Below are 68,239 nucleotides of genomic sequence, written 5' to 3'. Positions count from 1 at the left end.
ATCATCTTTGATTCTTTTCAACCTTCCTTTTTGTCGGCTGGATTTTACATTTTCAGCCCTTTTATAGGGGTTAAATGGTCGGTTAAGGTGTAATTTGTTTTTTCAGATGTAAAACGTTTGTATCTGCAGGCATCTGTAGAAGAATATGTGGACCAAATCTATGTAGTATGTAAGAAGAAGACTGCTTTTTAACGCTTTTAGACTGCTAAAATAATTGGTGATGGTGTACGAACTGTGAAAGTGGATGATGATAGTGGTAGTGGGAGGTGGTGGTGGAAGATGGTGGACGGTGGTGGTGGACGATTGGTGGTAGAAGGTGAACGGTGGTGGTAGTGGAGGATGGTGGGTGGTGGTGGTCAACGGTGGTGGTGTATGGTGGGTGGTGGACGGTGGTGGTGGTGATGGACAGTGGTGACGCACGGTGGGTGGTGATGATGTTGGATAGTGGGTGTTGGTAGAATGTGAAGAAGTTGAATATTAACTTATTTTTTAAGACCATAAAAACATCTTTCTTGTCTTTAAAAAAAACAAACTGTCTTCGAGGCTTATGTCTATGCGCATGCAGGGATAAACCTATTGCAAATCTTTTAAGCAAAAAACAAATAGAACCTTAGTTTACATATAAATTTTAAAGTGTCGGTTTTGTACCGGTATCGAAAATACTAATACCAGCTTTGAAGAAAGAAGTACCGAATATTGTACAAATTTTATTGTCAGTTGTTACGGTACCTGTTTTGCTTATTTTTTGCCATCTTCGTTGATCTTGTTACTAGTACTGGTACGAATACATTTTCAACCATTCATAACTTTAATACCCGTTTTGGTCTGACATTTTTTCAGCTAGAGATGATATCGGTATCGAAAATATTGATATCAGTTTTCTAGAAAAGTGGGTACTGGTTTGATATAATATAGATACTTATAAAATATATGGATACCGAAAATACATATATCAAATTTCTAAAAAACGAGTACCGGACCAATACGTATGTTATCAGTACGGTACTAGTACTTGGTTCCAAATGCGCATTTCTAGGCCAAATAATTAAATTCAAGTTTTTCAAAACATAAATTATGGATAGAAATGTATAGATTTCTAATCAGTTGATTGGGTTAATTTACTTAATTTGGCGTTTCAGCTTCAAATGGTTTATAAACACACCTCAATACATTTCAATGATTTATGTACACCTGCAGTTGAGTCCATCAAACTATACCTATTTTGATATCGGGATGATACATCAAGTCTAAAGTTTTGTTTCTTTTTAGACATAGAGATCAGCTACCGATACAACTGATTAACCTCTTACTATATATGTTACGCTTTTAACATGGTATGATTAGGTGGCCTTTTTCGACGACTAATCGTCATACATTAATCTCTTCCTTTCAAGTCTTAAGGTGTAACTCCGAGGCGCTTATGGAGTAGGAACCATCGTGTGTAGAATTAAGTGTAGTGGTTATGGAGAGTTGGTTATAGTTTGATGATGGTTAGTTAGGTCACTCACTTTCATCCATTTTTGGCCTATTACATGAAAATATACATTTAATGAACACATTAGCAACAGTAATTGATAACACAACCAAAAACACTTAAAAGGATAATTAAACTATAAACCTATTTGAGATACTCATTATGAAGTGTCAAAATAAATTCATTTTAATTGTTATGTAATATGTGATGTAATAACTAATATGGGACTAAAAGTTGAAAAATGTTAAGGGTTGGAAATGTAATTCTTGTGACCAAGTTCGAAGTAAAGGAACTAAGGGACCAATTTTGTATACTTTTAACTTAAGTTAAAACCTAGAAGAAGGGTAGAAAATCACGATTTTGCTTTGAAAATAAATTCATGTGAGGGGGCTTGTGAATTATGGCGGGGGTTATTTGGGAAGAAAAATGACAAGACTGCTCCTCACGTGAAGGACACGCTGATAGGTTTAACGATCAGACTTAACAGGATTAGTGAATTCGGGTTTAATTGCAAGTGAAATGAAACCACAAAGACATAAATCACAAATTTGAAACTATTGGACTAAAACCGTAGATTTGGACAAACTACATAGACGAAAACCGCAGCTTACTCTAACCAAGATGTCCATTTAACCGATCAATGTCAACAAAATGTTCATATGACCAACCAATTCCTGTAATATTAGTCAAACTGCCCTGAAACTCGTTTTATAAATATAAAATTAAACATAAAAGAAGTTTCTAAAATGGGCGTTACAATGTGACAGGCTTTATTTATGGGCATCTTGTTCGGTAGCTTAATTATATTAATAGTTACTCATACTAAACATACATATATAAAAACTAGTTTTTTCTACCCAGCGCGTTGCGTCAGGCAGCAGGAAAAGCCCCAACGTTGAAACACGGACGTTGGTAAAACCCGAGCGTTACGACGATGAGTCGACACGAATTCGGTTAGTATCGTCTGCGTTCGTTATGATATAGACACCATTGGTAAACTTTGAGCGTTAGAACCCAAAAAAAAGAATAAATAACTTCGTCAAATTAACATATAAAAACCTTAATGTGACATTCGTCATTTTTTTGATTTGTATTTGTATCCGTTAACCCGACCCGTTGAGTTGTTTCGATGTATTATTTATTTATCATTAATAAAGTATTCACGTCGTTTGATGTTCAATATTCGTTCATTTATTTTTACCTTCAATTTATTTATAAAATCCCAAGTTTTATCGACAAACGAACTTCACGGGTTAAAGATGAAAATTTAAATATTAAATCTATATTCTTAAATTTTCAATTCCAAACTAAAAGGTTATGATACTTAAAGGACTAAAGTGTAAATGCGGAAACCCATAATACTCGCATAAATCTCGTCGTTGACCAATTAAGTTATACTAATATACTAAACCGTCGATATTATATTATAACTAATGATTTAATTTGATTAAAACAACCGAAAACCGTCGCGTAATCCCGTAACTTTAGCCGGGCATAATTCACGAGCATTAACCTCAAGATTTGGACCATCCGTCGCAATTAACTAGTATAAATAGGATCATTTGAACACACTAATAAACATTCTTTAAACTCCGATTGATCTTCCAAGTTTCGGCTCCGGCGAAGTAAAACCAAGTAAGTAATATATGCAAATTGATCAATAATCAAAACCCCTAATGTAATCTAAACAAACCTAGACCAGTTTAATCAATCTGATATCTTAGGGTATTTATTGATGAAGAAGATGAATTGAAATGTTTGTTTATAAATAATAGATTTCATACTATACTGAATTGAATTGAATTGGTAGATCAAATTGTTAGTCTATGGCCTTGTTACACGCAAGACCCGGGTCAGACATTTTTTGCTTATTAATAATTTATATAACTTAACGTATTTAATAATTTAAACCTATGCTCTTAACGAATAGCTTAACTGGGTCAACTGGATAACAAATAGGTCTTGAAACGTAGGGACCCGGGTCAGTCACCATATGTATTTTTTAGATATCAGTTTACTAATTAATATTAATGATCTCTATTTAATCTTTTTAATCAATTAAAAATTATAATAAATCTATAAAATTATTTTTAAATATATAATATAATTTACCATTTTATACTTAAAAACCAAACTTTAGTTTTCGTAAATTGTAAACTAAAAATCGTTGTTAATATTAGACATAAGCATTATTTTGTTAAAAATCAATTCATTAAACTATTATATATAAAATTCGAATTGTAAACATTAATTCAAGACCGTTGAATATGTAAACCCCATAGCATCCTCGTTAAATTATTTACATTATAATTTTGGCCAAACCTCCATAAAATCGTGCAATAATATTATACTCAAAACTTTAAAATTAATAAAGTATCATTTAATTCCAAATAAGTAACGCAATATTTGATCCTAATAATATCGTTCGTTTAGTCATTAAAGCTCGTATTTATTCTATTATAGTTCGGTTAGATCGTTTGCTTCGGGTTCTTGACGCATTCGTTTATTCATAGTCTTTTCGCTTCAATTGCAAAGGTGAGTTCCTCACACCCTCTTTTTTTAACGCTTTTACTTTTGGGGGTAGCATATATATCCTATTAAACGCAAATCGATTTTATACTTAGCTATTAAACTGCAATTCATATCGTGAACTTGTGTGTTATATGTGCTTACTTGATTATGTACTTAGCAAGTGATTGCCTCAATAAGTATGATCATACGCCCCCTGCACTCAGGACCATTTTGTTATAAGTGGAAAAGGGACCCCTGATCCAAGCACGTTGGCTGTTGCCAACTGGAAAGGACATTGCATGCGAAGTAGTTTAATAATAACAAGTTTCATGGAATTGCAAGGTTTTTATGTATTTATTCAATCTTGTGGGAAACTCACCAACTATTAAGTTAGTTGACCGTATTTTATATATATGTTACAGGTACTATTGTTAGAGGCTGAAGATGAGAAGACACTTAGAATACTTAAGTTATTTAATAAACAAAATTATCATTTTGATTGTAATTTGGATTTGTATGGTTACTTTCAAACATTGTGTTACATGATGCTTTAAATGAATTAATGTTATTATTGTCACCAAATAGTGTCACGTGTGTTTGAACAATCTGTATGTCACACTCGGGCGTTTCCGCTTTAAGCCAGGGTGTTACAATTAACATATAAGAAAACAAAATATTTAAGACGATATTTTTTGGTTGGCAAACCCGGGCGGTGTTAAAACCTAATCGTTGTGGTCCCAAGCGTTGAGGTAACTTGACTCGAATATGGTCGGTTTTGATTACGTACGTTACGGCACTGGAACTAAAAAAAGAAAAAAATATAAAAATTGAGGTGGACCAACGACCAAATTTTTTTTTGGGGGAGGGGTCGGTCGGTAAACTTGTGCATTAGTAAAACCCGAATGTTCGAGTCATGGGCTTTAAACAAGGCCACGAGTCTATATAAACCTGGTTGATTTGTTTCAAGTTTGTTGTGGTACCAAAACTTAAATAAAAAAAAATAACATTTAGTTGGTTTCTATTACAAATTTCATCGACCAATACAGGCCACTTGGCTATTTATATTATAGTAATAAATAATAATAATAGATTAATAACGTTTTCAAGGCCTAATTTGTGTAGGTGGGTCCATCAAACCACATGTTTTGTGCGGTTTAGACGATTCCGGTTCGGTTCAATACGTCAGCCGGCCGACAATGATACGTGTTGGGTTCGCATGTAACTTGGGCTCCAAGTTTCAAAGCAGTTAACTAACACGACACATTACATCATCAGCCAGCAATGTTTCTTATAATATAATAATCATACATACATAACCACCCACATGGCCACGTGTCATTTAATTTCCATTTATATTAAATAAAAAAATGAGTTTATGTGTTAATAATAGTTTATATATCTAAGGGTTTAAGCTCATTTGTATTAAGTTTGATACAAAACTTGATGAATTGGAACTGTTTATAATGTTTATAATAGTTTAAACTGATCGGACCGTGTAGAGTCTAAACAGAGGCGGATGCTTTAAACTTTTGTATGTGAGGCATAATAAGATCGAAGATAGGCGGTGACAGTGGGGTGATGTGACGTTATGGGAGAAAATATGAGAAGTCAAAGCGATATATAAGAGGCGGAAGTTGAGTCCCAATGATATGATGCGTTCAAAAATTAAAATTAACCAACTGGGATTAGATTTTAATTGGTTTGAGACTTGTGCTTGAAGTTTTGAGGGTGGACATTCAGACTAAAACAAGAAAATTTGGCTATTTATTACACTGGGGACGGTGGACCTTGGTCTGCTTCTATAACAAGAAAATTGGGCTATTTATTACACCGGTTGAGTTGGAATCAGTACGGTTTGGTTTAATAGCTTAGGAGTGAAAAACCTGTTCATGGTTTTGGAATCGACAAGTTAAACTGAACCGGCCGATTATGTGCCAGGTTCGATTCTGCCCACAACATTTAATAACCAAAAAAAAATAAAATAAAGGTAACATACATGAGCTTAACAACTATAGCGCGTATGGTGCCAGGTTCGATTCCTGCCAAGTCATTTAGTTTCAGTGGCATCAGAGTGATGACGGGAGACTAGACGATTAGGTGGCTTTCACTAGCTAGATCCTTGAACTGAACGGGTTTTATCTCACCAAACTGTCGTACATTCGGCAAGTGTTCACGGGTGTTGACCTTAGGTGAGGGTCTTTCCCGGATCGAAAGATAAGTGTATCCCAATGCAGTAAATTTATGCAGTGGCCCATTTAAAAGATTCGTTAACCGTTAAAAAATACAAATAAATAAGGCCGTATGGTGCAGGTGCACTATTTCAACCTATTTATTGCTCTTTATTAAGTTTTTCACTTCTTTTTTTCAAAACCATTTAATACGTAAACATTTGATCCTTGAAAGGAATGCTCAATCTTTTTCAAGCATAACATTTTTACACTTTCAAAAATCTGACCGTACGTTTTCATGTAAATGAACAACCTATACGGCGACAGTCAAAATACAATTGTTTAGGCCGACTAAGTCTGCCAACCTGACTAGTTTGGTTTAGTTTCTTCAGTAATCACAGATACTATTCTGGCTCAGAAATTCTGTCAAAACCGACCAAATCATACTGAAGAAACACTAATCGACCCCGGGCAGATTACGGATAATCTGGGGGTTAAATAAATGTTTCCCACGAGGATGAGGTCCAGCAAAGAAAGTTGTTCTTCAGGTGACCTGCAAAACAGACACTGTAAGCTCGTCACTGAGAAGGGGGGGTTCCTCCTTGTGACCACCCTCCGGCGTGAGAATCAGACTAGATTGCTCTGAATATAAGTGTATATTAAGAGATTGCTAGAGAAGATAAGATAATGAGATATCAGATGATGTCCTTACCATTCTAAGGTGTTGGAGTATTTATAGCCGAAGGTAGGTTTCCAAGAAGGTACAGCCGGCTGAATAGTATTCCTGTTCTACCAACAGTGGGCTACGCACAAGCCATGCTGGTTGGTGGATAGGCTGCGGCCGATAGTGACAAGGCCGGCTGTATACTGTTCCTTTACTGCCGGCTATGCACTGTTCCACCAACTGTAGGCTACGCACGTCCCATAGTAAGGGTTGGTGAGTAGGCAGCGGCTAATAGTGACAAACAGTACTAGAGGGTGCTCCTCCTCGTACTGTTGTCGGTGAGCTGTCACCCTGTGATTGGTTCATGAGCTGTTTTGGTCAGATCGTCTGTTTTGCCCATACCTTGGCAGGTATAGTACAAAAGATCTTCCAGAAGCATATGGACTGGCTCATTTGGGCGGGAGTATTCCCGCCTTGCTCATTCCTTCAGGTGACATTACTGAAGTATCAAGAGTTAGTGCCTTGTGCGTGTAGCCTTGCTATCAGTGCGGGTAGCCTTCCCTGATGGCTTGTATCCGCAGCTGCGGGAACAAGCGGGGTACTTTACCATTGGGAGGCTTTCCCTGCGGGAACAGCTGGCGTACTGCGCGTAAGGTTTTCATCTCTGAGCATGGTGGGTCCTGCGGAAGCAGTTGGTCGTTGCGCAGACGTCCCTTTTCAAGGTGAGTCTTGCGGGTCCAACTGGGCTCTGCTGGGACCTACCTCTTCACATACCTTGAGCAAGACAAGACATTCACGTAAATAAAAATGGATCAAGATATGCAATTTTTATTCAATTGGATAATAGGACCAAGTATTGCCATGCTATATGTTTTTTACTTATTTTTTAAGAATTAACAATTTTACTTGTGATAATTGATTTGCATTTATTTATGATCAATTTAATTTGGTTTAGTGGTTCACCTATTCCGAATAATGTGTCAACTGTCAACCCAAACAAGCCACTTTCTTATGGTTAGATAGTCATTATGTGTAAGCTCATCTTGTTTCCACTTTTCAATCGTCTTATAATTTTGTGTTTACGTTAAGATAGATCCATGACGAACGACAATGATAGTGATGAACAACATACAGCTGGTGAAGGAGATGTTGAGCAGAAAGACAGGTTTGGAAAGACGAGTATAAGGTTGAGCAACGATCCATCAATTGTGTGTAGGTGGTCCAACAACGATGCGTGTCGTGTGATGGTTTGTGGTGGTGGCCCGGGTTGTTTGTGACTTAGAGAGAATAACAAGGGATTGCTATATTTAAGGTTTCATGTATTTAAAATATTTCACTTTAAAAATAATCACTTAGACATTTAATAATAATAAGTGTCGGATAAAATTTTTTCTTTTAAAATAGCGAGTCTCAAATCCTTTGGTTGTTAAAAAAGTGTAATATAGAAGTAGAGTTAGAGAGCGCGTGGGTTATCGTTATAAATAAAAAGATATTTAGTAACAAGGAAATACAATATGAAATGTCATGACTTTTGTCACTTTTAACACGACTTTTTTTAATAATCGCGTGTTGAAATTGCAAGTAACTCGTAAACAGACTCTTAAACGTCAACTACAGTGAATACATTCTATTTGGTGTATGGTACTAGAGGTATTACTCTGGGTACGGGTTCGAACATTAAAAACCCAGGCATAAAAGAATCTGGTTACGGGTTTTTTTTGGAGTTCCGTTGCAGATTCGGGTTTTTTTTTACACCTCTGCCAATATCAAGTCGGTCCATTGGATCAATTTCCAACTTGCATAAATGGGCTACATGTGACATTAGCTACATTCGGCCCATAAGTTGGCCCATTTAGATTTAATAATTATAAATTTTTGTCAGGTTTGTATTGTGTTTTGTGTGGTTAAAGCTCTGTAGTTTCATTTGTCGAGCTCAAGTTTGTTCGCGAGCCTCAACGAGCCTATAATTTTATAACCTTTTTTTTAATGTATTAAACTTTTTTGAACAACGTTTGAAATTACTCCCAATACGCGAGTGAGTCTTCACGAGACAAGATTCTAACCGTCCATACCAGGCCAACTCACCCAATAACACTATCAAGGAGGAAACTCACCATTATGGGAAAAAAAAAATAGAGGATTAAGACAGGTTTTAAACCTAATACCTTAAAATCCTAAGCCTTACCCATTACACATATGCCATTATTAAATATATTTATATAATAATAGTTATTATGTATAAACTATGATAAAATAATATATATTAAGTTATACATAAAAACTATAACTAAAAAGTTAAAGAAAATAAGCATATTTGTATATAAATTAATTAATAAATGGTAAATAAGTCGAATACAATCCTCATTTGTGGCCCAATGATAGGAAGATTGGGTTCTCTAATGGAGACTTAAGTTCGATCCCCATTTGTGTCACTTTTGGTGGATTATGACAATAAATGATTTGAGCTAGGCCTTACGAGGTTGTCGGTTCGAATCTCGAGCTCACACGGGTATTCGTCCTACCGTGTGTTATGCCAGAAAGTTCTGCTCTTGTGGTGACACAACGATTGCCAAATGGTAGCCAGTGGTATAGTTTCCTCGAGGAATGCCCAAGCCAAATTTTGAAGCCAGCGTGAACTCTGTTAAGACAACATAGTCTGGCCAGAGTGGGGCAACGAGACTCTCCAAATTTGGGGAGTGTGGTGGCTTAAGAGCATTCACATTGCGTCCATCAAATTTCATGAGTGAGGTTTTCATAATAAACAAAGTGGTTTAGAGTGTTGTGAGTAAGGAGAAATAAAATGTATTGTTTTTTTGTATCTTTTAAAAATTATTATTCACCCTATATAATTTTTTAATATTTTTGAAAGTGATTGTGGGTAGAAGAAAGTGAAAAGTAATGATATAGATATAAAACTATATTGTTCAACTAGGATAGAGTCCGTGTGATACACGGGTGGTTAAAAACAACAAAAAAGTTAAATTTATTAATATACATGATAAAATACGTTATAGACTCATAAGATATTAATAATGATAAACAAAATTTTACAATTCATAAATCTCTAAAAGCCACTTTGAATACAACATTGGATGTTAACTTAATTGTTTAATACTTTTCTAGTATTAACTATAAGTGAATTAACAATATATCATTTATAAGTCAAGAAATCCAACACAATAACTACTTAAGTGGAGTTGGTAAGCATATTTAGTTTGAAACATGAGGTCTTGTGTTCAAGACTTGTATCACACAATAGTTTATTTTTCAAAATTTTACAAAGCGTTATCTTCATATGAAGATTGTTGTATTTGAAGAGAAACCGGGTCATGGGTTATAACATAACTAAACGGGTTCATGCTTGTGTTTAGAAGAAGAGATAATAAAATAGGAAACTATAACATGAGGTCTTGTGTTTAGATTGAAAATGAAAGAGAAACTGTAGTGTGCTTTAATGTAATTTTGAATTTAAAGGTAAGTGAATATATGAGAATGCTATAACATTGAAGAAAGTTGTCGTTCCAAAAAAAAAAAAAAAAAAAAAGAATCCAACTTGACTCAAGTTTGAAAAGACAACTCTTGAGTAGAGCTCAAGCTTTACAAAAGAGCTTGAAACAAGTTGAGCTCAAGCTCTAGTAAGTTAAATGACCTGATCCCGGTTCAAAGTGCAAAATCCCTTTAGTTATTAGGCAAATTGGATTTTAATAATCCCAACTAATTGTTATTGGCCGATAATAATCATAACTTCGTTTATTACCATTGGTGGTCCCAAATTAAAAAAATTGGCTCTCAATGATCCCCCGTTAAAAAAAACACTTAATGGCGTTAAGTTTTCCCGAATTTCAAACTGATTTTTTAGGGATTTTGATTGGAAGGAGGATACAATTTAGTTGATATATAACGTAGCTCGAAACGACGCTCCAAACAGCTTAATTCTTGTTAATTTTTCAAAGCACCTGATTTGAAGCACTAATTAAGCCGTTTGGAGCATCGTTTCGAGCTAAGCTTTACATCAATCGAATCGTATCCTCTTTTCAATCAAAAGCCCTCAATTTGAAATTCGGAAAAAAAAACTTAACGCCGTTAAGTTTTTTTTTAATGGGGGACCATTGAGAGCCGGCCTTTTAAAATTCGGGACCACCAGGGGCAACAGTAAATAAAGTTAGAATTATTATCAACTAATAGCATTTAGCTGGGATTATTAAAATCCAATTTGCCTAGTTATTAAAAAACTAAAGAAAAAAAGGATTTTAATTATAAAAGGCTTATCTTAAAACAAATAAAATTGGCGGGCCAAGATAAGACTTATTATCTGCTTCATTCACTTGATGATATATGCTGCAATGGCTACTGCTTCAACTTCACTAGTTTTCTATATCCACACATTCAAACCCTCTTTGAATCCATCACTTCACAAACCCACCTTAATAAAATGCACTTCAAATTCAAATTCACCACCAGACTTCCCCTCACCAGACTCCTCAGCCACCACCAGCCCGGACGCCTTCCCGATCGAAAAACGTCGAAGATCGGAAATTATTCGGGACCGAAAATCCAAGTCGGGGCTTGTGAAACCCGAGCCCCCGAATTTTGAAATCGGGTGGAAGAGGACGTTACCGATTCCTCTGGAGAAACCGACTGGTAGGGGTGTCCATGGTTCGGTTTGGGGTGGTTTTGGGATGAAATGGAACCAAAAACCGAGACTTTGGTTTTGAATTTTTGAAAACTGTTCGGTTTTCTTGGTTTTGCCATTTGAGCTTGAAAATGTTGGGGAAAAAAAGTATTTGGCCCAAAAATTATGAAGTTGCGCCTAAATCATTTTGTTATATAATAAAGAAAAACTGAAAATTTATATATTCGGTTAGGTTTTTTTTCGGTTTTTATTACATGCAAAACCGAAAATGAACAAGAAGTTCGGATTTTACAAAAAGATTAAACCAAACTGTCGGTTTTGTTTAGCTTCGGTTTTTTTGGTTTTGCAATTTGAGCTTGAAAATTTTGGGCCGAAATAAAATTAGCAAAAAGTTAGCGAATTTGAGCCTAAATCGTATTGTTAATTAGTTAATTGATAATTATACATTTGGGATAAAATATTTGATTACATAACTATTAAATTCTTATAAATTCCTTAAAATAAAATAAAAAATGAAAATCTATAAAAAAAAGTCTGTTTGGTTCGGTTTCTATTACATGCATAACCAAAACTGAACCAAACCGTCGGCTTTGTTTCGCTTTGGTTTTCTTCGGTATTTTGATTATGATCAGTTTTTTTGGTTTCATGCCCTACAGGTTACGTGATAATGGATTTCCTTGAGAAACTGGATGAGCTGATGGACCGGGATTATGGATCAACGGAGTTGTTGGCGAAAGTAGGGGAGATTGTGGCAGAGAGAGCGAGAGAGGAGGCGGAGGTGTTGTTAGACGACGGGAAGGTGGAGGAGCGGATGGTGACAGAACTGTTTCGGGTTTTGAAGCTGATGGAGATGGATTTGGCCATGGTGAAAGCCTCTGTGAAAGAAGAGACTTTGAATGAGAGGATTCAGCAGGCTAAAGCTAGGTGCAGACAGGCCATTCTTGTTGCTAACTCCTTTTGATCTTTACTTGCTAATTTGTTATTAGTATTAGTAATATTTGTTAATAGAGATATCTTTGAAATAATATATTTGACTAAGAAGATTTGATTAGGAAATATAGTAATAGCCCATATAGACAGAGATACACTTTAAAACAAAGATGCATAACCGAAGGGTTCCATCGGTAATGACCGTCAGAAAATAATTACTTTGCGACAGAGACAGGCTAGAGGTGCACAAACTGGGTATTTTCAGGAACCGGAATCGGATAGGAACTGGTTCCGGGTATGGTCAAAAAAAGTCAAACCGATTGGGTAGGAACCAGTTCCGGGTATAGTCGGGCATTTGACCGGGTTTCGGGTAGGGTCGGGTATTGACCGAGTATTTCCGGTTCCGGTTCCAAGTACGGCTCCGAGGAGAAAGCCTACACCTGGTTGTACCTGTGGGTCATGTTGAACCAGTTCAGGGTCGGGTCCGGAACCGGGTATTTTGTGCACCTCTACGATAGACTGCCGACAATACCCACGACTATTATCGAAAGATCACCAACAACTCTTTTGTCGTCCATGATGAACTCATTTAAATACAATCATCGACATAACATAACATAACTAAAATGGGGTAGCGACGCAGCTTGTTGCCCGCTTGCCTTCTGTTTCGATGTAATCATAAACTAAAATCTTGATAAAAAAACGAAAGAATGATGGGGACCTTATTCTTCTTAGTAGCATTAACAGTTTTTACATAACATATCATAAAACTCGTTTTGTAACACGTCTCATGCATATCATAACAAATTATCAACGTATGAATAATAATCAATGCACATCGAAATAGCACCAACGCTCTCAGCATGCAATAACATTTAGCACATACCTACACTCAAACAACCACTTTTAATGCCGAGTATCTTTCTAAAACTAGCTTGCGAATGTCATAACATAAAGGTGCAAAATCCCCTTTAAAATCATCCATTCGGTCATATTATTGTGTCGTTGATTCGTTGCCAGTCCCCTTCCAACTACCGTCACCACCAAAAATCATCAACCCATAAATATACTAACAGATCAAAAAGGAATCGGATGCGCAAATGGGCATCCAGTTCGGTTAACAATAAATCTGCAAAATCTAAAACCTTAAACTTATCAAGAGAGGCAAAAGAATGAAAGATATATGTTACCTGCACGCATCGTTCAACTTGAAATTATAACACGTTTAACTATGATGACGTGTGAAAAAGTAACGCGACACTAGCCTCGCTTAGCACGGGCTCAACATTACACTACTAAGAACGGTAACTCTGTTTATAGACCAAAGTTGCACATCTGCACGAATTCCATTTCATTATCAACATAACGAGTCCATAGTTTCTTAAACTGGTTCATCGCGATATCGAGCCACGGTTTCATATTCCCGTTATAATGTATGACAGCAGCTTTCTTAATCTCGTCCATGCTTATACTTGGGTTGTAACCTAGTCCAAGAACATGCCATGTTTCGTCCAACGATTTTGTTGTCGAGTAGAATGTCATCAAACCAGGTGGCTGTCTCCCAGATTTCCACAAACTCTGATCCTCGTTCTGATCAAAACCGACATTCACAAAATATCAGTTTCTTCATAAACACTACTTTTTATCAATATATGATAATAATAATAATAATAATAATAATAATAATAATAATAATAATAATAATAAAACTATTCTTAATATTACGAGTTAATTACACAAATGGTCCCGGTGGTTTGGCCCGTGGCAAAGCCTGGACGAGTTCTGGGGGGGGGGGGGACTTAAAATGTATTAAAAAATTCTAACGCGGGGGGCCGTGCTCAAATTTTAAGTCAAAAACGGGTAACTTTACACTACGTAAAAAAATTTTCGGGCGAAAACATGTAAATTTACACAACTTCGAAAAAAACAGGGGGAGCTGGGCCGCCCCCGGGCCCTAACTAGCCTTCGCCCATGCTAGTAACACCTTTGGGTACCAAGGTTTAAAAGTAACAACTTTGGGATTTGTGGTTTCATTTTTGTAACGACTTTGAGGTTTAAGGCTAACTTCCGTTAACTTTTCTGTTAACTTCAGGTAAAATACTAAAATACCCTCCTTAACAGAGAATAATATACATAGATATTGTTTAATATTAAAAAGGAGCGGTCTAAATTATTTCTTTATCAACAATATGCATCTAGTTCTTTAATAAAAAGGGTATTTTGGTCATTTTACCTGAAGTTAACAGAAAAACTAATAAAAGTTAGCCTTAGATCCCAAACTCATTACAAAACAACCACAAACCCCAAACTTGTTAGCTTGTCCAAACCACAGGGACATTTGTGTAATTAACTCTAATATTACATTGTTAAGAAGCAAAAACTTACCAGATCCTGCCAGTAATGATACTGATCGGTTAATCGTTCACGTCTCCATGCATCAAGATCAAATATATTCATGCCAAAAGCATAAGCACAAGCCTTAGGATTAAACTTATCTCTAATCAGCGGGTGTGAGAAATTTAAATAATGAGAATAACGATGAAAGGATCCAAAACATGTCTCGACCGCCCCATTGACTTTTCCACCCAAGTCAACTTTCCACAACGCGGTCAGATCTTTCTGAACAACAACATCGTCATCCAAGAACAATATCTTGTGTAACTTTGGATACATTTCTGGCAAGTAAAACATAAGATGATCCAACATTGACAAATGCTTTGTGTTTTTCTCGTCTTTGGTCTCATTTTCATTTTCATTATCATTATCGGACTTGTCGTCCAAGTAAAGCTTTTGTAAATTTGCAGACTCGAGTTGTCTGAGTATTGGAACGTATGAAGAATTCAAGAAAGTAAACTCTTCAACTGCTTTCACCTCAACAAAGGCACCTCTTCCGACTGGCTTCAATTTAAACCAAACTTTCATTGCAGCAAGATTCATTTTATTCGTCACAACGTGAAAAACATGTTTCCATGGCTCTACAGTATTATTTACAGTTGAATTCACCACAACAGAAACTGCAATCACGTTATCCGAAAATAATGCATAGTGGTACAAAGACGGGACTTCAAATTCAGGTCTCGGTTTCTCATCTGTATAACTTTTAGGATTTGCAATCCGTTCTCCCATTAATCTCATGGCAAGACAATGCAAACTTTTAGGGGTTGATTTAGCAGCAATTAAGCTAGCAAACGCACCGTTCTTTTTAGCTTTAACTAATAACTCATTAACCGCAAATATTGTATCTTTTAGCTTCTGAATTTTCTGCTGATTGTCATAAGATTCCTTGTTTTCAGCAATCATTAATCTAGCAACCTTAATCTTGTCTTTAACCTCTTTTTCAAACTGTCTCAAGATTTCTTCATCTACAGGTACGTTTGAATCAAACAATGCAGCGCGATACATTGGTTTCATACTCAAATCTGAAAGGTTTTGTGCCATGTCATCAAATGTCTTAAGCTGCTTCGATATCTCAAGCTTTAGCTTTCTTGCGTAAGAAGCGTATGCATTCACAAGCATAATATGATCACTGGCTTGCTTATGTATCAATTCCAAACGAGTCTTCAATGGATCTGATTTCAGAGCAAGAAAAGTTCTGTGCATAGATGCTCTCCCAGTAGTTTGAATTTCCTGTTAATAAAATGACTGTCCTTAGTTCTCATAATACACATCTCAAACTGATCATTCTAAAATTGCTACAAAATTAGTTATACATTGCGCTTGCACCAGCTTCACACTGAAAAGTCTCATGTTATTGTTCTTATATTAAAGTTACACTACATCTCAACCAACACAGAAGAAAATGTTCTTTCTAAAATTGCTCCAATACGATACAATTTCATCGCCAAAAACCTAGCTAAAATTGATTTGCAATGAAATTGCTCGCAAATCGAGCCTTAATCATACAAAACTGAAACTAATTTGCCACATCAAGCTACAAAACAAATTATATACAAGGTCAATTTCAAATTTAGAAGTTCAGCCTTAACTGAATCGCATGATCGCATTTATTCAACCAAATAGCACAGTTCAAATCAAATTGCTCCAATACTATACAATTACAATGATATACATTACAAATCAAGCCTTAATCATACACAACTAAACTAATTTGCCACAAAACCTACAAAATTAGTTATACATTGTATCAGTATCGAATTGAAAAGTCCAACCCTAATTGAGCGCATGATCGCATCTACTCAACCAAATAGCACAATATAACACAAATTGCAAGCAAAATTCACAATAATACATAAAAAGTAAGGTTACTCGTATTATACACTACATCTCACCTAGCACAAAAGAAACTGATCATTCCAAAATTTCTCCAATACTGTACAATTTCATAGCTAAAAACCTAGCTAAAACTGATTCAACAATGAAATAACTTACAAATCAATTCTTAATCATACAAACCTGAAACTAATTTGTCACAAAACGCTACAAAATTAATTATATAATATGTCAATTTCAAACCGAAATGGGCAACACATTGTTCTGATAGTACACAACATCTCACCAAGCACAGAAGAAATGATCATTCTAACATTGCTCCAATACTGCAAAATTTCATTACAAAAAAACCTAGCTAAAACTGATTCTACAACAAAATAACTTACAAATCGAGCCTTAATCATGCAAAACTAAAACTAACTTGTCACAGCAAGCTACAAAACTAACTATGTGCTAGCTCAATTTCAAATTGAAAAGTGAAGCCTAACGCAGAAGAAACTGATTGTTCTAAAAATTTGCTCCAATACTTCACAATTTCACTGCTAAAAACCTAGCTAAAACTGATTCTACAACAAAATAACTTACAAATCAAGCCTTAATCATGCAAAACTGAACCCAATTTTCTACTTAAGGTACAAAAATAAATATACACTGTTCTTATAACACTCAACATCTCACTTAACACAGAAGAAACTGATCATTCTAAAATATCTCCAATGCTGCACAATTTCATTGCAAAAAAGCCAAGCTAAAACTGATTCTACAATAAAATAACTTAAAAATCATGCCTTAATCATGCAAAACTGAACCTAATTACATACAATGTCAACTTCAATTTGCGTGGTCGCATCTACCTAACCTAATAACACAATATAAATCAAATTGATAACTCAATTCACAACAAAACATAAAAAGCAACATTACTCGTAACAACAGAGAGACTTACAGCGTAATGTCTTACAAATTGAGCCTTAATCATGCAAAACTGAAACTAATTTGCCACAAAAAGCAACAAAATCAGTTATATTGTATCAATTTCAAATTGCATGATCCCATCTACCTCAGTCAAATAGCACAATATAAATCAAATCGCTAGCAAAATTTACAACAACACATAGAAAGTAAGGTCACTCGAATACTACACAACATCTAAACTAACACAGAAGAAACTGATCATTCTAAAATTGCTCCAATACTACACAATTTCACTGCCAAAAACCTAACTAGAATTGCTTTTTACAATAAAATAACTAACAAATCAAGCCTTCATCATACAAAACTGAATCTAATTTGCCACAATAAGCTACAAAATTAATAATACACTAGGTCTATTTCAAACTCAAAAGTCCAGCGCTAATCGGTCGCATGATAGCATCTACTCAACCAAATAGCACAATATAAATCAAATTGCAAGCAAAATTCACAATAATACATAAAAGTTAGGTTACTTGTATAATACACAGCATCTAAACTAACATAGAAGAAACTGATCATTCTGAAATTGCTCCAATAATATACACATTCATTGCTAAAAACCTAGCTAAAACTGATTCAACAACAATATAACTTACAAATCGAGCCTTAATCATACAAAACTGAAACTAATTTTCTACTGAAGCTACAAAATTAACTATATACTTAATTTGAATTTCCTGTTAACAAGAAACCAAATGACTGTTCTTAACTTCTTATAATTAATTTCCTGTTACAAAATTAATTATATACTTAATTTGAATTCCTCCAATACTAAACAATTTCACTGCTAAAAACCTAACTAAAACTGATTCTCAAACGAAATAACTTACGAATCGAGCCTTAAGCATACAAATCCGAAACTAATTTGTCACAGAAACCTACAAAATTAGTTATGCACTATGTCACCTTAATTCTAATAATGCATAACATGAGTTTGGATCAAATACAAATTAAATTAGCATGCTAACTGTGAGAATCAAGTAGTGTAATTATATATACAACATAGTGTAATTACACTACGATGCAATTACATAATTACACTACTTGATTCTCACAGTTAGCGCGCTAATTTAATTTGTACATTTAGGTTATTCTAACATTGCTACACAATTCATAGCTAAAACTGATTCTACAATAAAATAACTAACAAATCAAAAGGATAATATTATATTATATTATATTATTACTCGTAACAACCACAACAGAGAGACTTACAGCGTGATCGTACAAAAGCACGGGATGAGACGAGAAGAGTACGGACGCCGTGGCGAAGAAGAGAAGAGTAAACATAGCTGACGCGAATATCCGGTATGAGAAGAAGCTGCGTAACGCCGATGATCCGCCACCGCCTCGGCCGGCACGTGCCACGACGGCCATAGCACGTGATGTAAGTAACTAACGGTTGTTAGAGTCGTATTTGTAGGTGTGAGTGTGAGTGAGTGTCTGAAAGCAGAAGAAGCATGATTATTATTATTATTATGATTAGATCGCTGGGGTGGTAAAAACAGTAAGTTGACACAATTCGTTAGGTTTCAGTTATTTATTGTTCTAATAAAGTAAAATAAATGTAAACGCTTATCATGTTTTGGTTAATTCTTATAATTTTTACTCTTCAAAACTAATATACCATAATATATATAACAAATCAATAATTATTCACTTTTCTTTTACACTATATTTATATAATACCAATATATTTTTATAAATATAAATACTAACATATTATTTTACTATATATTTCAAAATACTTGATGAATTCCAAAAATCAACAAATCATGTTTCTTAAACGAAAATTGTTTCGGGTTTTTTGTGGAAGTTAAATTTGATTTTACAGGTCAAAAATGAAAATTTTTGAGTATTTTTAAAAGTTTGAGAATGCAAAATAGATTTATCGTCAAATTTGTTATGGGTTCAAAGTGTTGACTTTAAAATGTCAAAAGTATGAAAGTTAGAATTTTAAACATGATTCCGGTTTCAAGTTTATTTTTAAGGGTATTTTTTGAAATAATCAAAAGGTTCGGGACTTGGCAAATTGACTATTTTTTCCTCAAATATTAAAATTTAAGAAAAGATTGCGAACACTTTCGACATGTCACCCCCATGCCTATCAATGATTCTAACTTTTATCAAATTTGAAATATTTATGTCAACATTAATTTTTCTTTCAATGGTGATCAGAACGTTGTATGAGAAGCATGTTATGCAAAACTATGCTCAAATGAAACAAAATATTAACAAAATTGAATGGGTTAACATGTTATTTTTAATGTTGTCATTATGACAAAGTCGAGAAGCCCTCTGAAACTTATCAAAATCATTTTTATGGTGTAGTTCAGAAAAACATAGTTTTTGAAGAACATCCATTGCTATAATTTAATATCCTACTTTCCTTTGATGGGTGGTAAATTAATAAATATATCAATAAAAGAACGCCTCTTTTGTATTCAGGCTGATTGGTTAGAACTATTATCGTATGAGAAGTCTTATTTTGAAATTGGTTCATAACCAAAATTCTTTCAATTATACATATATGACACCGAGAATGGATGGTTCAATAGAAAAAAGCATTCTCGGATACGATTTTGGACAGACATTTTTTTATTAAGTTTATTTAAAAAAATCATTTTGTGATATAAATAAAATCAATTTATGTACACATTGTATAGATACAAGCATAGATGTAATATATTTTTTTCATATATTCTATGTAATTATTTGTTTACTTATAATTTTATAATTTGAATTATCCCGTATGTGACACGGGCTCTAAAACTAGGGTTTTATAAAACAAAAAAAAAGTTATAAAAATTGAGATGGACCAATAGGGGTGGTGTTGGTTGGTAAAACCGACCATTGTCGACTTCGGGCGTTGAAGAAGCGAGTCTACGCAAATTCAATCGGCTTCCGTCGCGTTCGTTACGATACCATAACTAAAAAAGATTAGCAATCGGTTCATTTTCGTTACGGTATTGGAACTAAAACAAAGTGCGGCGGGTCAATGCGAATTCGGACGGTTTCGATTACATTTGTGACGGTACCTAAGGTTGGTTAAACCCGAACATTGTCGGTCCCGGACATTACGACGGGGTGTCGACGTGAATAACCGTTTAGTTATCAAATTTAAAAAACAAAAAAAAATTACTTGATCCAATCGTACGATGCCACTTGGACCAATCATGGTCTGCGGCATCAAACTTCTTGTTGTTATATATAATAATTCGGAGATTCGGTTTTCGCATTCTGGCCAGACTATGCGGTTACCACTTGACAGTCGTGCTATCATAAGAGCAGAACTTTCTGGTGTAACACACGGTGGGACGAAAGCCCAGGTGAGCTCGGAATCCGAACTGACAACCTCGCAACGCAAGGCCTATCTTAAATCCTCCATTGTCAATATCCACCCAAAGTAGAGGTGCACAAAACTAGTTTTAAACTCAAACCAAACCGGTCTGGTCAACGGCTGGTCAAACCCGGGGCTTGACTCAAATCGGTTCGGTTTATAAACCGGTTTAGAAGCAAGATAGGCCGGCCTGGTCAAGGTCGGTGTGATCCGGTTTAGAACCGTTTTCCTCAAACCGGTTCGGTTTTAAAACGGTTTGGTAGATCTTAAGGGGAACCGGTCCTAAAACTGACATTTTGGGTCGGTTTGGGAACCTGTTTAGGTGAACCGATTTCATTGTCAAACCGGTTTGGTTCGGTTTGCATAACATCAGTCCCAAACCGATTCTTTTGTACACCTCTAACCCAAAGTGAAACAAGTAGAGATCAAACTTGGGTCTTCATTAGATAACCAAGTCTTTCTACCACCAGGTCACAAGTAGGGGATACCAATGATTTGTTATGCATTAGGTAAACAAGATTAATAGTTTTATAATTTAGAAAATTCCAAATTTTTTTAATTCTAAAAACAGAAACGTCCCTTACAAATCCAAAAAGTTATTTTAAAAGTTGCATTTATCAACGGGGTTGCTTCAAATTTTGCCGAGGAAGATGGATTATGACCATGTGGCATTTATGATTGGAATTTGAAAACCCGTTGTCATGAATACCAAGGCGTCGTATGCAACAGGTTTGTAAGAGACATTTCTAGAATTTAAGCAAAGTGGGAGATATTTAAAGAACATCTCTCCTCAAAAGGGACATTTTTTGAATTTTCCATTATAATTATGTCTTTTAAATAAGAAAATATTACGTGTGGGCATGTTAACGAACCAAACGTTCATCGAACTGTTTGACAGGAGGTTCGTTTATTTTAATAAACAAGTGAACATAACACATGTTGCGTTTATTTTTTATGTTCATTCATTTGTGCTCGTGAATCATGTATTCGTGTACTTTTAAACAATTATTTTGATGTGTTTTGCATATGTTCGTTTGCGTTCATTCAAGTATGTTCATTTGTGTTCATTTCGCATGTTCATTTGGATTTTAAATGAACGAACATAAATGAACACGAACATGTTTATTTTTTAAACGAACGAACATGAACATAAATATGTGTCCGATTAAGTCCGTGTCGTTTAAAGTTAAATGAACGAACACGAACATGGCCTTGTTAGTGTTCCTTCAGTTCGTTTGCAAGCCTATTTACATGAAAGTATTGAAATACAAACTAACCTACAAATTTTCATACATGTATACTTCACTATAAAGCCATCTATACTGATTTTAACTACATGTCATTGTTAGAGTGTCACGTAAACAGTACAACTTCAGCCAAACTATACTTTCATTAGGGTATAGCGGTCTTAACTAAAAATCAAGTAAAGAAAAAGATAATAAAATAAAATTTTGTGATTGTTTGATTGAGGAAAGACCCATTTTTGCACTCCTCAGTCCTCACGCTTGTTAAAGCTTTGACAAAATGAGTTTTGGCGTTTGCGTCATGACGATGCTTATGTTAAAGGGTGTTATAGCATGAGTTAGTTGTCCACTACACATAATGTAATACATGTCTTTATAACGTAGCAACATGCTTACAAAATCAATTTTACCAAAAGAGCTACAAGAACCACATAAAAACTTACACTTACTGTTTTAAATGTGGTATATAAAACAGTTTTTAACGGCCTCAGTCCATTTCACTGCATTTGATTACTTTTGATGCAATGTGTACAATTGTACGTGATTCTCGTACTTCTTTATTTAAAATGGTTATACATAAGTAACATAGCGCGCCTCTTACATCCCACGACATAAAAAAAAGGCTAAATTTTAAGCGTTACAATTACAATAACTAATCTAGGTAGTTACAACTTTAATAAGATCAATTGCTCATCAATGATCACTTGAAGAATTAAGATGTCACCTCACAATCCCATAAATACCCCGAGGGGTTGATCGACAAAGAACCAAACCAACCACGCAACCCTAAAATGAATCTCTCTACTAACCAAAACTCAACTATCCGTTGGCATAACCTTGTATTGTATCCTAAATCTATTGTCTACTCATGTTAAGTTTCCCGGCCATTGATTCGTGCAGCTGTCAATTCATAAAAAGATCAAGAGTGACCGAAATGAGACGCGATATTGGAAAATGAAATAAATAAAGATTGCATACCTCTATTTTGGCTTCTTTTTCTTCTTCTTCTTCTTCTGGTTCTTTCCCTCGCTTTTCACAGAGGCGGGTTTGTCGGAAGAATCTAGAATTGCTTCAAGGACACGACTCATTTTCTTTTTCTTCTTTTTTTCCTCGCTTACTACAGATGCGGTTTTACCAAAAGTTTCATGACTTGCTTTCAAGACACCACACACATGCGGGTCATCATCGGGTATTTTTTCTAGTATAACCTTTGCAGCTTTATGGGCTCCCGAAGCTAAAAGTGCTTGATACATCCTAAAAATCAAATTCACAAGTGAAACACAGTGAGCATAAAATTATCAAATGTAAGGTAGGCTAATGCAAAACTAACCTAACATAACTTAAGACATTATAAGGAAGGCCAGCTGTTTGATACTCGTTCCAAACTATAAAAGAACGTTCTGGATCTTTAGCATTAACGCAAGCACTAAGGAGAAAATCAAGACTTTTTCTTGATGGTCGAATCCCAATATCGTTTTTAAGGGCTTGAAGTAGATCCAACCCGAATTGCACATCTGGTGGCTCTGCCTCCGCGACTTGGCAAAATACCTTATTTAAAATCACCATGGTATAGAATAAAAATAAATAAATAAATAAATAATAGAAATTAAAGAAAGAGAGCAAGCAAAAAACCTCATCAAAAAGAACATCGATAACCATCTCATTGGCGCTTGACTTCTCCATACGTTGCTTGAGTAAATCAACAGCCGAGCTATTCCATGTTAAAATAAGAACTTAATGCATTAAAATAATACGACAAAAACTATACTATTACAAAACAACATACTTTTTTTAAACATGATTTAGAGGTTGTATGCATTAAAATAAACACTTGGGGGCAACATTCAACATGCTCAACCTTTCAACCTGTTTGATCCGTTTCCATTTTGGCTTCTTTTTCTGGATTAATTTCATAGATACCCATCTAAGTTTCATAATGACCCTTTTAAAACCAAAATTACCATATTGCCCCTTATACTTTAATTAAATGTGTTGCGATAGACACCTTTACTAATATTATTGGATAAACAAAGCATACTCTGAAAGCTTGTGGCGAATGCAATACAAAATTATCTTTGCGCATCCTTCATCCCAGAGTTCTGAATTCCGTAATTGGTTCAGTAACTGAAGTAACCGACTTAGCTCACCTTCAGATTGAAGATGTTCCTGAAAAATGTTAAATGCTACACTTTTATTATCAGTATTGGCTCAATAAATTAATTTAATGGCCAAAACAAGTAAACATTTAACTTGAAAACTCGTAGAAACCATTTCTAAACACTAATTTTTTAAATTTATATTTTTTATTCTTTTTATATGTTTTTTCCAAAACCAAAAAATAAATTAAAAAAATATGTAGATTGCGAAAGTGCATGTATGTATCTTTTGAAGTTCCATATATGTATCTTATACGGGGTAAATATATGTATGCATATATATTTTTTTTCTTTTTATTCTTGGTAATGACTATTAGCATATAAAAAGAATGAAAAACTAAAAATTTAAATGTTAAAAAGTGGTTTTCACGAGTTTTTAAGTATCTTAGTGGTTTTCATTTGAACCCTCCCCATAGACTCAAAACATGAGCTCTTACAATAAGACTTATGATGGCTTTGGGCTCCAATTTTGCATCAAGTTGTTTGATTTTTTCATAAACTTCAAGTGCATCGGTTAACTGGCCATTCGTAGCAAGAGCAGAAACAAGCACACTTTTGATTTCATTCAAATTAATGGCAGGAATACGTTTGTCTGAAAGCACCTGCAACAGGTTTCAAATCTCAAATCGGTAAAACTTTTTCATAAGGTTTAAAAGAAGGATTTTAAAGCAAGTATACCTCTTTAGCCTTCTTAAACAATCCACAAGCTGTATATGCATTAATAAGTGCCATATAAATGTGTTTTGTAAGTTGAACTCCTGATTCACGCAATTCTCTTCGGTACTACATAACACATCACCGAATAATTTGAATTAGTATCTTATATTAATTATTTGAGAACTGCAACTTCAGATATTTTGCTTACCTTGTTAATATCGTCTTCACTATTGCAATTGCCTATAATATAACTGAAAGTTTGAGAATCTGGTTTGATATTTGAACTATCCATTTGTTTAAGAACCATCAGCCCTTTACTGAAGTTTTTCTGAAAATATAGAATAATAATTAAATTAAGAGAAAGTAAATTAATCATTCAATCAAGTGAAGAAGAACAGCATGGATGTTATTGTGCTGTCCACATTCTACAATGAAAAGCAGGATTCACATGCAGACATGTTGTATAATACGATTATGCCTGAATAAACGGAGTTCAGTGAACTATTTAAATGTATATACAAGTAAAAATGCATATTATCTTGAATTTTGACACATTATTTATGTCAACTCATTTCATTACACATATTTGTGGCAGTTTAAACCTATTTATATTAAAATGAGTCGATTTAGATTTGTATTCATATGATGATGGGTCAAATAATGTTAAAAAGCAGTTATAGCAGAACGGGTCAAATGGGTCGAGACGCTTGCACGGTTAAAAAAGGTGTCCAGCATGTATTCAATAGTGCTTACAAGTTATATCGTCCCAAATCATTTTATTTAAAAAAAAGTTGCAGTATTATTTTACAAATGTAGTTTGCTAGTCGTACTTAATGCACTGAATATTCAGTATAAAAAATAAATAAAATAAAAAGACAGACAAGATGAGGTGGTGGAATAATCAAACCCGGCCCGTTTTGACCCACATAAAAGTTTCTCATTTTGACATGTTAACCTGGCCATCTTAAATCATTATAATATAGTTTTTAAGATCATACTTAATACTTAAGACAACAATTAATTTGCAAAATTCAAAAAGAGAAAAAATCTCAGAGAAAGTGATGCCTGTTGTTCAACCGACCTGACTCGTGTTGACCTCCACATAAAAAACACTCATTTTGGCTCGAACTATTTTGACCTGCTACTGAACCATCCACTATCCCCACCTCTAATGACAAGTATAATATGAATGGGAAAAATATACCTGTCGAAAGTAACCACCCATTATAGCATTGTACATGTTAGCAGTAGGAAGTAAATCTAATTTCACCAATTCTTCAATCATGGCATACGCTCGATCAAACTGCAAATGAAAATCAAAGATAACAAAGCCAACTTGTATCAAAATGTTTAGATTTCAATAAGAGTAATAAAAATAATCAAGTGCAAGAAGCATCGCATCGCTTACATCCTTCATTTTCACACACATGCCTATCATAATTCTAAAGGTCTCGGCATTCGGCGTAATACTTTCATGATCATTTATCATAGAATGAATGTGATGGACCTGCCATCAAAAACTTAATTTAAGAAATACAAAATATGCAACTTTAGTAAACTTAAATAACGGCCATAACACCACATCACCAAGAGAACAGAGCCTGACAATGTACCAGTGTATATTCACAGCTTGCATAACATGCTGCTAGTATGGAATTGACCGCATTTGTCTTCACTTTTAAACCATCTTCAAGCATAGAACCAAGTAAATCAATTGCCAAATGTACCTATCTCAATCAAGAAGAAAATAAATGAACAATCAAAAAATAATAAAAAAAGAAAACGTGTTTGTTTTATCAAAACAAAAGCTAAAGTTTTATAATATGATATTTCTTTAGAGATTCAGATTTATCCAACCTCGTTTGAATTACAACAAGCTTTAATAAGCTTCTCATGAGATCCAGATGTCATGGGAACCTCCAATTCAGCATGCAAATTTTTGAAATTTTCAACAACGTCTTCAGCCTTCAAACAAGTAATCAAGATCAGCATATGTAAGTTACAATAAAACAGCATCATTACGAACTTTCTTGGAGCATTTTCAACGATTCATCATGATTTGCAGCTTTCTCCATTTAGCATAACAAAGACATAAATATACCATAAAGGACCATCAACGCGTGTGATGAATGCAAATTAAGACAAACAAAAGGAAAACTTTTGTTTAATTACTCACATGTATCTTTGGCATGCTAATTACATAACTGAAAATCAAGTTTGACAGATCGTGCTCTCCTTTATCTGTATAATACCAAAGAAATAGGTAGACGATTGTTCTTCACAATGATTTTAGTGCAGAATTCAACTTTTATAACATAAGAGTATTGTACCTTCTGTTTTAAGTTCGAGTATAAATTTCTTTGCATTAGACTCCAATAAAAACTTCCCCAACGATTTGAAAAGCAATTTCATATTCTCCTTTGAAGAAACTTTCTTTATATTTATTGTTTCTAAAAGTATTGAAACCTCCTCTTGTCGATCCGCTTCACACAAAGCTAGCAAATAGCTTTCTGCAACATCAACAATGGCATTAAGAATACTTCAGATAAAACAACTTTGAAAAACCTATTCATGTATAATAATTACGGGAAAGTTAACGTGCAAATCAAATTAACGTGCTAACTGTGAGAATCAAGTAGTGTAATTATATATACAAGTAGTGTAATTATGTAATTACATCGTAGTGTAATTACACTATAATGTAATTACACTATGTTGTAAGTATAATAACACTACTTGATTCTCACAGCAAAACCCTATTAATTACATACCATTGAAGTTGGAATTGTCATTATCATGTGCATTTTCAATTAACTTTTGTATTTTATCTTCATCACCTACTGTTATCCATAGAAGCATCTCATAATACGCTAGTCTTGGAAGACACTTTGGATTCTCCTTCTTAATGGTATCACAAAAAAAGTGAAATTCTTCAACAAAGCCCATATCAATAATAAACATCAGAAACTGGCCATAAGTTTCTTCCCCAATTTCAAAACCGCGTGTCCTCATAGTTTCAAAAACCATATATGCCCTATGAAACTCTTCTAAAGCAGCATCCTCATCAACTGCATTCCTAGCCTTCTCTATGCAAACTTCTATCATGCAATTAAACTCTTTAACACCCGTTTGACGGTCCAATCTATTAAAAACATCTATAGTAGCAACCGACCCTAGTTTTTGCGCGCACAATTTCATCAGTTTCCCAAAACGATTGGTTTGTGTAGTCTTGAAAACCCATCCTTGCTTCCTGTCTCGTGATACTTCTCTTCGCTGCAGTTGCGCAGAAGTGCTGGATATAATAGGAGGCCATGATGAATCCAAAATCTGTGTCAAAGGTTGCTCATAATGATCCTCTTCTGGTTCCGATTCGGGTTCTGGTTCTGGTAAAACAACCACATCTGCAGCAGTTCTACTATAATAAGTACAAAACTATACAAAGATATTTGAAGAGCAACAGTCAATTTTACTGACTCACCATTAAAACTTAACCTACCTGATTATCACATACCATACATATCACACATGTCATATATACATACAGATCAAACATATATATATATACATACATATCGCACATATCACATATACACATACCATACATAATTACAATATTACATATACATATACACGGTGTTGAAAATATCGGGACTAAGCGATTAATCGCTAGTCGGCCAGTAACTAACTAATTTTTAGTTAATCAGCCAAACCGCCCCTAGTCGGACCAAATCGCCGGCCAAATCCCTCCCCCCTCCCCCTCGTTTTTTGCTCAAAAGTTAAATTTATCCGTTTGCATCAGAAATTTTTTCCTGCACGACCCCCCACCCCCTCCTCTTTTGTGAGAACGTTTATACATATTTAGTCCGCAGCACCCCCCCCCCCACCCCACACACACCACCCGCTTTCATCTAAGCTTTGCCACTGCATGCATATAACAATACACACACACATTATCACTAAATCATTGACTTTCAATACACAGAATAATCATCCAAAAACACATTTAGCTCCCAACCCCAGCAAGTTCTACAACCTTATAAACACCTCCCATACACATAGATAACATATCACATATACACATTAACACATACATATCTCATACGCATACACATACATATCACATATACACATTAACACATATCACTAAATTATTGACATTCTCAGCATATTACCAAACAATAATAACCGATAACACACAAAATAATCATCCAAAACCACATTCAGCTCAATTTCACACAACAAGCATCACACAGGAACCAACACACTCACCGCTAACAACACTCTTCAGTCGCCTCAACAGATCTCTCTTTGTATATACACATATGCATACATACATATCTCATACGCATACACATACATATCACATATACATATCACTAAACTACTGGCATTCAATACAACAGATCTCTCTTCGTATATACACATATACATATCACTAAACTATTGGCATTCAATACAACAGATCTCTCTTCGTATATACACATATACATACATACATATCTCATATGCATACACATACATATCACATATACATATCACTAAACTATTGACATTCAATACAACAGATTTCTCTTTGTATATACACACATATCACATATCTCATATGCATACACATACACATACATATCACATATCACATATACACATATCATTAAACTATTGCCATTCTATACAGCATATTACCAAACAATAATAACCGATAACACACAAAATAATCATCCAAAACCACATTCAGCTCAATTTCACACAACAAACATCACACAGGTACCGAAACACTCACTGCTAACAACACTCCTCAGTCGCCTCAACAGATCTCTCTCGTATATACACATATACATACATATCTCATACACATAAATATCACATATACACATATACATATCACTAAACTATTGACATTCAATACAGCATATTACCAAACAATAATAATTAAATAATCATCCAAAACCAGCTCAATTTCACACTACAAACATCACACCGGTACCGAAACACTCACCGCTTACAATTCTCTTCAGTCGCCTCAACAGATCTCTCTTCGAATCTGCTCACAGCTCACAAACACACCAATCATTTCAAATTATTTCAAAATTAGGTCACAAACAGAGTCAACACAACATAATATATTAATAACATATATAAACAACTGTACCGCTAATTGAAGCAGTTCGAGCTCTAAGGCTCTCAACTGCCAGCTCACTCAACGGTTTAGAACCACCGGAATTATCAGAGTCTGATTTTGTGGTTAGTTTGATGTAGTTTTTAAGTGTTACGTCGGATGACGTGGCGGTGGTTACGGCGGTACGCGTGAGGCGTTTGGGCGGGTGATCGGACACCAGGAGTCTGGTTAGGTTTCTGGCCCGGGCGGACATTTGGCCATCGGCGGTTTTGGTGGGGAGTTGTTTGTTTTAAAACTCAAGGGTTTGTTTAGTTCTCGATTTGTGCATGAAATGGGTATGGGGTGTGTTTGGATGGTTTACACTTGCCAAAATTAGTTGGTAATAATAGTAAATAGTAATCCTTACATTTTTACTTTTTTTAAAACAAACACGACTACCCAAGGACGAGCCATGTCCGAGCTCGACTAGGGTTGAGCTCACCTTGTTTAACTTATGCAGAGCTGGAGCTTGGCTTATTTCAGTCTCTATTTCTAAAGCTCGGGTTCGGCTCGTTAGTAGTTTTCAATCTCGAGCTTAGCTCGTAATTTTTTTTTGAACGATAAACTTTTATAAACAAGCGGCGCGAAAAAAAGACCCCAAAAACCCCTCCACAACCCAGAGGGCATCCACCAACCAAAAACCCACTACATTAACTTAAAAGTTAAAATTACACCAACTCGACCAATCTACAGCATTACATTTAGATCAATTTTTAAACCAAAGGAACTTTAAGGATTTTATATCACCTATGATCTCTTAGATTTTTACCTCTTTTCCTGCGTACAACCTCTCATTTGTCATTTTCCAAATTCTCCAACACGCGATGATAGTTATACCATGAATGACATCTTTTTCACTCGCTTCTAAGCCCACAAAAATCAAAGATGTCAAGCAAGTCTCTAACCGAGAAAGCAAAAACAGGAGGGATCTTACACTACCGACTTATGTTCTCCCAAACAACCGCCGCAACCGTGCAACCCGTAAAAATATGGTCCACCGATTCCCAACTAGACTCGCACAAAGTACACAAGCGATTATTGATTGGGATATTCCTTTTTTCAAGTCATTATTAATTGATTTGTATATATTTATAATTAATTTTATATTTTTTTCAATTATAAATTCATATATAAAATGATATATATTATTATTATATTATAAAATTTTTATAAATGATAGGCTTGCGAGCTAGCTCAAGCTCAATAAGTGAAGCTAAGGATCGGGATCGTTTATTAAACAAGCTTGCTTTTAGGTTTGAGCTCAGGTTCGCTTGAGTTTTTTCACGAATCGATCTCGAGTAGCTCGCGGGCATTGCACCCCTAGTTTTATCGTGCGAGTCGAGCTTAAGCTTAAGTTGGATGTATAAGGAGTTGTGTGTGTTCTTATGATGGCAAAAAACGAGCTCTTGTCAGTTTTTGAAGATCATGTGATGTATAACTAAAATTTGTTCAAGTTCATTCTTGATTTGGATCGTTTATACTGCAATTTAACTATATCTAGGCTTGGATGTTGTTAAAAGTATGAAAGTGAGTAGAAAAATCGAATAACCAAAATAACCAACTAAAAGTAATTAAACAATTAATGGTTTTATGATTCGATTATGGTTATCAATAAAACGTTATATCACCTTATAATTATATGTATTCGTATATCATCCCTATGGGGTCTTATTAAACTTACATAATATCATAACTAAACACCCACATGAACCTTTCCCATAATCAAGTTCTCATTCATTCAAGACTTTACCTAATCATATACATAAGCATCACTAGTTCACTACATCATCAATAGATCATGATCATATATGTGGTAACATCTTCATAAGAATATCATGGTTATATATACATATTCACCAACACATCATCACACATATCTCATGATCAACTATCATATATCATCTAATTATTCTTATACTCACCACAATATCATGACTTTATGAATATAGAAGACTTGATCACTTATTCGTACGGGCGAAGCATGTATTGTGGCCCAAGACCCCAACCCCGTTTTCGTCCACAAATTTGAGCTCAGTTTCCTTATGTTTTCGTTCAAACTTCGCCATTGCGGCTATTCGTCATAACATTGATGTGCTATAAGTAGTGAAGAAACACTAACTGGACCCCGGGCAGATTACGGATAACCTGGGGGTTAGATAGATGTTTCCCACGAGGGGTTAGACCCGGCAAAGATGGTTCTTCTGATAACCTGCAAAACAGACACCGTGAGCTCGTCACTGAGAAGGGGGGGGTTCCTCCTTGTGACCACCCTCCGGCGTGAGAATCAGACTAGATTGCTCTTGAATATAAATGTATATTAAGAGATTGCTAGAGCAGATATCAGGTATAATATGTAATACGAGATAGTATATGATGATACCGTGATAAGATGAGATGATCATACCATTTGGGGTATTTATAGCCGAAGGTAGGTTTCCAAGAAGGTGTAGCCGGCTGAATAGTATTCCTGTTCTACCAACTGTGGCCTACGCACGTGCCATGCTGGTAGTTGGTGGGTAGGCAGCGGCTGACAGTGACCAGGCCTGCTGTGTACTATTCCTTTTCCACCAACTGCCGGCTATGCACGTGGTATGACAGGAGTTGGTGAGTAGGCAGCGGCTAATAGTGACATACAGTACAAGAGCATGCTGCTCGCCATACTGTTGTCAATGAGCTGTCGTATCTTTGGTCAGATCTTTTGCCCATACCTCGTCAGGTACAGTACAGAAGATCTTCCCGTATCGTACGGACTGGCTTATTTGGGCGGGAGTATTCCCCCTCCCGCCTTTGTGCGGGATTGTTCCCGGCTTTGCTCATCCCCTCAGGTGACTGCTGAGTTATTGAGAGCTAAGTGCCTTGTGCGTATAGCCTTGCTGCGCGGGTGGCCTTCCCTAATGGCTTGTATCCGCAGCTGCGGGAACAGGCAGAGTACTTCACCATTGGGAGGCATTTCCTGCGGGAACAGCTTGCGTACTGCGCGTAAGGACGTCACGTCTCTGAGCATGGTGGGTCCTGCGGATCCAGTTGGTTTCTGCGCAGACGTCTCTCTTCAAGGTGAGTCTTGCGGGTCCAACTGGGCTCTGCTGGGACCTACCTCTTCAAGTAGTTTAATAATTATTAACTAAATACACTAATTTAGACACTAATTAATATTCTAGACTTTCTAAAACTCGACTAAACTACTAACCGACAAGTGAACCGGTCGACTCTAGTACAGCTAAGTAAGTCCGGATATCGAACCCACGAGACTCTTTAAATTACGTTTACTAGCTAATTAGACTCAATTACAGACATGACTATTTATTTATTATTTGTTTAAGGAGGATTTTACTAATAAACTAATTTAAACTAATTAAGGAAACTAAAGACGACTAAACTTAGAACTTGGACTTAATTCAGATGATGATGAACAACCACCTAGGCTAGAATCCCCTAAGTTTCAGTTATCAATTAACCCGGGATAATACTTAGTTATGGAACTGTGATCGTAAAATAGACACCTAAGCGAAAACCCGAACAAGACCCCTGACCCTTCTCAAGAGACACCTATGGGTTTCTAATAAGTTTTAACGCACACCAGTATTAAAAATCAAGTTTCCTTACGGTCACCTAATTAATTACAAACTAGTTCCTTTATACGAAATCCTACCTTATAGCGCGAAAATCGAAGGCAGCCTAATATATTCAATTGACTCGATAGACAAAGTTAATCAATCAAACTTAGACGGACTCCTTACGAAGAACTAAATCTAGCAATCCCGATCAACAAAGACCTATCAATAACCTAGCACCTTACAGCTATTTAGGTTAGCAGCACACTTAGGTTTATTTAATTAAATAATATTATTCCTATGATCTTATTCGAAGTCAATCATAAAATAGTCAAAGACACAAAGCAAATGACCTAATAGTAACCTATCTTAATGACAAACAATAATCAAGGCAACTATGGAATAATAAAACTTAATTAAACAACCTCAAGTACACATACGCATCAACTTAGTATACTTAAACCTTTTACTAGTTCATAAAACCATAACGATAAACAAAACCCAAGCCAAGATCAAACGTCAACAAAAGTTCATCATAAACCTAGGCGGTCTAAGGATTTAGCCAACAACCATACTCAAGAACAAACCAAAATAAATAAGTTCAAATAATGGGTTCATGATGAAAACGATAAATTCAAACAAAATAATAATGATGTTTGGCTTAGTAGGTGTTGAACCTAAACCTCTCTGCTTGAACCGATGGCTTTAATTTTCTTCTTTTATCTTCTCTTGCGGCAGCAGTTTTATAAATCTAACTCCTCTCTTTGGCGTCTGCCTCTGACTCTCCATCGGGTCCCCTTGCGCCCGCCTCCTTCTTTCTTAATTTGTAGCCGACAAAACCAAATACCCCTCGTGGGCTTGTTCATCCCCCACCATAACATTTAAGTGGGATGCACCCTATAATTATACCTATGGCCCAATACAATGTCAAATATAACATAACTGATTCGTAGCATGAGATCCAGATTTTATGTGTATAATAATATTTCCATGTAAACTTGACTTAAAAATTCACGTGGCCTATATCACAGTAACATATAAACTCAAATTAATAGATTGGGTTATGAATCTTTTATATATATTAATGAAGCATATCACAAATATTACTCCATCTTAACTCGTTTAGTCATGAAACATTAACAATCCATATATAAACGAATTAGGAGTAATAATAAACAAAAGCTTATCCAAAAAACTATCAACAATGTAAGAGAGATATATATATATAATTTATATATAATTTGGACCACATCAAACATCATCATAAAAATCCCTTACTCATATTATTCATTTCATACAAGTATTCATCATAGCATCTTCATAATCATCCTAAGAATCCACATAACACATCATCAATTTCATAATACTTTATAAGCATACTAACAATCAGTACATCCTTATAATAAGACAATAAGCTAATGAGCATCTTAGAACATTTCCAACCCATCCTTTAAAATTATGTGAGGAGGGTTTGTAAATTATATGGTGGGGTTGTGAGTGGTTGTGAGTGTAAATTATAGGGTGGAGAGAGAAAAGGTAGTGATTTTTTGTAAATTTAGGGAAAAGGTAGTGATTTTTTGTAAATTATAGGATGAAGAGAGAAAACTGTAATGAAAAAGGTATAAAAAATATTATTTAATTGAACATGAGAGAGAAATGTAGTGTTTTTTAGTGTAATTATATGATATATATGGATATAGGGATAAGGAACGGGTTGAGAATGCTCACATTATAAATTTACATATTTCATATTCCTTATAATATGCGTTCAAGGTTGCCGCAAGACATTTAGCTTTTACACGGTTACAAAACTTTTACACTTTATTTTTGCCCTTTTAATTTAACTCTTACCATACTTTTAGCCTCTCAACCTTGATACAAAGCCTTTTTCACTTTTACAAATTGCACAAAACTTTTAGATTTTCAGTTTTGACCACAAAACTTTTAAACTTTTACAAACTGGTCACAAAATGCATTTTTAATAGTACCGTGATAAATCGGATCAATATCGACTAAGTTTCCGTCGCGTCCTTACCGCAACACGACATAAAGAAACTTGCTACTTTTAAATTTCAAACACACAAGTTAGAACATCGACATCTCATTCACCTTATCTCCATTTCGGACACAGTTTAATTCATTGCGAAGCACTCGTCAAGGAGAACACAAACCAAATTAACAATCATAAAACATAATCATCTGTGTCCAATTTTTCTAAAACAACCTAATTCCCCCAGTTTTAACCAATTTCACTAAACATTTTCTTTCTGTCCGCTTGAATTCCCATTCTTGTTTAATCTGTCGCTTAATCTGTCGCGATAGTTCTCTTTGCTGCAATTGTGCATCACGGTTGGATACGATACGAGGCCATGAGATTGAACCCACAACATTTGCCAAAGGCACCTTATAAAAACTTTCCTCCGGTTCTGGTTTTGGTTTTGGTTCTAGTAAAACAAAAGCATCTGCTAAACTTCTACTATAATAAGTACAAAAATATACAAAGATATTTGAAGAGCAACAGTCAATATTTACCAACTTACCATAATACTTAACCTACTTGGATTAAATTGGCATTACACATTTGGATCAAGTAGAACATGAAAAAAAAATGTGTGATTATGGTACATTAAATTCTTGGTTTCCAATCAGGCATGTAAACGAACCAAACATTCAATGAACAACTCATGACCTGTTTGACAAGAAGTTTGTTTATTTAATAAACAAACAAACATGACACATGTCTCGTTCGTATATTTATATTCCTCTATGTTCGATAGTTTACGTTTGTGAATATATTCATTTATTTTTTTGGCTTATTACAACTTAGATCATGAAAAAAGTGTGTAGTTGTGGTACATTAAATTCTTGATTTCCAATTAGGCATCTAAATGAACCAAACGCTCATTGAATAGTTTGTGAACAGTTCGACAGAAAGTTTGTTTATTTAATTAGTGAACAAACATGAACACGCGTATCATTTCTTCATTTATGTTCGAACATTCGTATATTTATATTCCTCTATGTTCGTTAGTTTATATTGTTTACGTTCGTTAATATATTCCTTTAATCTTTTTAGCTCACTACAACTTAGTTTAGTGTTAATAACATTTTAGACCCAGTACATTGTTTTCACGCTACTTTTAACTGGCTCTAGATCAATCATGTTCATTCATCTATGTTCTGTTACCGTTATACTTTTAACAAACGAACATAAATGATTAAATGAACACGAACACGCGCATTTATTTAACGAGCCAATACGAACAAGAAAACCCTGTTCGTCTAATTATTCATGTTCTATTGTTTGTTCAGTTAAACAAACAAACGAACGAACGAACACGAGCATGCTACGTTCGTGTTCGAGATCTTGCTTTGAATCTGTGATACAGTTGATGAAACATCAATAACATTTTATTAGGCAATACATATAAACAAAAGAACGATTACGTACCATTGTACTCGGAGTAGTTTTACTTCGGATTATGTCATTGGCGGAGGATATGGCGGCGGTACAGGCGAGGTTTTTGATCGTGTGGTCGGAGTATGCGGTGGCGGCATTCACCAGCTTGGTGAGGTTTCTGGCCATCGGTAAGGGTTTTGTTGTGTTTAAACTTTAGGGTTTATATATTTCTAAGAACGTGCATGGTATGGATATTGGGTGTGTTTGGATGTGTTACGTTGTAAACGAACCGAATGTCCCATGAACTGTTCGGCGAGAAGTTAGTTTATATTCATGTGTATAAGAATTAATATATGATCGAACATATGGGTGACAATCTTGACCTAAATCATTTCAAATGAGTTAATTTGGGTTGTTTTGAAAATTATATGGGTTTGGTTTGGAAAAGAGATTTTAACTAAGTGGGTTATTTGAAATTCCACCTTGTTATTTTCGGGTCAAAATGGGTCAACAAATTCAAAGAAATGGATCGATGTGGGTCAGTGTCATAAGGAAATGTGGCAGGTTGAAACGGGTTTCGGAGTGGCATAGATTTTCGCACGAAATGGGTTTCGGATTGGAACGAGTTCGGTTCAGGTTTCGAGGCAACACGAGTTCTTGCACGGGACGAGTTCAATTCATTTTCTCTGGTTTAAAAAAAACAATAAAAAAATCATAACTCAAAATATAAATCAAAAACAAAAAAAAGTAAAAAAATAAAATAAATGTTCCTCCATTGTCCTCGTTTAAAAAATTAAAAAAAAAATCGAAACCCTTTCCAACCCAAACCCTAATGCAACCCTTTTTATTTGACCTGTTCTGACCCTAACCCATTTCGACCCAACCTAACCCATTTGTCACCACTAAATTCGAACACGAACAAAGAATTTCATTCGGTAAGCTTAACAAACAAACATGAATAGAGGCTTATGATTAGTGTTAGAATTCCAGTATTGCTATTTTTATTTGTATATTTTTTTATTATTTACTATTATCACTATTATGATATAATTATGCTTATGATTAGTGTGTGAAGTTTTTTTTTATTTGGATATTACGTGTTGTACTTCCAGATTTTCGGGTGATTTTGTGTTACTTTAGTGATTATTATTCTCAAATTAATAAATTAATATATGTTCGTTTACTTGTCATTTATGTTCGTTTATGTGTTTGTCCACTAGTGTCCTTCAGTATTTGATAGCATTCAACCATTAGTGTCCCATTTACAAAATTAAAGAATGTATACGGACGGATACGAACAAACTCAATTCTTTAACGAACGAACACAGACACGAAATTTCGTTACGGTAAAGTGTTCGTGAACTGTCTGTTTGTTCACCAAAAGTTTAACGGACAAACATGAACAAGCTCTTGTCCAGTTCAGTTCGGTTACATCCTATGTGTTACCCATACCAAAATTAGTTTTTTTAGTAATCCTTGTCTGCTCTAGTTTCTAGTTTTGTTTTGTAACATATTGCACCTAATTTGACATTATCATTGAAAAACCCATAGGTGGCAGTACTAAATATTTGGCTAAGAAATTAAATTCAAAATAAATTTAATGTTAAAATCATTATAGCGAGCCAACGAGCGAGATTAACTCAACTTGTGCTCGACACAACATTTATATTTGTCAAAGGGCAAGATATCCACGAATGAATATCTAGGAACTCTCCCTAGCTCCAATAGCTGACACAAACACCGATTGTACTCTCCACATAAAGAGAGCCAACTCTCTATGTGATTAAGCTCGGGCATAAAAATAAGTATTTGGACATTAAGAGTAAGATGAAAATGAAGTGAAAGATAGTGAGATAAGAATGTCCGACTTTAAATGTTATTAACAAGCTTTAGATGCGTTGATTCTATGGATAAAACGAATAATATTAATTGGTATAAAAACAAATGTTTTTTTTAATAATTTAACTAGGTTTCTTTTTCATTTAACTGATAATCATGAATATGATCCTTTATTTCTTGAGAAATAAAGTTTATTTGAGGCATGCATTTAAATTTACACATCCTAAAGTGGTTCTACAGGAATCATTCAACCAATCATGGCATTGTGTATAAAGAATGTTCTTTGTAAAATAGCAAAGCAAAGTGTGACCCCACAAAGAAAGTGGCTCAATATGGATTTATATTTACTTTTGCATTTTCTATTTTCGTTGGAGAAGAAACATTGATATGAATGACGCTGATGATCTATTGATAAAGATAAAGACTTTAAAACATCTGAGTTTGGAAAGTCTTCGGTTCAGGTTAAAAAAGTTATTGTAATAGCTGCATTTTATGATTTTTATCTAAATACATATACATTACATGCGCATACGCATATTGTCTTGCTTTAACAAAAACTAGGTGAAAAGAGGGAATCAAAGAAAGAGTTAGGCGAGAGAAATAAACCGTCTTTTTGATTTTGTAGTTTTTGTTGACACAAATGTATATTTGTTTACACGGATATCAACTCGATATTGGTTATGAACAGGGCCGTCTCCGAGAATTGTTAAAAAATTTTGGGTCGAATGCGAAAAAAATTTTGAGCCTTAAGTGAAAGGGGTATTTTGTCGGGTTTCAACAATTTAATTTTTAAATAAGCTTACTTGGTTATGATTTGGGTTGTGTAAAAAATTTTGGGACTTTTTGTATAAAAATAGGGTTAAAATGCCTCAAGTAGGCTAGAACCCACAACCTTTTGGTTCGAAGTCATACCCATTTGCTACTAAACCAAGCTAATGGTCGTGCAATTAAGTTTAAATACTAAATATACATATCGTTTTTCATAAAAATATATAATTATTTAAAAAAAAAATCCGGGCCTAGCTGGGTGTCGGGCCGGAGTCCGTCCACCACCCGACCCTCCCTTAGAGCTGGCCTTGGTTATGAAATGAACACATGTGTGTATATAGGAAATGTTTAAATACAAAGGGATCTTAACGTATAAAGCGTACAAAGGATTATATATAGGTTGCGTAATTATTAACATAGATTGCATGAATATTTTAAAAGTTGTGTAATTATTGTGTGTAATTAGCTATATATGTTTTTAATTATGTTACTTGAACCTTTAATGTATTATAAGCTCTAATATGCCTTGTACCACAACTCAAGAAATGTGTAGGGAAGAAGAGAATAACCAAAAGCTTCATTCCTACTTCATCTTTAATTTTTTCCCTACAAATACCCACACAATACCATCCTCATTTCACACTCATCATTTGTCTACCATTGTTTCTAGTTTAACATGGCAAACTCCATCACTAGCCACCATATTCCGCCAATGATGGTCGCCAGTGTGGCGGTTTTATGCCTTTTAGCGTTGATTCAGAAAGGAGAAGCGTATGATTTCAAAGTAGGTGGTTCAGGCGAGTGGAGCCTTTCGGCTTCCTACAATCAATGGGCCGAGAAAAATCGGTTTCAAGTTGGTGACACTTTATGTGAGTTTCTTCATTTCCGTTTGTAATATTAAGGGATTTAAATATATTGACGGTTCAGTCAATTTTTTGACGAACCCATGAACATGTTATTAAAATGGGTCGTATTTTTGTTGACCTGACGTGTTTGCAGGTTGACCCATTTATTTTATAAACTTTTTTTGAAAATGTTTTAAGTGGTAACATAATTCCATTTGGTATATTATGTCAAAATTTATTAGATAAAGTCATAAAAGAGAAATAGTGTAAGTTTTGTAGTTTAAATGTGATAATTTTTATATACATTTGTGTTTTTTTTTTAAGTTTGCTAGAGTATGGATGTGCAAAAACCAAAAAAAAAAAAAAAGATCACCTTAAACGAGTCATGTTTGTGTAGAGATGTACAAAAATACCGGTTTGGGAAAGGTTCACTGCAAACCAACCCGAACCGGTTTGACAAGAAAACCGGTTTCACACAAACAGGGTCCCAAACCGACCCAACTCGCTGGTTTTTGGACCGGTTCCCCTTCTGAACTACCAAACCGGTTTGAGGAAAAGCCGATTCTAAACCGAATCGAGTTGGACCATTTCGACCTTTCTGCTCCTAAACCGGTTTCTAAACCGAACCGGTTTGAGTCAAACAGGTTTAGACCATGGTTTGACCAAACTGGTTCGGTTTAAAAAAAAACTGGCTTTGTACAACTTTTTGTTTGTGTCAATAACTCGTGCTATGGGCCGAAAACAAACACGACCCGTTTAACGCCCAGGTTCAATATGAAAGCCCATTATTCTGTTGGCCAATTGTTGGGCTTTATGCTTTGTGCCCATTATATTCAGGCCCAGCCCAAACTATGAAAATAATAAGCAATACCATTTTGGCATGCACTCATGCAGTGTTCAAGTATGATGATGATAAAGACTCAGTCCTAGAAGTGAGCAAAGAAGATTATGACAATTGCAACACCGAAAATCCCATCGCAAAACACGACGATGGTCACACTGTGATCAAGTTTGATCGGTCCGGGCCCCACTACTTCATTAGCGGAGTCTCAGACCATTGCAAAAACGATGAGAAACTAGTCGTGGTAGTCATAGCGGACCGAAGCCATAAGTCACCACCATCCCCCGCCCCATCAGGGACAGAGTCACCAACCCCACCATCTGATGTGAAGCCGCCGTCTTCTTCTCCAAATGACGCGTCTTCGGTTGTCATGAGCCTCCTTTGCTTCATTGGAGCACTTGCTTGTTTTTTGAGTTAAAAAATTTGCAAATGAAGTGTTTGTTTTATTTCTTTTTCCTTTTTATTTTTTATTTCAAATTATATATTTGCATTTTTTTACTTATTTTGTATTGGAGTGTGAAGTATGATAAATGTTTGCATATGAGGAAATAAATTGATATTGTGTTGTGTGGATAAATAGAATTTAAAATATTTATTGCTCTTTAAAAAAATTCGGGCCAAAATGGGTCGGGTCGGGTCAGGTCAGGTCGAATGAACTTTTATATAAATAATAGTTTCGACGCGTGATCTTAATTTTGTAATTTTTTTTTGATTGATAAATACAAGTTTCCTACATATAACTGCAAAAAATTCTCAATGAAGCAACAATGGCCCGATAAAGCACGCAAACGGGTTACCAAGCCATTTAAAAACCGAAAATCTGTTCTAAGCTCGATAAACTTTAACATTGTATCCAAGCTAAAAGTCCTTCCCAAGTTCGATCTTTTTAACCGCCCTCATTGTGTTGTATAGAAGGGAATCCAATATTTTCGTCACCTAAAACCAATGAAAAAACCGCGATGGTCAAGGGTAGAACGGTTATTTCACTTTCTTTGCTTAATCCTATTCATTTAGACATCAAAAAAAAAAAAACCTAATCATCCATAGCTTTAATCAACTTATTATCTTACTCTAATTCTTAAAATATAATAATTACCGTAAGTATGCCCCCAATAATCGCGCAAACGTTGGTGACGAAATGAGTAAACGATTTTGGATCTTCCGTTACCAATATTTGGTCATAAACGGAACCAGAAGCTATGTATCACATTTAAAACAATACGAAAAAATATATAAAAAAAAACTTTAAAAACGCAACCTGCATAGGAGATGGCTCATAATGAAACTTTGCAACGGGGATCGTAACCGCATTAACCAAACTACTATGTGCTGTGTACTCATAATCCTCAATCAACTGATGAGATGAACTCATCACCTCAGTCTTCACAACTTGAAGATAATGCTCTATCTGCATATTACATTCACAACTACAAAAATAAGCATTAAGTATCCTTAAGTACATAATAAGTACAAGTTTATTAATTTAGCAAATATTTAGTTACTTTAATAAAATAAAATCTTACTGTGACATTAGCGCGATTTTCAAAATTAATATAGGCTTTACTAGCCAACTTGTCATGGCTTTCAATGTATGGTCTCAATCTTTTAGGATCACTCATCATTCTTGGAGTCACTTTCTTACCAAAGTTAAAACTGTTAATCACATGTGACATGTTTATGCGCGAAGCATCAAACGAGTGTGATTCAGAACGGGCCGATACAATAATATCGCCTGGAACCTGCATAGTACATGGTATGTTTTAACTTTTAACCATATTTTAAATTTTTTTATAGGATATCAAATCCAACATATTATACCTTCTTGACGCGTACAAACCCTTCAATTCTACATCCTGCTTCACGTGGCGCGGGTCTTTTTGCATAAATAACAGCCTTTCCGTAATGATCTTCTACCGAGTATTTTGTGGAATCCAAAAGGTGTTCCATTGCCTGTAGGCAAGAAAATATTTAGAAAAAATATTGTGTTGGCAATGACTTTCCAATTATTCATGTTCTAGTATCTTTATACTTTATACTAGGGGTTGCAAATGTGACCTATTGGGTTGAATACTTGAATGTGTTGTAATAAAATGTATATAATGAGTCAGAATAGGTCAAACTAAAAAAAGAAAAGGATTGAAACGGGTCAAACAGGTTGACATTTCTCGAGTTCTTTTTTTTTTTTGAACGAGAAAAACAGAGAAAACTTTTTAGTTTTTGATTTATATTTCAAGTTATGATTTTTAATGATTTTTTTTCAATTTTTTTAATGAGGGGTTTTTGAAATGGGTCAAAATGGGTTGAGATTTCAGAATCCCCTCATTAAAAATAAAAATAAATAATTAAAAAATCATAACTCAAAAGATAAATCAAAAACTAAAAAGGTAAAAAAAAAACTAAAAAGTTTCCTCCGTTTTTCTCGTTCCATTAAAAAAAATCCTCGAGAAATGTCAACCCGTTTTGACCCGTTTCAATCCTTTTCTTTTTTTAGTTTGACTCATTCTGACCCATTATATACATTTTATTACAACTCTATAAACCCAATGGGTCATATTTGCCACCCCTACTTTATACTTACCTCAACCAGGCTATACGTATCCCGGTTACCATAATATGATTCATGATCATGTGCCCGACCGTGCGCATCCCTGATTCAAGAATATTAAAAAAATATATGAATTTATAAATTTTATGTAGATCTACAAACTGACTTGTATCCATCAAGACTAAAGTCATAAAAAGGTTTTAAAAAAAAATTAACATGCATATAAAGATAAACAATGAAGTTAGTTACTTTATATCACTCCCCCTTCGGAAGATGCGAATAGACGGATAACCTTGTACATGATGTCTGAAAAACACGAAAAAATAAGTATTGATAAATTATTAATATAAGAACCTAAAGAGTTGAGCTGGGTTGAAACGTTAACACTTTCTGTCCATTTTGTTATGTAAACACTACTCTTGAATGAATGAAGTGAAATAATTAAATAAATAAATAATATAAGCATACTGGACGAAACAAAAAGTTAACATTTACCTTGTACAAAGATCCGGTTCTTTAGTGCAATCCACTTTACCCAAAAGAATACGTCCATCCGTTACTGGATTATGTCTAGTGATGCAAAACAAGACGGTTTTAAGAACCAGAAAACGTGTATCGTTTACTTAACATAAAAAGTTATATTTGAGAAATATACTCATTAATTTACACCTTTCTCTTATAGTTCTAGCTGCTTTCTCCCATGATTGTTTCTAACATAATTTAACGACAAATTAATAACATGAGTGTTTAATTATAAAAAAAAAGATGTATTGGTTGTTATTAATCCCGACTATCATCTTTTGGTCATTGCCGATCCCAACCTAACGAATTGGCTGATAACGATCCCCCTTTTATCATATTTGTTCCCAACGGTCCGCGACTAACAGAATTCTAGCGCCGTTAGTTGCAGGTCGCTGGAAAAACGTTTTTGGCCGGAAGACTCACATTTTTCCTAGAAAACTCAGCATTTTCGTCCCAAACATCTTTTAACCATGTATCGGACCATTAGAACACTTTTCTAGAAAAAGCCATAATTATTGAGGTCGTCGGAACCCTAATGCCATTATCAGAATCGGTTGGTGGTGCTCAAGTGGTGGTGGTTGGCTGGTGGTGAGTCAGTCGGTGTTGGTGGTGGTGTTCAAATGGTCTTCAGGTTGAGTTTTCTAGCAAAAAAATATGACTTTTCCGACTAAAAGCGTTTTTTCGGCGACCTGCGATTGAAAGCGTTAGAATTCTGTTAGTCGCGGACCGTTGGGAACAAATACCTTAAAAGATGGGACCATCAGTAGCCAATCCGTTAGTTAGGACTAGCAGCGACCAAAAGATGATAGTTGTGATTAATAAAAACAAATATACCAAAAAAAAACGTTATTTTCACGAAATATCACAATTTAAGAGGTGTAAATAACTAAATAAGAGTACCAAAAGGTTACTCCGATGACACCATGGAGCAAAAAAATTGACTACCAAAATTGAATGCCTGCAATCAATCAACCAAAATAATATTATTAGCTAAAAGAGTAAAATGCTTAAATATGACTATACGAGTTTAGTTAATTCACTTACTGACGAGAAATTCATTCAAAATTATGAAAAGTTAGTGTAACAGATCCTTCACCGTACGCCTCATCAATCTTTTGTTCATCATGCTTAATTGTTGTGAAAACCGGTAAAGGGTCAATTTCAGAGCCTTTAGCTTGTAAATGTTTATCAATTGCGTATGGTTTTGGTTATGTTCAACCTGTTCTGCATATAAGAAACAAAATGAAGATATGAAGCATGCATGATGACATTTTAGAAAACCACCTAAAATATCCTTTAACAATATAAAGTTTAAAGTAACTTGATGTTGGACGTCATTTTGGACACCAAGTCACAAGTCTGTGAACTTGAGGGAGTAATAATGACAAGTCGGTCATAGTTGGCTATGCTTCCTAATTGTTTTGTAATTATAATTGGTAGTGTCTTGGCTAGCAAGTTAGCTTAGTCTATATAAACCGAGTTATGGTTAGACATTATCACAACTTGTGAGATGCAACCGAGTTAGGGTTCATCTGGAGACACATAAGATGCAACCGAGTTAGGGTTAATCAAGTGTCAAACCGAGTTAGGGTTTGAAAGTTGTAATCAGTTTTTTGAGTAATATATTTTTATTAATAAACGAGAGTTATTCGTTTAGTTTTTTGAGTAATATTTTTTAATTATCGATCGGGACTTGACTTGGATCACAAATAACTGACAGAAGTAAGACGAACTTACCGTTCCCAATACATCATTAACATCCAAAGATGCAAACTCACATGATAAAGCTGGAAAACTGCAATGAACATAGATGCAAAACAACATTTAAATTACATAAATAAAATGGTTGAAAGACTGCATAACTATGTTATATTTGTCAATCAAGATTTTATGAACATACCTCATATTAAAACCAATATATAAGAATTCTGAGTCAGAACTTCGGTCAACTATGACTGAAGTTGTAGTACTGATAGCCAAATAACTATGTAACTCCTGAAACACGAAGCTATCGTTTAACATATGAAACAATCCCCTAACAATTCGTTACAACCGAATCAAGATAGAAACGAAAAGCACAAGACAACGCAACAAAAATACAAAATGTTCAGAGATTATGGTTAAATAAATTTAGCACTTTTTATGCTCAGAAGCGCGTTCAATGCATAACCAATTTAAGTAGATAATTGCAAGAACTCCATAAGCACTTGTATGTAACACCGGTCTTACATTACTGTCTTATGTATTACAGTACAACAATATGTTATAGTGTTTAACGCTTTAAGCGCACTTAAAAGTGGTTATGTATTGGACGAGCTTCGTATATAATAATGAACTTGAAACATATATTTGACATAAAAGCATGCAAACTTAGACAAAAGATGAGCTAATTCTTACCATTCCAAATAAAAATAACATAGAGACGGCTGCTACAATGGACAATCCAGCACCTGAAAGTGATGCCTCTGTCAAATCTCTTGGGATTTTCCTAATAATATTTATTAAAAAAAGTAAAGAAAAGCATGTAATAATAATAACAATAATAATAATCATCATCAACTTATTCTTAACAGATGAAGCTCATGTGTAATACTATGAGATTTATTTTCAAAATATGCAAAAGAATATATAATAAGAGTTTAAATGGTTTTTGGGAGAAAGAATAAATTAGCTTTTGGTTTTTAGGTGATCCGTCATTTTAAATGGCGAAACCTAAGAAGTGTCCAGATGTTTGTCGGTGATTGTCTGGTGAGATGGAGGTTTTGAACGTGTTCCACCGTTCCAAAGAACGGAAACAAGTGGCGAATACCATGTCAAAAGGTTGGTAAATCAAATCAACAGCATGTACTTGTTTGAGTTAAGATTTAAAATCTGCCATTTCAAATGACGCATATTCAAACTGCTTCCGACCTTCGGAATGACAGAACATGTTAAACCTCCAAGTCACCAAAAAATTTTATTCTCTTTTCTAGAAACCATTTAAACTCTTTATTTTTTTTTTCTATTTTGAATACAAAAGATTCATGTTGTGAATACTTATAAAGCTCACAAAGCATGCATTCATATATATATATATATATATATATATATATAACAAACAATGAATCCTTCAAATAAGCTACTAGCTAAATCCACCACATTAGGATACACACGTCCTTCGATCCCAAAAGAACCCTCACCTAAGACCAACGCCCATGAACACTCGCCCAAAAGGCACGACAATGCGGTAAGATAAAACAAAACTCATTCAGTTCAAAAATCCAACTAGTTTACATCACCTACTCACCTAGTCTCCCATCATCACTCGGTGCCACCAAAACTAAATGATGAGGGCAGGACATCAATTTCCCCTTATCACTCTACCACCAGCTCATTGGAGCATGCATCCAAATTAACTTGAAATTTATACTTTTGCAAAAAAAGTTACAAAATAAAAACAAATTACTCTTTTTTTTCCTTATATTTTTTTATTGTACGTCCATGCAACGCATTAGGTTAATTAACTACAACAGTGATAAAACATATTACTATGTTTTTTGTTTTCCATGCAACGTGTTCACTGACAGTGACAATATTAATAATATAAATGGGAATTAATCAGACCTGAAAAAATCAACGGATTTGATTTTTAACGTCAAAATCATTGCTGCGTTTTGGATCTCTTCGTGTTCCGGTACCGGAATTAATTTGCCGGCGTACGGAGAATCAATGAATCTGGGGTTAATTAATATTAATATTAAGAGTTACTGAATTAATATTAATATTAAGAAGTTACAAAAGGGTCCTTGAACTGTTTTCAAACTTTCATAATTAGATTTAAAGTTTTTGCTAAAGTGATCATTTTATGCTCAGGCCTGTAAACGAACCGAACTGTTCATGAACCATTCGGCGGGAAGTTCGTTTATGTTCATTTATTTAATAAACGAATGACTGAATGAGCATGAACAAAAAGTTTGTGTTCGTTTGGTTGAACGAACAAACATGAGCGCATGTTTCGTTTGTTCATTTATGTTCGTGAATGGTCGTTTATTCATGTTCGTTTATGTTTGTTCATATATGTTCATTTATGTTCGCTTAGGTTTGTTTGTGTTCATTTATGTTTGTTTGTGTTCATTTAAGTATGTTCATGTATGCTCATTAGTCATTATTTTTGTTTATCTTTCACTTTGTTTAATTATGTTCGTGAACTGTTTATTTAAATTTTAAATAAATGAACATAAACGAACACGAACATGTTCATTTTTTAAACAAATTAACGAAATAAAAACTAACATGAACACCAAGTATTTGTTTGATTAAGTGTGCGTGTTCGTTTAAAGTTAAATGAACGAACACAAACATACCCTTGTTCATGTTCGTTCGGTTTCTTTTACAGGCTTATATATCTATGCTTATGGAATAAAATCACTTACCTTTTATTAGATGTACGTTGTTAATTAATAGTGGTGGATTTAATATATAGGGGTGTTAAGCATCCCGGAAAAGCGATGTATGGCTTTGTGTACGTTGTATATTTGTGGAATCTTTTTTCGTATGTTGCTCTTTTAAGTCTCTTATCATAGAGATCAAACACATGTTAAATAATAATTAATATTAATTAATAAAATGAAAGGTGTTTCTGAAATAAAATACAAACAAAAGTTTGTGATGCTATTTGTAGATTTATTTATTTTTATTAAAATATTCAAGAGCCCAACACCCATTGTTCGCTCCATTTATGGCCTAAAACGCTCCAAAACACCTGAGGTGGTGTTCAACGCCCATTTTAGCTGAGATGGCACAGAACGTTAACTCACTACACATAGCATAAAAGTAAACATCAAAAATGTTAAATTGCATTTGAATTCTGAATTAAACAGGAATTTACTAGTCACTTTGATTTAACCAAAAGTTGACTAATAAAAAATGTATTCATTTCACAAGTTAATTAATTCGCACAAGTTATATACAAGTAATTATGTGTTATCGTAATAGTCTTAACTAAGATATACAAATGATAGTTAATTAATATGCTAAATAAGTTAAGGGCCGTCCTCCATGAGGTGACAAGTGGACGATTGCGCACATACATGGCCCACTTTCAAGAGGGCGTTTATTTTTTTTCCTCATTTATGTATCGTAGGTTTTTCTTGATGTCGCACTCAGTATGATGAGGGATCATATATTGATGCTATTGAATTTTACGTGGACTTATATTTTAAAAAAATTGAAAATGGTTGATTGTTATTCTGTACAATAATTGTGTATGGAGTCTTGTTGATTACTCAAGTAATGATGACATATGAGAATAAAAGTTTCACAAATTAATTTGAAATTATTGAAGTCCTACTTATGATTCATGTCAAAAGAAAGACTTAATGAGTTGAGAGCAATAGTCACTGAGAACGATATATTTAAGAGTACAGATTATTAAAAATTGATCAACAACCAAGCTGCTTCAAATAAAGAAGAACCTTATGATTCATATAACTAGGTAAAAAAAAGTTATTTTAATTTGCTATAATAAAATTTTGTTCTGTTTATTGCTGTAACAGTTATTATCAAACTAATGAATTTTGTTTACATGTAAGTTTATATTAAGAGTTCATTTTATTTGAAGCACATAATCTTCAAAATTTACTAGAATATAATTTTGTGTACCGCGCCTTAGGGTTTCCCTAGACAGGTCATGTGAACTGCACACGAGAAACATAAATGACAAATCCCGTACACCACATAAGATCATAATATGAACCTCTACTTTATGTTGCATGTACTTGATCACTATGCCACCACAAAATTATATGATTTGGCAATTCTGGCTATTTTTTAGCAACTCCTTTTAGCTATTTCTTTAATTTATTCTATTAAGTTTTAACCTTAGAAAAACTTTACCCAAATTACACTCCATTTTAAAATAATGACATGCATGTAGCTGGAGAGAACTGTGACTATCGTCCATATAGTTGTTTAAATTTTTTACTTCAGTCCAAAAGTTTAAAATTTGCTATTTTTATCCCTAAGGACTCATTTACGTTGCAATTTTCGTCCATAAGGTTTTGTTTTCATTGCGATTTACATCCCCGTAGTTTGTTAAAATATGTTATTCCCCCTGTGAATCTCTAGCGAGATTCCTCTGTGGCCACCAGAACAATAGAGGTGTCTCGGTGTTAGCGTCGGCCCAGCAGAGAGCTTTCGCCGTTGGTGTTCTTTCCGATCTCTATGCATTTCAACACTCCACCGGAAATTCCCTCTGCCCCTACCATACTCTAGCTTGGTAGTTTCCACTGCCTGTCCACAGTTGAGCCCTGGGATTTGACGACGGACTTAAAAAGCCACCTACAGACGCTTTACGTTCAATCATTCTGGATAATGCTTTACCTAGATACCGTCGTTGCTTCTTCTTTTCTCAGTCCAAAATATGTTAACGAAAAGGACGAAAATTGCAACGAAAATGAAACCGTATGGACGAAAATAGCGACTTTTAAATTTTTGAACTAAAATTACAAATTTGAACAAATCATGTAGACGAAAATCACAGTTCACTCTAGCTGGTTTGACAATTAACTAATTGTTATAATGTCTAGTCTTGAAAATGCCAGTTGCAGCTTGCATTGTCTACCTAATCTCATGTGCCATCTTTTCTATTGCATGTTTACCTAATTAAAGAATCTTAAACCCGACTTTTGGGTTGTAAAATGCTGTAATTATATTAATTTGTTTGTATACATCTTTTCATTTGTAGTCTCATTATTATTATTATTATTTCATCCCAGTAATTAATATTTATATAGATAAGTGGCGGATCTAGGTATATGGGGGCGGGTTCACGGAAACCCGTTGAGTTTCGGATTTTATAGAGAACGTCTATGTGATATATGAAAGTGAACCCACATATAAATTATAAATTGTCACACCCCGATCAATGAAGGCGGAAACGTCGAGGCGCGACATGATTGCTCATTGCACAACGATACTATAAAGTTACAATATTTAAACAACTCATTTAAATCCATATCATTATAAATAACACAACAATTGTTCATACAAAATGACAAATAGATAGATAAACAAATTACTTGTTCTTTCATTTTCTAATATCCTAAAGCCAAGATGATAAGTTTCTTCAAGTAATCCAATCAAGCTAACATCAAACCTATAACATTGCATAAAATAGAGTTTGTCAACACAAAGGTTAGTGAGCAATTTTCATAGTTTTGGACAATAAGTATATAGTATGAAATCCACAACTAGTATATGAAAACAATAAATAATAGCAACAATTTAGATAATAAAACCGTCAATAAGAATACATTGATGAACCGTCAATAAGAATACATTGACGACAATAATGAAATCGTCAATAAGAATACATTGACGACACTTTTCTATATGAGGATACCATATATACTCGGAATTAACGTATGATCATACTTTGATGAGGCTATCCGTCTTAGCATTCATGAGGCTACCCGCCTTAGCATTCAAGAATTTGCACATAATCATGTAAAGCATATAACACCAAATCGAGCATTTATTTAAGTAAACATATACAATAAGTGTTATGGTTTAAAACTCAAGTATAAATCATTTGAATTTGAATAAGTATGCAATGCCACCCTCAAAACGAAAGATAGAAAATGGGGGATGAAAAAGTACTCACATTAATAAGTAACTTGAAAGATAGTGTCGTGAATAATCAGAGAGATCGGTTTAACGAGCAAGACCTATATTAAACGGGTCTTGTGTTAGTAGGTAGTCTTGGAAGGGTTTAAAATAAAATACATGACAAACAAAGTAAATAAATAAAGTTTAGGATTTAAAGTGTAAATATTTGAGAAATTAAATAAACGAGTTTTGTAAAATAAGTTTACTCGAAACCGGGTCTCGGTATTCTATTCATTAGTTTTTTTTTCTTTTTTTACTCAACCCATGTTAAGTAATAATGTGGGTTAAAATGCAATATTGCAAAACCCTTGGTTATAAGAATACCAAAACGAGGTTTAAACGAGTGTTCGGGTTTGTCGGTTCGAGACTTGATAATTAACCAAGCTCAAAGTTAACTTCCCAAAATAATAAATGTTATGAGATAACTCAATAAAATCAAAATAGACTTAACCAAGTATGTAGTTCTATAGTGAAGAACCTTAACGTTCGTTAAGCGAGTATACGACTTTATCGGTTCGAACTTGTTATAAGATCAAGTTGGTTACCGACATGCTAAGTATGTTTAGAAATTAACTAAAATTGATTTAAAATATAATGTTGAAGAAAAATCTGAGTTTTGGTGGCTAAAAACACACTTGTGTGTCTTAAGCGAGTGAACTCGGTTTAGTTCGGTTTTTGGTTCGGTCCTTGACTCGGAATAAGACCGAGGATGGTTACCACATACTCAATTACCATGGAATTTGTAAAATAACTTATAAATAATAATACTCAAGTTTTACATTAAAAAAGTTAACAATAAAGCTTTTAAATGAAAGTTCGGTTTTTGGTTCGGTTCTCAACTCGGGATGAAATCGAGGCTAGTCACCACATACCCAATACCATGGAACTTGACAAATATGAACAATAAACTATAATATGCAAAAGTTAAGCAAGTATAACAAGTTATATGATTAGATTTGTTAAATATATAAACAAGGACTACAAAGTCCTCCATGTAACCTTGCCTTACTAGCCCGACATTTCAACCGGACGAGACCGGAGAAATGAAAGACCGAAGGTAAACAAAGAGTGTATATTACATATATGTTGTATAATCAAGCTTTAAGTATAGAGAAGTTAGTTAAAATGAAAGATTAGCTTAGTTTGACCTTGAGAGTCAAACTATGAAGAACAACCTTAGAATTCAAGAATTTGAGAGAGAAATGAGGAAATGAGCAAGCACAAATGAAGAAGATGAGTGTGTGTATATAGGGTAAGTTGAATAGGTCTTTCATAAAGGGTGTTGCATGAAAATGGGTTGGTTATAGACCCAAGAAAGCACAAACTACAAATGGGTCCTTCTAGTCTCCATTTTGGTAGTTTTTGTCCCTTGAGTTCGTTTTGAGCGTTTTCGGGGCATTTTAAGAACCGAAAAGGGGGTTTTTTTTTTGAGATCCGACAACTATAAAACAAATTTGTAACATAAAATTCATCATTTTGATAATATCAAAAGGTTCAGGATACAAAACGGGTCGGGTTTACATTAAGAATACAAGTATAAAATAACCCGAAATTGACAAATGTCACATAAATGAACCCATAAGTAAATTAGAACCATAGTCTAATGGTAACTACACTGCAATTATGTTGTCAAAATCCGGGTTCGAATCCCTCTTTCATTCATTGGTTTTCTTTTTATTCTTTTAACTGGTTACCTGATTACTCATCAGGGTTTCTATTACCCTGCTCTCTCCACAGATCACTGAACATAGTTACACCTCTTTCTCCACATCATTTACACTTGTTATCCATATATTTTAGGTTTTGTAGCCTTCGTTTAGAATATTAAATGTTCATTGCTTGACTGTAAGATATGAAATTTTCTTAATTAACTATATGTAACTTGATGAAAAATTGAATATTTAGTTTTGAGGGATCCAAAAGGTTGCAAAAGTTGCTAGGAGGACCCTAGGCGGCCGACTGGAGAGTTGGGAGTATTCGGCCTTAGTCGGAGGTACTCGGGGATAGCTCACCGAAAAATCGGCCAACGTGGGGATTACTCAGGGATTACTCGTTGAGTACTCAGCGCCTAGGCACGATTTTTACAACCATTTCCAAGTCCATATAACGAATTGGGCCACCAGTCAAGGTTGAGGAGTTGTTTGCGTAAGCCGAAGCGATTTAGGCAAAAGTCCACGATCATGTGCCATAAATTGACATTGTTAACTGTTTTTTATCACACTTGTTAGCGTCCAATCAGTTTGTAAGTTTATTTGGTTGTGCGCGTTTGTTAAGTTTGACTATTATTAATTTTGGAACCTCGTACTAGAACGGGCATAAAACTAGTTTCTAATGACAAACCTTAACCAACCCGAACCGTGAAATCGGCCAGAACCGTCGAACTGATCCGAATCATCAACCCGACCCGAACTGTGAACCCACTGAAAATAAATTCAGGATCCGCCATTGATATAGATTAATTAAAATTGATAATATATACACATGCATGTAACGGATTTTGTTGGTTTTTCATGTGTTTGTGTGTTCTGTTTCTTTTTGTAATGGGTCCCCTGGCCGTGCTAATTTATTTTTGTTTGCAGTTGATGATATATAGAAAGGAAATAACAATGACAAATAAAAAGTACACATACGTAAACATGCACATCAATATCAATAATAAGCATAGAACCCACAACTATTTGCGGTAGGCGTTGAACCAAAAAGTAACTAGTGTGTTTCTGAATATACGCATGGAAGAAAATTCATTTATAACTTCTTGTAAAGTCGATTTACAGTTTTTGTGAATCGACTATATAAACATTTTGGGCCGGTAAAGCTGTAAACTGACGTTACAAACCTTGTGAATCAAACGTTTCTACCAAATATTTAACTAAATATATAACTTTCAACATATGTGTAAGATGAGATTTAAGGTTTTATACTTTCTATTAGCCTAGTGTCCCGTGTAACACTAGAATCCTAAAGTTATGTAAATTCGCGCATATAAGCTAGAAAGAACTCAACTAAGTAGATTTGCAAGTTGCAACTACTTACTTTAATCATCAATGGTTTAAAATGAAATATACAGCCACATTATGTGGAAAAAGTTAAATTAACCCTTGTTATGGCTTATGATCAAACCGAACATAATTAATCATCAACATAATAATTTCAACTTAGACGTAGCATGCATTTTGGATCTTTTCACAAAAACTGATCCGTTGTAGTTGGTTTTCAAATGGTTTTGCATCAAAGAACTCGTCTTGTGATTCAAGAGAGATAATTAGCTAATGAGGACAATGGTGCTAAACAAAGCCCTCTTTTCTTCAACTCCATATTTGAACCAACGCTTCTCTTATTATGTTCTTCACACATGCCAACTTTCTCCTGAAAATCCAAATTTAGAAACAAATGGTAAATTAACCTTATATTTGAATTATTATACATTTTCTTTTCGTTTTCTTAACACTAATTAACCGCAAGAAGATTGTTTAAACTAACCTCTGAGACGTGTAGGGTTTTCGTGTTCTTGATTTTCACTTGATCAAAATAAGTAACCTGCTTAAAACAATATAAAGAAAGAATTAGTGAACATGTGTTAACTCTATATTGAGCTAACCCTCAATGCTTAGCACACATTTGTTGCTAAATACGTCATACATGTAAGTACAATGGTAAGTTGGTAACAACAACCAGAGACTTATGTACCAATGTAATTAACACATTAGAATAACACTTAACATCTAAATATTGGAAATTCAAGTGGCTAAAGCTAAAGCAGCTACTTTCGAAGTAACAAAAAGAAAAGCAACGACAAGAGTGGGAGAATATACACTTGGACCACTTGAAGGCGAACTAGCAGTGTCTTCTAAAGAATCATCAATTATTACTTTGTTTTTTCTTTTCTTTGACTTTGGTTTCTTCGTCTGATCGTCATGAAAGCAAACTGCTTTCTTGACGATAGAAGAAGAATTCACGTCTGATACTAATGAATTTAGGGTTTCATTACAACTCATGATCACTTTTTGATCATTTTGCCATAAAAACTCTTCAAAGTAAAAGGTCCAGCTGCTTTCTTCAGGCTCTTCATCTTTGATCATAGGCATATGTTGAAAACTCTTCATGTTTTCAAGAATATAAAGTAGTGTTTAATTTGTTAGCATGTTTGCAAAGTCCTATAGGGTTTGTATATATAGATAAGATTCTATGGATTTAAAAACAAAAGTAAACTCAAGATCGCCTGTTAGGGAATCTTGTTTGTGGGCCGCATATATAGAGTTGGGTTGATCATGTTGAGGGAAACTTTTGACCTTTGTTGTTTGTAGTTCTTGAATTTGATTATTTATATTTCAAACCAATTTGTTCCACTAATTAATTATTTGAATTTAAGCCACTTTAAATATAATGAAAACCAATGTATTGGTCACAGGTAGAAATGAGTTGACCGGATGTTTGAATTATTAATATTTAAAATGGAGGAATTTTTATATATGGAATAAGCAAATAAATTGCTTGGATTCTATCATTCTAATATTAATATATATATATATATTAATATATATATATATATATTAATATATATATATATACTTTATATTTTAATATTCATCTATGAAAGTTAAATAAATGGATGAAAATGATCACCTCTAGAAGAAACAAATTGTTTTATATATCAAGCTTATTTGGCATCAACAATTATCTTGGTGTGGATTTGACATCAAATTGTTTGTTGTTTACAACTTTTTTAGGTTTTGTTGTGTCATTATCTTATGTATAAAGCTTTGTTGTTTTGTTTATTTTCTCACCACAATACAACACAAACTTGTATACGTATTAAAAAATAAAAAAAAAAAGATTTACAATAGTCTAATTACACAAGCGTTGCCTCTTGTAGCTAAAAACATTAAGTTTTAGAGAAACTAAAGATATCTATGTGTGCTTTACGTCGGTTGAAAAGCATAAAAACGAATACCAATGTTTGTTCAGTATCAATGTTTTATAGTATAACTAAGTTTTAGAGAAACTAAAATTAAAGGAATAAAAGTATGGAGTAATGATAATAATAATTAAATAGAAGATAACAATACAACTAACAGAATGATAATATTAATATATAGTAATAAATAATAATTAAACTAAACAAATCAAGTTACTTCATGGATAAAACAAGATTTTTACTTGCCCGTCGCGACGGATTGATATGATCATAAATATTATTTAAGTTTAATATATTAATTAAGTTTATCTTTTATTTAATTTCCATATTATATTATAATTAGGTTTCCTAATTGTTTATCTTTTTCTATTTTTATGTCTTTGTTTTCCTATATATTGTAATCTTGTTTGAGAAAAAAAAGAAGAAAAATAATCAGAAAATTGTTCCAAAAAATTCTTGTTCTCTCTTCTTGTTTTTGGAGCCTAACCCAATCTACGGGTCTCTATCAATTTGGTGCTTTCGTCAATCTTACTTATGCCTCCTTCATCGCGTGATGATCTGATCATGGGCTTGGTCGAGCGACTCGACCAGTTGCTGCAACATAATGCGGCCATGACCGCTCAACAAGCCGCACACATCGAAGCGCTACAGACCTCCACTGCTAACCTTACCGCCACAATCACCAAAATTTTCGGTACCTCCTCGATGATAGCCGACCCTATACCAGCCCTTACAACCCTACTTCCGCCACCACCAACATCGCCTGTAACCGCTTTTGAGTCCGCATCAGCCCAAAACTCACACCAGTGACCAAACCCTTTATTCTCACCCCAACCAGTGAACGGAAGTCGTGTCGAAAATCTCTACCAATGGTTGTTTCTTTTGATGCCATCAACACAAAAAGCACAAGGCCACCACTTCCAGTTTGTTTCTCATATGCAAAGTAGTTGCTTCCTCACATAGGCTCTCATCAACGTTACTATGAGCTTATCACTGAAGCCAATTTTGTCAAGGCTTCTTACAAGCTTTTGACAATAAGAACTCAACTTCCTAGTTTCTCTACAAAGCCAAATCATGCTAATAAGACGAATATCACATATCTCGTGGAAAGACAAGACTTGCGGCAGCCGTGGCGAGCGGTCGAGACAGCCCCGCTTGATGTAGTCAGACTTGAATGGCGACCACCATGGACAACGCTTTTCGTTCTTGAGGACAAGAACGTTTTGAATGGGCGAGGAATTGATATGATCATAAATATTATTTAAGTTTAATATATTAATTAAGTTTATCTTTTATTTAGTTTCCATATTGTATTATAATTAGGTTTTCTTATTGTTTATCTTTTTCTATTTTTATGTCTTTGTTTTCATATATATTGTAATCTCGTTTGAGAAAAAGAAGAAGAAAAATAATCAGAAAATTATTCCAAAAAGTTCCTGTTCTCTCTTCTTCTTCTTGGAGCCTAACCACTCTACGGGTCTCTATCAGGGACGCTATGGGAACTCGACCAATATTTGTTCGTTACGCTGAAAGTTTTGTCGACAAAGTTTCTAAAAGTTATGTGGCCAGAGTTATAAGTCTAAAAGTTTCTTATCAAAGTTGAAGGGCCAGGTGATAGAAGTGTGAAACTTAGGTCGTAAAACTCTAACGAACCAGACTTTGACGGACCAAAAGATAAATTAATGAAACTTTGGTGGCAAAACAAAGAACCAAACTATATGGGGTAGAATGTAAAGAAATGAAACTAAAGTGACAAACTTTCAAAGAACCAAACTTTGGAAGTTGCCTCTTTTAACATATATTGATCTCACAACCTTTGTTTTAAGGGGTGTGAGATTTCCTATCCTAACTAAGTTTCGTTTCGTTTCTTTTCTTTGTTTTTTTTTCAATCTCTCTTTCCAAAATCTTGTAAACCAAGTAATAATAGTAATGGTTTTTTTTAAATGATGATTTTTCTTATGTTTTTTAGGTCACCACACTCTCTAAATATAAAGAGTCATGTTGTCTCAATTTAGTCAAACCATGTTGTTTTAACTGGGTCCAAACAGGATTTAGAGTTTGTTCTGGGAGTTCAACCGGGAAACCATACCGCTGGCTACCACTTGGCAGTTGTTATGCCGAAAGTAGAACTCTTTGACGTAACATACGGTGGACGAAAACCCGTGTGGGCTGGAGATTCGAACTAACAACCTCGTAAGTCCTAATTCAAATCCTTTATTGTCATAATCCACCAAAAGCGACATGAGTGAATATCGAACTTGTGTTTCCACTAGAGAATCCAAACCTTCCTACCATCATACCATAATTGATGGTTTAATACTAGTAGTATAGTATGTTTACATACAGTATTAGAATTCAAATACATATATTAAAGTATATTTAATTTTATTTAATAAATCCAACAGATATAAGTAAAAGAATTTTGTTGAGAAAAACAAATCTATGGATCGAATCATTCCCCTAAATTCCAAAAATGATGGCTTGCTTATGTGGATTGGCTTCGTGCATGACTTTATAAAACACTTGTCAAAATTTGGTTGGTAATGGTTGATGAAGAGGTAGGTCCCAGCAGAGCCCAGTTGGACCCGCAAGACTCACCTTGAACAGGGACGTCTGCGCGGTTAGACCCGCAAGACTCACCTTAAACAGAGACGTCTGCGCAGTTGAACTCGCAAGACTCCTGAGGGACGCCTGCGCAAAGACCAACTGGATCCGCAGGACCAACCATGCTCAGAGACGCGACGTCCTTACGCGCAGTACGCAAGCTGTTCCCGCAGGAAAAGCCTCCCAATGGTGACGTACTCCGCCTGTTCCCGCAACTACGGATACTAGCCATCAGGGAAGGCTACCCGCACAGCAAGGCTACACGCACAAGGCACTAACTCTCAAATAATTCAGTGTCACCTGAAGAGGGAATGAGCAAGCCGGGAATACTCCCGCCCAAAGCCGGGAATTCTCCCGCCCAAATGAGCCAGTCCGTACGCTACTGGAGGACCTTTTGTACTATACCTGCCAAGGTATGGACAAAAGATCTGACCAAAGCTGTGACAGCTCACTGACAACAGTACGACGAGCAGCACGCTCTAGTACTTAATGTCACTATCTGCCGCTGTCTACTCACCAACCCTTGTCGTGGCACGTGCATAGCCTGCAGTTGGTGGAAAAGGAATAGTACACAGCCGGCCATGTCACTATCAGCCGCTGCCTACCCACCAACCACCAACACGGCACGTGCGTAGCCCACAGTTGGTAGAAAAGGAATATAATACAGCCGGCTGTACCTTCTTGGACACCTACCTTCGGCTATAAATACTCCAACACCTTGGAACGGTATCATCATCTTATATCTTCATATATTATCTGATATCTGCTCTAGTGATTTCTCTTAATATACACTTATATTCAAGAGCAATCTAGTCTGATTCTCACGCCGGAGGGTGGTCACAAGGAGGTACCCCCCCTTCTCAGTGACGAGCTCACGGTGTCTGTTTTGCAGGTCATTAGAAGAATAACCATCTTGCCGGACCTAACCCTCGTGGGAAACATCTATTTAACCCCCAGATTATCCGTAATCTGCCCGGGGTCAATTAGTGTTTCTTCAGTTGACAATAAGTTTATAAACTTATAATATTACTTTATTATATCCATTACATCATCCTTCTACATGATAGCAATTTCGTCATCTTAAAAGAACCTTTTACAAGTTCTTGAATTTAATAATTATCAGATAAAGTTAGTTATATACTTATATTTGTCAATTTTGTTTGTCAAAATCAACAAAATTACTCGGACATAACTTGGAAGTTGTTAACTTTGGTAAAAATATCAAATCAATAAACAGTTTTACTTCTAAATTACACATTTTTTATGGAGTCAAAGCGGTCGTTGAAGTTGTCATGTCTTATGCTTTTATTCTTAGGTGTAAGCAGGGTAAACTCCCTTTCATGTATTTTAGGTTGTCGGTGGGATAATGAGGTGCAATACATTACCAAATCAAGTAGATATAACGGGGATGGTGATTAACAACACCACAAATTCGTGGTTCTGGGGTTTTGATGTCGATGATTCGTTTCCAGTCAATTTGATTTGGAAACACATTGATTTTATGCTTCTCCCTCAAAGGAATTTTCCTACTTGGTGGAATCGTATTGTCCCTGGTAAAGTTAATATTTTGGGTAGGTGGATACGCTCCGGTCGTGTCCCAGTTCGGTCTAATTCGACAGCTTGGGGAACTAATTTTTCGTTGGTCCTTTGCCCTCAATGTGCTAGTTTGGAGGAGTCTATAGATCATTAGTTTGGTGCGTGCGAGTACATCTCAAGGGTGTGACTTGCTGTTTCTAAGTGGCTTGATCTACCATCGGTTCAACTCTTCTCTTCCGACATAAACTATAGTACTTTAAACTAGATATGATATTGAAGTATGTCCGGAGGAACAAGTTTAACTAATTTAGTTGTATTTATGCAAGGAAATGACATGTTCATATGATTTAAGGTTGATTGATTATTAGTCAGCATTTTTTATTTATTTAAAGTGTAATAATAGTAAAAATACAACAAAGTACACATACCAGCTGAATTAAAAAATAATAATTTATATAAGAGTAGTACAAATACGAATTGAATAATAAATATATATAAACCCACATGTGAAAACTGAGTATGTACATGATGGTTCAGTGGTGGGAGTCCATATTCATGTCTTTTCTTTCTCCTCTTTCCCATGTCTTCTCAGCTGCAAATCTAATTAACTGTCACATAATGTTCACAATATGCAACAAAAAGATAAAAATAAATGAATGACTATAAAATGTAAAAAGTATTTCAAGATTATTAAGCTTGTAAACAAAGAAAACCGAAATATATCGATCAGAATTCTTATTCGGATATTTGGGTTGGATTGATCTGAATAAATGATTCAGATTCGGATACAGGAGTTTAAAAAAATTGGATTGATTGGATATACGTTTAATCTGAATAAATAGTTTTAGTGGTATTTTCCGGTTTGTAAGTTTATTTAGACTATTGTTTGAAGTTTGAGCTTAAAATTTGTGTTGAAGATTGATTTGTATTTTTCAATTTTTTTATATTTATTGTGATTCTAAATTAGTAGAATGTCAGGAATCAAAAATTATGAAAGTTTTGTTATTCGGTTAATTTCTGATTATCGGATTGATTCAGATCGGAATATACCTAACTTGGATCGAATTTCGGATATGGTTCTAGAATTTCAAATCCGAACCGAATAATCCGTTATCCGATCCTATAAACACCCCTTACATTTTCTTCAACATTAGAGATAGTTATCTCAAAAACAAACAATTGTTAAAGAGTTTAAGATATAGCATACCATTATATCATTTTATGTGTCTTATCTTATGTCACATACATGCTAGGTTTTTACTATATGCTGATAAGTAAAGGTGGTAAAATATGCATGGCAAAAGTTTGGGTAACAATTTTTTTTATTGGGGTCAGATTAAGATAATAGATATGTATATGTTTATTTTCTCAATGAACGAACAAGAAAACCTTGCTTATTTTTATAAACTAAATTCAAGCGGTTGGTTCATTAATACAACATGTGTCATGACTTATAAAACATAATATAATTAATTAAAGTACTTGAGGTCATGTGGATCCATAAAAGGTTTGTAAACGATCTAAAATTTGACATATTTATTCTAATGATTTGAATGATAAAAAAAAAGTATGTTACACAAAGTAATCACGTTTTAAAATTTAGTGGCATCCTTCTACTTTTTCAAAAGTCTAATAACCCGTATGATCAATAAATAAACATTTTTAAAACTTCTTTTTAATTTAAAAACTTATTTGCTTTTTTGCTATTAAAAAATAAAAAAAAGAGCAACTTACAAGGAGTAAGAAGACCAAACAAGATACAAGAACTTGTATCAAACAAGCTACGTTAAAGGAAAATTGACAAAGTTGAACATACACCTATCCTTTCAATCCAAGCTCGACCTTCGCATCTGATGTTTCAACCATAAACACGGCGTTGCCTTGAGGTCACTGATCAACTTATTCACCAAATTTCCGGTATATTTTTGAATATCTAATCGTTTGAATTCTCCATATCATCCAACACATGGCATGTGAAATTTCTTGAATAATTAAACTTACCTCCTTATTGCTCTCATGTTCATTAGAAAGCTTCAGCAAGTCCTTAACCGATTCATATTGGACAACGTCGGTAACTTCACCGAATTATGTATAATCAACAAAATCGATTTGAAGAAAAACTCATTTACTTATTTCTTAATCCTCTATAGCCTCGGGATAAGTTATAGAAGTATAGTGATGAAGATTTCCGTTGCATAGATAATATAATTATGAAAAATATATCAATTTAAGATGTGCAATAAATGATGGTGCATCACCATCAAAGTGTAAAATGAGAATCGAACCTGGGTCTACATTAAATCTCCTAATTTACTTAAAAATAATATTTTTCTCATGAACTTAACAATTTATTATATTTAAATTTTAAATTTTAATTTACATAATATAAGCACATACATGTGATGTTTTGAATACTTAGAACAATCCCACAAAAGACAAACACAAGAAGTCTTTGTATGACGACTACATATGTTAATGGGAGGTGTGTACTAATGTTAATTGAAAAACTTAAGGATAATGGCTCTCATTTTCAAGAAACATGGGGGAGAATAAGCCATGTTTTAGGGTCAAATATATTGTTTATAAGTAGTAGTAGTGGGGGTGTGGTGCTTCAAGGCTAACATGATGACTTCTTTGTTTCCTCAAACCCAGGATTAGAGGGTCAAAATAAAATGCTTTTTTAATTCTTATTTATTATTCTTATGAACTTAGGTCAAACAACTTTGCATTCTTATAATGTGTGCAATGAATAAAGGCCAGATGTTTTTTGTTTGGTTACGGTTACATATGTAGTAAAAACCAATTAAGAAAAACTTAATCGATAATTGAACCAATTAAGAAATGACGCGCTCAGTTACATTGTTGATTTTTTTTTGTTTGGTTACGGTTACATGTGTAGTAAAAACCCTTGATTTGACTCAAAAATGTATTTGATTCTATTAATTGAAATTATCTTGAAACCACTCACAATCAAAGCAATAGGCCAATAGTTTATTGATGGTTAACGAAACCGTTTATAATCGAAACCTGTAGATTAGAAAATGTAAAACCAAAACATATTTTATATGTTTGTTTTTAATGAATAAACCACTCAAACTAACCTATATATGAGAACCTTAATATGTAGAGTACAAATTAAATTGAGAAGATTATAACTTTTTTTGGAACGACATATTGATTTTATATTTATAAAAAACTATCAAGATACCTGACCAAACTTACAAACCGGATGCCTATCAGGCTATAGGAAATTTTTTTTATCAACAAGAATGTGGTCATCTATTTTTCCTCCAATTAGTTGTAAATTTTGTTGTCGGAGATTTTATCATTCCGTACTTTCCAAATAAACTAGAAATTAGTTGTGGCATGTCACACATTTTTATGCAAATTAGAGACAATCAATGTCTAAAAGATGCTTAATACTATCGCAATCGAGCTGCCGGGTATGTAGGCATGCGCTAGGAGTCGGGTTGTATGGCATGGATTTTGTGTAATTGTCACAAGTACTTAGGGTATGTGTAGTGGGCGATTCATGGATGGGCTAGGGAGGCTATTGATGACATGTGTTATGACATGATGGTTGACATAGTGGGACAACATGAGCTAGCTAGGGTAGCTAACTGCTATTGATATGAATTTGATTAGAAATTGTAGTATGGTCAAATGTGAGGTATGCGTCACATTTTATTGTGGGAATAAGCATTCACTAAACTTTGAAAGAGAATAAAAGAATTGTTTAAATACCATAAAAGGCGATACATTTGAGCTCATGACTTGAATGCTAGCAAGTATCTTGGATGAGATGGTGGTGGAGACTATGGGCAAGTTGGCAACGATCATTTTTGTAGGTTTACAGGTTAAACTTAAGCACGACATGAACCCGAATTGAATCATGGATAATCATGTATCCGTATGTATAGAGGTAGGGTAGTAAAAGTACCCACGGATCCCTAATACAACCCGCGGATTACCAATGAGCATCCGCCAAAGGAACCTGCGGACCAGAACACTTGCAGTCATGATAACAAGACTAATAAAGTCGCTCGCGGTTCCAAAGACACGCTTCGCGGGTCTCCACCACAACCCGTGGATTACCAACCATCCGTGGGAGGAACCCACCTGCAAGCCACACAAGAGACTCATCACGCGTATGATCCCCATGTGATATGGAATATCAGTTGTAACAAACTACTTCTAGAAGATTCCTTCAATACCCCCCGATAGCGACATCGATCAATGGAAAGATGACACCTGGACACGTAATGGCCATCCCACAAACGTGCACAGATAATGGCCATCCCATAACCGTGACCAGGCTGTCACATCCTGTAAAGGCTCGACACGTGTCCATTCAGGCGAAGGGAGAATAATCTGGATAGTGACAATTCCACCATCCCACCTTCGGCTATAAATACCAAGATCATCTCCTTCAGGTATTCACTCACTCCCACACGCCTTACGCAATTACTTGTATTCGTATCGATTATTCCGATCAGTATTTGTACTTATTCTCACGCTGGATGGTGGATACGGGAAGACCCCCCATCGTGTCCTTCCTATGACGAGACTCACGGTATTCTGTTTTGCAAGCAGTTAGCTCGGATCTGACCTCGTCGTTATTCAGTAGACTCACATCTGGGGTAAACTTAGGTTCGGACTATCCAGTTTGGACTTGTATTTCTTTAATATGTTAACATGAACATAACAAAAACATGCGTTTTTTTTCTTTAAAATTACTGGCTTAAAATTATAAATTTATGGTAAAAACAAAATTTTCTTAAAAGAATTGCAACTAAACTACATAGCATGTCATCGGCCATGGAGGCACGACGATGAGTCGATGACATGGTAAAAGTCAATCAAACCTAATCAATATATTTCTACACACGTCCTCAGAGCAGGACACGAGGGAAATACATTAAAGAAGGTTGTCGCGTAACGGGTATTGGGAAGATGAACGACAGCCAACTAAGACTTGATGGTGTTAAGCGGAGATGAATAGAATGAAGAGAAAAGAATAATGTAAACATATTCATTGAGTTGAAGCAACCAGGGTCATTAACTCTATGCCATACGCAATAAACATTTCATAAAGATTAAGAATCAATTAATAGGTCGCCTTTCCTCACAAAACCAAAATTAAAAGCATATGTAACGGGTCGGTAGACCCCACGAACACCTATGTGGAAGAGAAAGGGTGGTTGTTAATGCAGAGGATAGAGGAAGAGATGTAGGTCGTCGCTGCACCACGTCGTTTCTATGAGAGAGAAGGTGTTGGGGGGGGGGGGGAGATGGTCTATGAATCAAGCCAAGTAGTTAATGAGGTGATCGCTTGTGAGAGTCTCATGACAGTGAATGCTCTAACTAAAATAAAATATAAGACCCTCTTTACTTTGATGCGAGGCTTGTATGTAAAGGAATTTAATCTCTCTGTGTTTTTTTTAACCCGTCAAGCAGTTAGATAAAGAAACATGATCATAATAGAAATGTTAGGGGGGTGGGGATGACTGAAAACTAAAATCATAAAGACGACTAAATCATATCTTAATTAAAACCCAAACTTTGATAGTTTTAGGTCTATCAATCTCAGTCACGTTACACAAACAACACGAATGTAGTTAGATCAATAACCAGCCTTTGAAAAGCATATTCATGGAACCAAACTACACCAAACAAATGTTTTAAATACCGATAATTATAGTTTTGGAATGCCAAGGTAAACCAAGCATGGGTTGGTAGTGCAAAGTCAATAGAAACAAGCATATTAAGCATAGATGAAGGAAGGTATTGTCTAAAGACAAAGTGTACTCATCAGGAATTGTGGTACCAATTCACATGCAATCTGATGAACAACATGTGTTCCAATTTTGCCCCTATATGAATGCAAAGGAAGGGCTACAACATAGTACAAGGTAGGTGTTGCATATGAGATGCTGGAAAATAATGTCAATACATACATGCTTTTGGCTCTTTTTTGGTAATGGGTATTAATGTAAAAGGTTTTTCTGAGGCTTCTTTTGTCTCAACGAACAATCATTTTCGACCACAAATTAACAAAAGCTTTTTGTGACAACGGAAAATCGTCGCAAAGGCTAAACACCGTTTAGGAACTTGTTTATTTGTGAATATGAGTAATAACGAGTGACTTCGAACAATTTAAATAATCAATTGCTCCAAATCAAATGAAAATCTTTACAAACTTGGAATCATATATTTTTGCTAGATTTTAGAAGTAGCGATGAAAGTATTAGAGAATGATTAGTTAACTGAGTAATAAAATAAATATGTTGGAAGTAACGAGTTAATGAAAGATTTTAATAGATAAAGTTAATTTCACTTTTAGAAATTAATAGTTAAAAGGAAAATATTAAAAAACAGAATACTTAACTTTAAATATTAACATTTAACTAGTTTTAAAGCCCGTGTCACACACGTAATAATTCAAATTATAAATTTATAAGTAAAACAAATAATTACAGAGCGTATTTGAAAAAAATTGTATTACATCTATGCTTGTGTCTATACAATGTGAACATAAATTGATCTTATTTATATTACAAAATGATTTTTTTAAATGAACTTAATAAAAAAATGTTCGTGCAAAAACGTACCCGATAATGTTTCTTTCTATTGAAAAATTCATTCTCGGTGTCATATATGTATAATTGAAAGAATTTTGGTTATGAACCAATTTCGAAAATAAGAATTCTCATACGATAGTAGTTTTGACCACTCGGCCTAAATGCAAAAAGAGCGTTACCTTTATTGATATATTTATCAATTTACCACACATCAAAGGAAAGTATAACATTAAATTGTAACAATGGATGTTCTTCAAGAACTATATTTTTCTGAGCTACACCATGAAAAAGATTTTGATAAGTTTCAGAGTGTTTCACGACTTTGTCATAATGACAACATAAAAAATAACATGTTAACTCATTCAATTTTGTGAGTATTTGATTTCACTTGAGCATAGTTTTGCATGACATGTTTCTCATACAATGTTCTAATCACAATTGAAGGAAAAATTAATGTTGTCATAAATATTTCAAATTTGATAAAAGTTAGAAGCATTGATAGGCATAG

General features: G+C 34.5%; 5 protein-coding genes and 2 pseudogenes across 6 annotated transcripts; 2 read left to right on the top strand and 5 right to left on the bottom strand.

Annotated features, from left to right (window-relative positions):
• The first annotated feature begins 11,160 nt into the window (after positions 1-11,160).
• LOC143568655 (protein CHLORORESPIRATORY REDUCTION 41, chloroplastic-like) lies at positions 11,161-12,411 on the top strand. The gene is made up of 2 exons (XM_077054754.1): positions 11,161-11,458; positions 12,107-12,411. Exons 1-2 carry the CDS (start codon positions 11,161-11,163, stop codon positions 12,409-12,411), a joined length of 603 nt encoding a protein of 200 aa, XP_076910869.1.
• Positions 12,412-13,503: 1,092 nt separating this feature from the next.
• LOC143568645 (putative galacturonosyltransferase 9) lies at positions 13,504-18,962 on the bottom strand. Its single transcript, XM_077054747.1, has 3 exons — positions 18,801-18,962; positions 14,766-16,007; positions 13,504-13,970 (listed from the first exon to the last, which is right to left on the bottom strand). The coding sequence occupies exons 1-3, from the start codon at positions 18,960-18,962 to the stop codon at positions 13,695-13,697; spliced, it is 1,680 nt and encodes a 559-aa protein (XP_076910862.1). The 3' UTR covers positions 13,504-13,694.
• Positions 18,963-22,968: 4,006 nt separating this feature from the next.
• Positions 22,969-30,351, bottom strand: LOC143568644 (pentatricopeptide repeat-containing protein At4g04790, mitochondrial-like). Of its 2 annotated transcripts, XM_077054745.1 has the most exons (17): positions 30,132-30,351; positions 29,979-30,023; positions 27,754-28,383; positions 27,313-27,492; positions 27,159-27,223; positions 26,840-26,947; positions 26,596-26,709; positions 26,391-26,489; positions 26,187-26,285; positions 25,191-25,310; positions 25,004-25,108; positions 24,763-24,927; positions 24,208-24,335; positions 23,802-23,880; positions 23,500-23,717; positions 23,148-23,423; positions 22,969-23,069 (listed from the first exon to the last, which is right to left on the bottom strand). In XM_077054745.1, the coding sequence occupies exons 1-16, from the start codon at positions 30,349-30,351 to the stop codon at positions 23,150-23,152; spliced, it is 2,649 nt and encodes an 882-aa protein (XP_076910860.1). In that variant the 3' UTR covers positions 22,969-23,069; positions 23,148-23,149. The 2 variants fall into 2 exon arrangements, with proteins under 2 accessions (XP_076910860.1, XP_076910861.1); XM_077054746.1 differs by lacking the exon at positions 22,969-23,069 and having other exon boundaries at positions 23,146-23,423.
• A 9,962-nt stretch (positions 30,352-40,313) lies between these two features.
• LOC143568643 (early nodulin-like protein 9) lies at positions 40,314-41,799 on the top strand. Its single transcript, XM_077054744.1, has 2 exons — positions 40,314-40,564; positions 41,435-41,799. The coding sequence occupies exons 1-2, from the start codon at positions 40,372-40,374 to the stop codon at positions 41,797-41,799; spliced, it is 558 nt and encodes a 185-aa protein (XP_076910859.1). The 5' UTR covers positions 40,314-40,371.
• A 440-nt stretch (positions 41,800-42,239) lies between these two features.
• LOC143568642 (protein disulfide isomerase-like 5-4) lies at positions 42,240-48,092 on the bottom strand (annotated as a pseudogene).
• A 2,494-nt stretch (positions 48,093-50,586) lies between these two features.
• On the bottom strand, positions 50,587-50,774 carry LOC143568658 (18S ribosomal RNA; annotated as a pseudogene).
• A 4,552-nt stretch (positions 50,775-55,326) lies between these two features.
• LOC143568640 (vascular-related unknown protein 4-like) lies at positions 55,327-56,201 on the bottom strand. The gene is made up of 3 exons (XM_077054743.1): positions 55,908-56,201; positions 55,576-55,632; positions 55,327-55,461 (listed from the first exon to the last, which is right to left on the bottom strand). The coding sequence occupies exons 1-3, from the start codon at positions 56,196-56,198 to the stop codon at positions 55,345-55,347; spliced, it is 465 nt and encodes a 154-aa protein (XP_076910858.1). The 5' UTR covers positions 56,199-56,201; the 3' UTR covers positions 55,327-55,344.
• Between the last annotated feature and the right edge of the window lie 12,038 nt (positions 56,202-68,239).

This window comes from Bidens hawaiensis, unplaced genomic scaffold (assembly GCF_021521415.1).
Source record: "Bidens hawaiensis isolate Kalapana, Puna unplaced genomic scaffold, B.hawaiensis_p1.1 tig00024029_1, whole genome shotgun sequence".
NCBI classification, from domain to species: domain Eukaryota; kingdom Viridiplantae; phylum Streptophyta; class Magnoliopsida; order Asterales; family Asteraceae; genus Bidens; species Bidens hawaiensis.
This window is presented reverse-complemented; position numbering and strand designations above follow the sequence as displayed.

Excerpts from the sequence above, each read along its gene's own strand:
- LOC143568655 (XM_077054754.1), top strand. The coding sequence starts at position 11,161 with ATGGCTACTGCTTCAACTTCACTAGTTTTCTATATCCACACATTCAAA. Across the intron at positions 11,459-12,106 it reads TCCTCTGGAGAAACCGACTG|GTTACGTGATAATGGATTTC; the intron begins GTAGGGGTGTCC and ends CATGCCCTACAG.
- LOC143568645 (XM_077054747.1), bottom strand. The coding sequence starts at position 18,962 with ATGGCCGTCGTGGCACGTGCCGGCCGAGGCGGTGGCGGATCATCGGCG. Across the intron at positions 16,008-18,800 it reads TGCTTTTGTACGATCACGCT|GAAATTCAAACTACTGGGAG; the intron begins GTAAGTCTCTCT and ends TTTTATTAACAG. Across the intron at positions 13,971-14,765 it reads ATCATTACTGGCAGGATCTG|AACGAGGATCAGAGTTTGTG; the intron begins GTAAGTTTTTGC and ends GGTTTTGATCAG.
- LOC143568644 (XM_077054745.1), bottom strand. The coding sequence starts at position 30,351 with ATGTCCGCCCGGGCCAGAAACCTAACCAGACTCCTGGTGTCCGATCAC. Across the intron at positions 28,384-29,978 it reads ACTGAAGAGAATTGTAAGCG|ATGTGGTTGTTTTACCAGAA; the intron begins GTGAGTGTTTCG and ends GAACTGCTGCAG. Across the intron at positions 24,928-25,003 it reads TGTTTAAGAAGGCTAAAGAG|GTGCTTTCAGACAAACGTAT; the intron begins GTATACTTGCTT and ends AACCTGTTGCAG.
- LOC143568643 (XM_077054744.1), top strand. The coding sequence starts at position 40,372 with ATGGCAAACTCCATCACTAGCCACCATATTCCGCCAATGATGGTCGCC. Across the intron at positions 40,565-41,434 it reads TCAAGTTGGTGACACTTTAT|TGTTCAAGTATGATGATGAT; the intron begins GTGAGTTTCTTC and ends GCACTCATGCAG.
- LOC143568640 (XM_077054743.1), bottom strand. The coding sequence starts at position 56,198 with ATGAAGAGTTTTCAACATATGCCTATGATCAAAGATGAAGAGCCTGAA. Across the intron at positions 55,633-55,907 it reads CGCCTTCAAGTGGTCCAAGT|GTTACTTATTTTGATCAAGT; the intron begins GTATATTCTCCC and ends TGTTTTAAGCAG. Across the intron at positions 55,462-55,575 it reads AAACCCTACACGTCTCAGAG|GAGAAAGTTGGCATGTGTGA; the intron begins GTTAGTTTAAAC and ends TTGGATTTTCAG.